The sequence below is a fragment of the Canis aureus genome, chromosome 21, assembly GCF_053574225.1.
Source record: "Canis aureus isolate CA01 chromosome 21, VMU_Caureus_v.1.0, whole genome shotgun sequence".
NCBI lineage: Eukaryota > Metazoa > Chordata > Mammalia > Carnivora > Canidae > Canis > Canis aureus.
This window is the reverse complement of record NC_135631.1, coordinates 51,399,945-51,471,677: the sequence shown is the minus strand read 5'-3', so window position 1 is coordinate 51,471,677 and position 71,733 is coordinate 51,399,945. Positions and strand designations below refer to the sequence as shown.

At 35.3% G+C, this 71,733-nt stretch overlaps 1 long non-coding RNA gene across 2 annotated transcripts; it reads right to left on the bottom strand.

Moving 5' to 3' along the window:
- Positions 1–11,014: 11,014 nt before the first annotated feature.
- On the bottom strand, positions 11,015–39,492 carry LOC144293498 (uncharacterized). 2 transcript variants are annotated; one of them, XR_013360720.1, is made up of 3 exons: positions 39,378–39,492; positions 29,659–29,748; positions 11,015–11,153 (listed from the first exon to the last, which is right to left on the bottom strand). It is a non-coding gene; the product is annotated as an uncharacterized LOC144293498 (long non-coding RNA). The 2 variants fall into 2 exon arrangements; XR_013360721.1 differs by lacking the exon at positions 39,378–39,492 and adding an exon at positions 33,777–33,954.
- Between the last annotated feature and the right edge of the window lie 32,241 nt (positions 39,493–71,733).

The following is a 71,733-nucleotide window of genomic DNA, read 5'->3' as shown; positions in this document are numbered from 1 at the left end:
GCAGATGCAGAAAGAAGCATTTTGGAAGGTTCCCTTTTCTTCGTAAAAACAGAGATTCTGGACACGAAGCTGTCATAAATCCCTCTGGGAAGCTTCCATTGGGGAAAGAGACTGACCATTAGCACAGGGATGAGAAGTTGCACAAACATTACCACAAACTGTCTTACCTTCCATTTGTTCCTCTAAAAGCCCATTTGTCTCTCCTTAAAACTCATTTACATCCCAGAGAAGTCCTACCCTGCCTTTTTCCTCTATTAAATTGGTATATAAACCTTTATTCCTGTCTGTTTAGGGAGCCTCTTCATTTGAATTGTCCCGCATGCATAATAAAGTTTTCTCTCTTCATCTGACTATTGTCAGACCTAAACTGGTAGATGGATTTTTTTTTTCTCCCAGCATATGTGTATATTTGATGTAGGATTACTGGACTTAGCAAATAAACATGAGAAGATAAATATTTTTTTCTGAGCATAAATATGACCCATACAATATTTAAAATATACTGATACCAAAAATTTTTTAAATGATTGGCTATTTAGATAAAATTCAAATTAATTTAACTAAGTATCCTACATTTTTTTAAATTTTTATTTATTTATGATAGTCACACACACACACACACACACACAGAGGCAGAGACCAGAGACATAGGCAGAGGGAGAAGCAGGCTCCATGCACCGGGAGCCCGACGTGGGACTCGATCCCGGGTCTCCAGGATCACGCCCTGGGCCAAAGGCAGGCACTAAACCGCTGCACCACCCAGGGATCCCAGTATCCTACATTTGATGCCTGATTTGAGGACATCAGAAATCCAATCTCCTAGGAACCAGTATTAATAAATGGTAAACAATGAAAGCAGTTGCTCTTAGTGCACTGACTGTATTGGGAAACATACAATTATTATGAAAAAATAAGCTTTCATTTACAACTATCTTTTTATTTTAATTTTACAATTATTAATTATTAATCATGAGTAAAGCCAATGCGTCTATGCAGCAGCTTTGCTTATTTTCCTCAAGTAGGGCAGCAGGCAGTGCTCATAGGCATCCAGGACCAGGCTGCACTTTTCTTGGATAAGAGTGAGAACATACATATGTATTTTACTTCTGTTTGACTCTTTTCCACTCTAGCTTCCCAGGAAACCTCAAGAACTCACAAAAGTGCTGATATTTTTTATAACAATTACCAGATTGTAGGGTCTCAGTAATTTAACAAAGTATTTTTAAAAGAGTAAATGGGTTTTTCTTCTAATGTTTAAGACAAAGATAAGTCAACACTGCTTTATATTTTGATTTGCATCTATTTTTTTCTTTTAGAATATGAATATTACCAAATTTTACAAGGGAATAATACTGATAAGGTAATTAAAATATTATATAGAAAAAGAACCTCTTAAACATTTCAAAATAAAATGATAACCATTTGTGAACTAGAATAACCAATATAGTAAAGGTGGTAGGCTGTGCAACAGGGATATTGAAATTAAATCCACAAAAATATGAAAAATATATTTTGTCATTCTTCTTTGATGTGTAAGATACCACAAAGTTAAGTGATTGCCAAATTAAAAAATCTTGGAACCATGAAGTCTAGTGTTTTGTCTAAAAATAAATTGAGGCATCTTACAAATTTTAAGAGTTTGAGAAAAAAAAATCCATTCAAATTAGGCAGGATCCTATCTAGCAGATAGAAAGGAGCTCCAAGGAGCTATATAAAATGAAAGACTGTTATAGGCAGAAGGGCGCAGGAACAAAGAAGTTATACTAGTATATGGTTACTGCAAGGTTAATTTCCCTTAGAGGACAGAAGTCTGTCAGCACTGTTATCTCACTAGTGCTGGTCAGACAATTCCTGATCAACTGAGAGAGCTAAAGCTGTAATTATATTAAGTCTTGACTTGATATGTATCTTAGCATGAGTGACTCCATTTTGGGCCTATTGTCTTGTTTTCTAACAGTTGTGTTGTCCAAAAATAGTGTCTAAGCTGATATAATTATCCAGTTCACCAGGAATGGATGATCCACAAATTTTGACCTATGGGGATTTCTAAGTGTTGAGAAATCTAAGACTTTATATATGGAAATTACATAGCCAGATATCCACTTTATTATGAAAAGGTATATTGCCACCTACATTTTTTTTTTCTTACCTGAGTGAGAAATTTGCTGTATTATAAAGAGGGAACAAAAGGCTGAGTCCTCTGGGGAAGGAAAGTCTTCTAATGTTACCTCCTTTGTAAAGGCCCAGATTTCCTTTAATAAATTCTGATTGAGTGATTTGCAATTCCAGACAAAATCAGAAATGGTTAAGATCAATGGATATTTTGGCAAGCAAATGTAACTTTTATAATAAAATAATTCAGCAATAAAATACAAATATAAATCTTATAAAAATGAGCATGCCTGATTAGCTTGCAAAACATTAGCACTTTTTGCAAACTATCTATTTTAGTATAGTTTATTTTTGTTAGGTAACTTTTATTTTCAAAAACTAGTGTTCTATTAAATATTTCAATAAGTTTTTTACTGCCTAAAATAATTAGCCCAAAACATATATCAAGAATTAAAACCAAAGGTAAGTATAGCTTATGTTTCTTTTTAGAGAATATTGTTAAAATATTTAAAGGTATTTCCTTGTGGAGTCCAAATAACTAATGACATCATTTTGTGAAAGCATAAGTTAAAATATAATAATAGGGAGGATTGTGTGTTTTACGATGTATTTTAAGTCCCTGAAATTCAAAGAAAATAATTCATGATCAACTGAAGCCCAAAACCCATCTGGAGACCATTGTCCTAATTGTAATTTTAATTCTAAGATAAAGCCATTCAACATTAGTGAAGAAAATGATTTCAAGTGGTTCCATGTCACAGATATCACGTAACAAATAATAGATTTAAACACTCTAAGTGCTCATGATAAACCAACCACATAATCCCCTGAGAAAATACTCTGGAAATGGCACAGTGGGAGTAGTACCTCCAACCCCCAAGGACATGAGAGAGGATGACTTTAAGAATTCTATGCTTGCCTGGTTATCTAGAAGTTAAATCAAGGGAAAAGTTGAGAGAAGACAAATATCAGGCATTAATTTTGTGGTAAAAATTTGTTCCCTTCAGATTCTACTGTATGAAAAAAATCATTTTCTAAGAGAACTTTAAGAAACATGGTGTGAAGGCCTATTTAGCGATGCCCTTAGAGAGTAGCATTGTTTTAGGTAGTTTTATCTTTTAACTATTTTTCTTTAAATTATTTAAAAGAATATCTTATGTATTATTATAAATAATCGTGCATTATATATACACACAGCTGATGCTTGAACAATGCAAGGATGAAGGGTGTGGACCTCCCACAGTCAAAAATCCACACCTTTTGACTCCTGAAAACTTAACTACGGATATTTGACCAGAATCTTACTGATGACATAGTCAATGAATGCATATGTTAGATATGTATTATAAACTATATCCTTACAATTAAGTAGAGATAAGAAAATGTTATTAAGAAAGTCATAAGGAAGAAAGAATACATTTCACATACTGCACTGTAAAAATTTTGCCTGTATGTGGACCTGCACAGTTCAAGTCCCTGTTGTTCAAGGATAAAGGGTTTAATTATCCAAAAATGCACAATAGTTTCTAGTAAAATTGCAAAAGACGGCAACGAGGCTTAGGGAGACACTTGTGTTTGTCTTTGGTATGTTTTTACTGAAAATGTTACTGTCTTAATTTAGAACTGAAAACTTCTTTCCAGTTATCAGAAGGCTGACAAGCCTTTTCTTCTCCTCTACCACTTTTGAAATTTGAAAAAGAACCCAATTCTTCCTAAATTATACTTTTAAAAAATGTTTCACAGTAAATCCAAAATGATTCTAAAAGATGATTTAACACTATTAATGTCATTTTTTCTCAATAATTGTTACTTTTCAATTAATTTAAGGCTTTTAAGTACATTAAGCAAATATTAACATCTATAGTGAGAAGAGCAGGATTATTGAAACGAAATGTCTTAATGTCTTCAAAATAATAACCACAACAAAAACTATTCTTCACAGAGTCAAAGTACACAATTAGATTTTTTTTTTTTAAAGCATGTACTGGAAATTTCAGAATAAACTTAGAAAAAAATCACAAAACAGAGCATGCTGTAATATTTTAAACTTTAAGGCTCATTTTGGACTAGTAACTTTTGAAAAATAATTATTTATATTGGCTTTCAAGGGCTATATTATAAAAACATATTCTCCAGAGGTATTAAGCTGTGGCCTAAGAATGACTCAGACTTCAGGAACTTGAGGGGAAAGTTGTAAAATGACTATCTTTGTGATAACAAATTTGTTGGTACAATGACCATATCTTTTTCTTTTATGCACATAAACTGGCCAGTAATATAATAATTAGAAAACCCTGTCAGTTGGGGAAACTGATGCAGTCAAAAGCCAACAGTTGGAAAAATTTATATTTGCTTGTGCTTATCCGAGTGTGCAATGTCAATGCTATTCTAAATAATGTAAGGATTGTGTTTTGCTCTCACATTTGTCCTTGACATGCCTGTGTGGAATTTTGAAACTCAGGACCATAGTTTAGAAAAAAAAAAAATTACATTGGGAATTACCTTGAGTTTTAAAAGCTAAAAAATATCTCAACAATGCTTGGGTTTGCTGAGAGTCTGTTGAAAATAATTTCTTAACCATTTCCTGCAGTACAGAAGGATCGATGGTGCTGTATCTCTGGCTAGTTTGGTCTGCTACCTGCGTGCCCACTCCCAGACACGGAACACAGCCAACATCCTGTAAATATCAGCCCTTAGCATCCTTGTCTAATTTACAGGCTTTGGCTTTAGGAACTATCTCACATTGAATTTCACTTTGTGATACTTCCACATCCTTCTAAGTCTTGGCCTTTTTATCTTATATCTTGTCTCTGGCTTTGTACTTATCCCAGGCATCTGATCCGTGATACCAGTATACCTCAGACATATTGTAGGTTCAGTTCCAGACCATTCCAGTAAGACAAATATTACAAAAAAGCCAACCAAATGTTTTTTTTTTTTTTTTTGGTTTTCCAATGCATATAAAAGTAATGTTTACACTATACTACAGGCTGTTAAGTGTGCAGTAGCATTATGTCTAAAAAGTTGTACATGTCTTAATTAAAAAAGGCTTTGCTGCAGAAAAATGCTAACCATCACTTGAGCTTTCAAAAAATCTTCATGCTTTTGCTGGTGGAGGATCTTGCCTGGATGTTAATGGCTGCTGACTGATCAGGGTGGCGCTTGCCGAAGGCTGGGTGACCATGCCAATTTCTCAAAATAAGACAACAATGAAGTTTGCTGTATGGATTGACTCTTCCTTTCATGACTAATTTCTCTGTACCGTGCAGTGCTCTTTGATAACATTTAGCCCACAGTAGAACTTCTTCCAAAATTAGAATCAATCCGTTCAAAACATACTGCTGCTTTATTAACAAAGTTCATGTAATATTCTAAATCCTTTGTTGTCATTTCAAAGTCTTCACAGCATCTTCACCAGGAGTAGATTCCATCTTAAGAAACACTTTCTTTGTTCATCCATAGGAAGCAACTCCACATCTATTAAAGTTTGATCACGAAATTACAGCAATTCAGTCACATCTTCAGCTTTCACTTCTAATTTTAGTTCTCATGCTACTTCTATTACATCTTCTGTTACTTCCTCCAATAAACTCTTGAACCTTTCAAAGTCATCTATGATGTTTGGAATCAACTTCCTCCAAACTCCTGTTCATATTGATATTTTGACCTCTTCTCATGAGTCATCACACACTTTTAATGGCATCTAGAATGGTGAGTTCTTTCCAGAGGTTTTCAATTGACTTTTCCCAGATACATCAGAGGAATCTCTATCTATGGCACCTATAGCCTTATGAAATGTATTTCTTAAATAAGAAGTCTTGAACCTCTAAATCATTCCTTGATCCATGGGACGTAGATGGATATTATGTTAGCAGACATGAAAACATTAATCTTGTTATACGTCTTCATTGGAGCTCTTGGGTGACCAGATGCATTGTCAATGAGCAGTGATATTTTGAAAGAATTTTTTCTTTTCTGAGCAGTAGATCTCAATGGCTTAAGATATCCAGTAAGCCATGTTGTGCTGTTATACAGGCTTTGCTGTTCTATTGATAAAGCACAGGCGTAGTAGATTTAGCACAATTCTTAAAGGCTTTAGGATTTTCAAAATGGTAAATGACCATTTCACTTGAACTTGAAGCTTCAACTTCAAATGATCAACTGCATTAGCCTCTAGCAACAGTCAGACTGTCCTTTGAAACTTTAAAGCCAAGTGAAGTAGGAGAGCTAGGTTCTTGTCTCACAGAGCCGAAGAATGAATCTGGGGAATGAGGGAGAGTGAGTAAAGAAATAGAAGTTTAGGGAGCAAGAATATAGGGAAAGCTTTCAGGAGTGAGAGGGGCCCCAACAGGGTTCCCAATGTGGGGCTCCACTGACAGTCTTTTATTTAGAAATGACCAGGGAGCTTGTGGCCTTATCATTCTTGCGATGTGTTAGTTTGAATAAGGACTGCTGATAACATCTTTAATGATTTCTCTTTGGGGGGTCTGGTTATTCTTTGTTGGTCATAGATGACTGTCATAATCCCTTATCTCTGTTTTTTTTTTTTTTTTGTACACCTCAGCATTTTGGGGATTTCTATGAGCTGATCCTGTAGCCCCCTACCTATCTCTCCCTATCTAACCCCACCTGTCCCTTACTCACAAATACTGACTTATCCTCTTTAGCTGTGGAAGTCCTAGATGCCATCTGCTTCCAATAGCTGTTTTGTCTGCATTGAGAATTTATTTTTTGGTGTAATAAAATTATTTATTTAATTATTATTAATTGATTATCTTAGCTAGATCTTCTGGATAACTCACTGCAGTTTTACATTAGCACTTGTTGCTTCACCTTACACTTTTATGTCAGAGAGATAGCTTCTTCACTTAAATCTCATGAACCAGCTTCTGCTAGTGCAAACATTTGCAGCTTCCCCACCTATATTAGCCTTCATAGAATTGAAAAGAATTAGGGTTTTGCTCTGGATTAAGTTTTGGTTTATGGGAATGCTATGGCTGCCTTGATCTTCTATGCAGACCACTAAACCTTTTATTATATCAGTAATAATGCTGTTTCACTTCCTTATCATTCATGTGTTCACTAGAATAGCACTTTTAATTTCCTTCAAGGACTTTTCCTTTGCAGTCACACCATGGCTGTTTGGCTCTAGAGACCTTGCTTTCAGTCTACATGGTTTTCAGCCTGCCTTCCGCACTAAGCGTAATCATTTCTAGCATTTGATTTAAAGTGAGAAATATGCTGCTCTTCCTTTCACTTGAACACTTAGAAACCACTGTAGGATTATTAATTGACATAATTTCAATTTTGTTTTGTCTCAGGGAATATGGAGGCCCAAGGGGACCGGAGAGAGAGATTGATATGGGCCAACAGCTGGTCAGTGGAACAGTCAGACATACACATTTATCAGTTAAGATCACCGTCTTATATGAACATGTTTGTGGTACCCCAGAACAATTAGTAACGTCATTGATCACTGATCACAAATCACCATAGCAAATACAATAATCACGATAGGTTTGAAGTTTTGTGAGAATTATCTAATTGTGACTGAGAGAGACACAAGGTGAGCAACTGCTGTTGGAAAAAAATGACACTGACAGGCTTACTCAACACAAGGTTGCCATAAACTTTTGATTTGTTAAAAAAAATGCAATGTCTAGGTACAATAAAGTGAAGTACAATAAAATGAAGTATGCCTGAGCTGTTATTCTAGTACTGACTTGAGGTCTCTTCTTCAGTGAATCTATATGCTGCTTTTCAAAGTGAAAGCTCCCTGGAAACATTACATCTATGGACGGTCAAGGTGATATCTAGTCCTCCTGCTGTAACCCACACCAGCTTGGTCTGAACTCCCATAATATCTTTTCTTATTTATTTTATTTCTTTTCTGTGCCACTTGCTGGGTAAATCATCTGCATGTATTATCTTATTTAATCTTCATAATTGCCATCATTATGTTATTGTTTTTATTTAAAGTCAAGAAAATTCAGGCTGGATGGCTTAAGTAGCTTCTCTGAAGTCACAAACTAATAGGTAGCATTGCAAAGAGTCAAGCTTCAGTTAATCTCACTCTATACCTCTGGCGATCAGACCCTGGTTTGTCATGGAAGTGCTTTGGCTATCTTTTCCCTGGAATTCACATTCTCATATAGCAGGCAAATTCAGTGTATGGGGAGTAGAAGATGGGAAGAAAACTGGTGTAGGGAAAATAGCAAAGTATGAGAAATTATAGGAATGGGTCGGTGTTTACAAATTTTTTTTTCTGGAATAAACTTTAAGATATAGGAGAAAGACAAAGACCCCCAAGGATCAAGGAGTTTAACTTAAAGTTGAATACAGCTAGAAGGCTATTTCTTTGAGGTTGCATGTTCATCTTAACAATAGATGGATGGGCATGGAGATAAAGATAGAAAGATATGGAAATACAGATATATGCATATTCTTAAGTAACCAAGTGGATAGTTCATATTTATAGTGTGTTTTCTTTTTATACCATATCAGAATATATCTGAAAAATTCTTAGATGATTAAGTCAGCATTAAGTTGGGATTTGTAGGTGTAGACACATTCCAAACTCTGAGGCTCATTTCTTTCTGGCATGCAATGAGGGATAGGATCAGATTATTACAAAGGAAACTAGCTCTCAATTCTGTTCAAGTGATTATACAATCAATCAATCAATCAATCAATCATTGCCATATTAATCTATCAATTGAGAGTTATCAATGATTAGTTCCAGGTGTCCCTGGAATACCCTAATGATAAATCACACATGGGAGTCGAGGTGGAGTTGCCGAAATTGAAGCCCAGCTTCAGGACAAACTCACTCAGGTTTCTCAGCAGTTCTCTTGGGCCCATTCAAGCAACATTAGCTTTTCAATATAAGAATGGTTAAGGGCTAGACCTGGAACCGGCCTGCTGTGGGGAGTTCTGAAGCCAAGACAGAAGAAAGAGATGATGAAGATAGAATGGAGATACACAAGGGGAGAAAGAGACACAAAGGAATCTAACTCCAAGGAATATAGTCTAATTTACATTACAAAGCTTTCCAGAGTTTAGCAGCTGAAACTCAGTTGACAGCTTATTCAATTATTCTCTTATTCACCTTTTCAACAATTATTTATCAAGTGAGAGGTACTGGGCAATATGCCAGACACACAGCGTTAAACAAAACAAAACTAGTTTCTGCTGTCAAAGGCCCTTATATTTTAGCAAGGGAGATGAATGTCGAGAACCATGATGTTTCTGAGATTCCACTCTATTTATAAGCTAAAACAGCTTGCTTACCAGTTTCATAGATGTTGACAGAACTTGAGACCTGTGGTCAGAAATGAAAGACTATTTTTCAAACAAAAACAGCCTTTGTACTGCTTTCCTAAGGCACAGCTGCCCAAGGCAGTGGTAAGAGGCCCAGATGATGGCTCTGAAACAGTGGCCCATATTGCTGGAGAGAAAGTTGAAATTACAGAGAACAAATTGCTTACAATGGGCAGAAGAGAAAGTTGCCAGATAAAGCACAGGTGTCCAGTTCAATCAGAATTATTGTTAAACAATAGATCATTATTTAGTATGAACATGTTCCAAATATTGCATGGGACATATTTATGCCAAAAAAAATTATCTGAAATTCAAATTTAACTGGTCACCTGCAGTTTAATTTAGTGAAGTTGGGAGCTCTAGGCCCACTTGACTTCTGCCTCTATCGGAGGCACTGTCGCTGTCTTCCTTCTTCTTTTACAACATCCTTGTGAAGATAGGTGAGAACAAAGTAAATGCCTCTGCTGAAAAATTGTACAGAAACGTAAAGGCCCATGAAAAATTATTTCCCGATGCTATGCATCAATCAAAATAAAAGACAAATATACACAATAAAACACAAATATAGCTATTGATTAAGTCATATGAAGAAATTTGAAGGGTACTGTGGACTTGATATACCCTATCAGGATATGCTAATACTATCAGGATATATCTAATACTCTTTGATAACTAAATACAACATTATTTTTTTTCTAAATATAACCTTAAATTGTACATTCTATCCCTCTGATGAGATCATAGGTAATTATTAAATCAACTCTCACAACAATAGCTCCACCTGTCAGGATCATTTCTAAAGTATTATTCCTCTTCTATAATTCAGGGATTATATTCATGTAACTCTAGCTTTCTTAGCAGAATAGGGTTAATCACTTGTTTAGAACATTCTTCCTCTTAAAAAAGTTTGATCGATTTATGTATGTGATCATGTTATTTTACTGGTCTTTCCTCCAAATGACTGATTTCACTGAGGACGATCACATCTTTATTATTGTCAGAGAGAACAGAGAACTTGATTATAATTTCAGCTTTCTCAACTTAATTTGGGTGCTGGAGATCAACCAGCAACTTTGTGCTAAGGTGGCCTATTTTGGTTTTGAAACATGAGCTTTAAAACTTATAAAATGTGATAAAAAATTTTTTTAAAAAATGTTATAAAATGTGGGACACCTGGGTAGCACAGTGGTTGGGCGCCTGCCTTAGGCTCAGGTCATGATCCTGAGATCCAGGATCAAGTTCTGCATCGGGCTCCCTGCGAGGAGCCTGCTTCTCCCTCTGCCTGTCTCTCTGCCTCTCTCTGTCTGTGTCTCATGAATAAATAAATAAATCTTAAAAAAGAGAGAGAGAGAGAGAGAAGTTATAAAACGTGGTATTCTGAGTTGGCTTGCAAATAAATTTCTGTTCGTGAAAAATGTGATTGTACTATATGGTTGCATTTTGAATATATGCCAAAACATTTTGAATTATGTAATTAGCACATCAACTACATAATAATAAATTTTGGAGTCCTGCTTGATTCTTTCATTGCATTAATTTTTATTAAGTTTTTAAGTAATTCAAATACCAGTTACAAGTTTAATGGATGTGATTAAACCACATTTTCTGATGTCCATGGAGATTTTGTGCTAATTGTCTTCATTTACCATAAACTCACTTCTTTTGGAAGCTCCATTAGCAAGTTGTCTGCAGTTTTGATTCCTCCTCAAATCTCCTGCTTCCTGCGGAAGGGAGAGTTGGATACTTGTCAATCCCAGTGACATCATATGAGAAACTGCTCTTCTATGCATATGGTTACATTTTCCTCTTTTATTAGAGAACAAATAAGCTTTACTGATATTTGAAGATGGATTTTTAAGCATATTTTTGGAATGTAAACTTCTCATTGTTTATAAGGAGACAACCAGATTTAATGAGGATATTTTCAGTGGAGTGATAATTGAACACTTCTCTCGTATATTCATTGTGTCCTTGTGTGCATTGTTGATTTAGACTAATCAGGCTTGCTTTTCACAAGAAGCCTCTCCCTTGCACTGTCTTACCATTTTCTTCTCTACATTTTGCCTTGTGCTTAAAACAATGCGTTGACACCATGACTGTGAAGGTAGTTCATAAACGCGGTCTGACACAGCCTTTGGTGTCATCAGCTATTGCTGACCTCACTGGTTCATTTGTTAACACACTCCTTCCACAAATATTTACTGGGCACCAGACCAGACAGATGAAATTGTTATTATTTATTCCTTTTAAATTCTGTGACAACTTCCTCTTATTTTTCTTTATTATAGCCACTCTTTCTCAGATTCCCTAGCTGGCATCCTCCTCTTCCTGTGCCACCCATTAAATCTTGGTGTTCCTTTAGACACTTCCTTTAATCTGTATATTCTGTGGAAGATTTCATTCATTCAATAATATTTAGTCATTCATTTCAATTGTCATTTATTCACAAATGATCTCCCCATTCATAACACTGGGACAAATTGTTCTCCAGATCCAGATGATACAAATTTCAAACTTTCTACCTACTAACTTCAGAGTTCTGCAATCTTTCTAAGAATGTTTTAAGTATTTACCAAATCAATTTCTTAACTGCTCCTTGTTTTTTGTCTTTATTAATCATTCTGCCAAATTCCAGTTGCTCAAATTGAAAACTTAGCAACATTTGCTGCCACATTTTCCATCATCATCCCAACTGAATCTATGCCCCTCCCCTCCATCCCTCCCCCAGGGTTCTCTGCATGCCCATGGCTTCCCCAGAAGTGTCAGCCACAAGCCACAGCTCAGGCCCCCAATTCCTCAGTTCCTCAGGTGCTGTCCTCTGCATAGCTTCCCCTAGGCCAGCTCAGAATTCCTTGAAAGATATGTAGAAACTTTTATCCATATAATATAATCCCTTCATGACTTTTCCTATTTGGAACATTCTCCCAAAATTCAGTTGCCTCCATCCCCCTGAACTTGGATTTCTGTGTCCTCTATTCCTTGTCTGGGCTCTATGCGCTGGCCCTCTGGGAAAACGATGGGGAAGCTAGAGGGCTCACCGAGGGTGATCATGGTCTTACTCTGGTTGCTTCTTAATGCCTAAAATAAGTGTTTTATTATTTTTCCAGTTTCTAAAATTATAACAGAAGGAAAAGTCTAATTTCAGCTACTCCATTAGGACTGAAGTGGCAACTACTTCCAACTTTTCCTAAATAATATGACTTTATCAAAATAAAATGAATCTACTACTATTACTTAGATTAATGAATTGTAAATATTATCAATTCATTTTTTATAGAAAATGATTCTATTTATTTATGTTTTAATTCAATTCTCCTATTGTCAGTTTTAGCTTTCCAGTGGTTACTTTATTATTTATTATTTCGTGTACTATTATTATATTTCTTATTTTGTACATTGATTTCTCGTGGACGTAATAGTCTTATGTTTTAAAGTTTACCTTGTAATCTTCATACATATAGGTCATTATTTCCAAATACACACTAAACACCAAAACCTCCTCTTAAACTGATCATGCACATCCCGATGCCCTTTTCACTTTCTTGAGAACATTCCTTCTGGAGAGACTGTTGGCACAGCTGCCATCAAGGACTTCACCATGATTTCCCTCCCTCCCTCCTCTGCTCTGCCCTGTGCTATATCTCTTGTCTCTCAAGTCTGTCTTCGTGTTTATCTACACCATTGTTTAAAAACTTATTGAAGAGGGTTCATGGGAGCCCTAACCTGCCTCACTCTTGATTGATAATTTGGAAATAATTTTCCATTAGAATTTTAAAAGAACTGATTCATTGGCTTCCAGCTCCCAGTACTGCTATCATACAATTTGGTGTCACTCTGATTTCTATTTCATCGTAAGTGATCTACTTTATCACTTTGATAGAATTTTCTCTGAAAATTCCTGGTGTGTGTACGCGCATGTGTAAGCGAATATGTCTTTGATATGCATCCTTTTGCATTCCACTAGACATCTTCTATCAGGTAACTCATTTCCTTCAGTTTTAGGAAACTGCCTTTTTTTTCTTTTTCTTTATATTCAAGGGTATGAACTTCCAAGTTTATCTTCTAACACTGATCTTTTTACCTCTTTACTCTTTAGCTCTATTCCTACAAGGATATTTCATAGGTATATCCCAATCTTACTAATTATTTTAAGAGATAAATTTTTAAAAAGTCTCCCTAAATTATATTGTATTGTTTAAAGATTTTATTTATTCATTTATTTATTTATTTATTTGAGGGAAAGAGAGAGGGGGAGAGAGAGAGCACAGACAGACAGAGACAGAGGAACAAGGAGGCTCTGTAATCAATGAATCTCATGACCCTGAGATCATGACCTGAACTGAAATCAAGTCAGACACTTAACTGACTGAGCCACCCAAGCATCCCCAAAATTTTTATTAATTTTTAATTATTTTGAATTCTATTTCTCTACCTTCTTCTCTTTCTTTTAAAGAAGTGTATCTCTCTCTCTGGTATTAGCATATTTCTTTAAATGCCTATGGATCGTTATCTTTTCATTAGCAATTAAAGGGTAAGGTATTTGCCAAGCTCTATTTGGAATTCTGTTTTCATAGGGTTCACAAACAATAGTATGATGGGCTAGATCTAGTCATATGTGGATCCTGTGGGTACTTATTTTGACCTATTCAATTTACTCAGAAAAGAACTCTATCTAGTCTTCTACCTGGGATCATAATGATATGGGAGAGCTTGATTTGTGTCATGGAGTCGAAGAATGAATCTCATGCACAATGGAGAATGAGTAAAGTGAGGTTTATTAAGTAAAGATACAGAGAAAGCTCTCAGGAGTGAGAAGGGTCCTGATATGGTTGTCACTGGGGGCTTGTAAGGTTGGTCTTTTATTGGAAGAAAACCAGGGATCCTAAGTCCTTTTAACATTATCTACCAATATCACCACTGTGTAAGGACCAGTGATAATATCTTTAATGCCTTACTTCTTCTTTGGGATTTGGTTATTCTTTGTTGGTCACAGATGATTGTCATAAAAAGGACACACTACCTATCCACACCTAGGGTAGAGTGGTCTGGCTTATCTCTGGTTTCCTTACACTTCAGCATTTTTGGGATTCCATGGTCCCCTTCCTAGCCCTGCATAGCCCCATTTGTCCTTAACTCAGTAATACTGGCTGTTGGCACTCTGGAAGCTGAAAGGGATGCCGAGAGGGAAGGGATTCTACTTTCAGCCTCCAGATGTTGCAGCATTACAATCTCATTTCTATACTCAGGACTTTCTGATGTCCCTCTTTTTGGACTCTCTTCTTTAGTCTTTCCAGAAAATGCTCGTATAATTTTGATGTTAATCTGCAACAAGTGAAAATCTCAGTTTAATTGGCAGTAAGCCATAAAGTGAGCCAAAATACCTGGATATTTGGAATCAGAAATTGTGGAAAGAGGAGTTTCTACACATCTAGAGGGATGCATTCTCTCACCGGCTCACATATGTTCCTCCTCTAAAGCAAGCATAGTATCATAACCACCAGGAATTATATACTTGTACTCATATTCGATCAGGTTAGAAATCCTCACAAAAGAGGGATCTTTTCTACAGAGCTCTTAAAGCTCCCAGAAAAAAAAGAAAAAAAAAAGAAAGAAAGAAGAAGAAGAAGAAGAAGAAGAAGAAGAAGAAGAAGAAGAAGAAGAAGAAGAAAGAAAGAAGAAAGAAAGAAAAGAAAGAAAGAAAGAAAAGAAAGAAAGAAAGAAAGAAAGAAAGAAAAAGAAAGAAAGAAAGAAAGAAAGAAAGAAAGAAAGAAAGAAAGAAAAGAAAGAAAGAAAAGAAAGAAAGAAAGAAGAAAGAAAGAAAGAAAGAAAAGGACTTTTTAGGGTGTCAATACTTGTCACTTTGTTTAGAAAGATGGACTTTTCTGATGGATTAAGACTCATTTCCTGACTCACCTCTGTGATAGGGAATAGGGAGACATAAGAGTCAACAAATCTACAATTGCCTCCATTTTTATGTACATACAATTTCAAACATATCCTGCTCATAAAAAGAAATTTTACTCTGTGTGTGTGTGTGTGTGTGTGTGTGTGTGTGTGTGTGTGTTCTCCCTCTGGGTGCTAGTTATTCTTAGTTCCACATATCAGTGCTTAAGTTCTAACGATTAAGCTAGCAATAAATTTGACTACATCCCCAAGCACATCCAGCATGCAGTATGAAAAGAAAACAGGAGGGCTGCCATTAAAGAGAAAACAAAACAAAATTAAACAAAATAAAAATAAAACAAAATGATAAAAAAGGAAGCTATTTGTAAATTGCAGACAGTGGAATCAACACACAGCACTCATCCACAAACATCCATAATTTACACAACCAAAGGTTTGGAAGGGTTGCCTTGTTCAGTCAACTGGGCTTCCCTAGAACTGGTCTCTAAATAAGTATCACTTGGGAAAGTTTGTGTGCAATATCAGAAAATTCTACTCAGATTGAGTGAAAAAAAAAGCCCCTCACCCTTTGCTAATTTATTCATAAAATTACAATGTAATATGGTCACAGGAATGATTTGATCTCAGCTCTGCTCAGCCTTCTTGGAAGCCAGCATTACACTCAGGCTGACCTCTCCTGATCTGAGGAGCTCTCACTCTGAGACCACACAGCCAGAGAGTAACAGGTTTTCTTCTTCTTCAGTCACCAGAGAAAATGGCATATAGTCAGTGTCCCTCTCCTCCCTCAGTGGGTTCTAAGGTGGAGGAAATGTTCAATGGTGTCACTGGGGGATGCCCCAGGACAGTAACCCATTGGAATCCTAGCTGTGCTTTCTAGTCCCTACTGGCTTTGCTGGCAATTACTTTAACTTTTGAGAAATAATTTGTAATGTGTGACACTGCAAAGGCCAAAGTTAAAAAAAATCAAATTTTATAATTATGTATTGTGTTTTATCACGAAAAATATTTAGACATACACAAAAACAGCATTAAACTCACCCACATTTTCATCTCTGGACCCTAGAACTCAATTTATCACAACATGTATTTAATTTGCCTTCTTTCTCATTTTTTATTTTCTTTTCTCTCTTTACTTTATCTCCCCTCCCCCCTTTTTGGATGAAGCATCATAAGGTAAATAAAAGACATACATTATTTCATGTCCATACACATCAGTATGCATTTTGAGAAACAAAAACAAAATGTATACATTCTCACATTTATACTGTAAATGGGTTTCTGAGGGTTTTTTTTAAACTACACTGAGTCCTTTTTACTAAAAATTAAGATTTCAATACCGATTTCAATAAGATACTACAGTATGGTTGAATTTTAATCTACTATCATGTTTATCATTTTCTATTTGTCTCATCTGCCCTTTCACCCATTTGTCCCTCTTCCTACCTTTTGCAGATTAAATTGGAGTTTTTGTATAACTCCATTATGTCCACTATTGTGTTACTCATTATAGATATTTTAAGAAGATTTTCTTGGATTTACATTATATAGCTTATCACAGTATTCCTTCAAAAAAATATACACTTCACTTATAGTGAGAGAAACAATGTTATATTTTTATTTTGTCTATTTCATGTTTTGTTTTATTTCCAAATTTTATACATCTATACATCTCATATATTTATGTTACTACATATGTTACAATTTTTTTCTTTATACTCAATTATCTTTTCAAATGATAAAAAATATTAAACATCTCTCTTATATTTACCTTCATATTTGCAAATCATATCTGTCTGATATATTGCAAATAATATGTGGATAAGGGACTTAGCCTCTGAATATATATATATATATATATATATATATATATATATATATATAACATATATATATTTAAAAAGCTCTTACAGCTAAACAATTAAAATATTAAAAGAAAATAGAAGTTAGTCAAAGGATCTGAATAGATACTTCTCCAAAGAAGATATACAAATGGTCAATAAGCACTTTAAGATGCTCAACATCATGGGCAGCCCCAGTGGCTCAGTGGTTTAGTGCCACCTTCAGCCCAGAGCCTGATCCTGGAGACCTGGGATTGAGTCCTACGTTGGGCTCCCTGCATGGAGCCTGCTTCTCCCTCTGCCTGTGTCTCTGCCTCTCTCTCACTCTGTCTCTCATGAGTAAATAAATAAAATTTATTAAAAAAAAAGATGTTCAACATCATTAGCTATTAGTGCAATGCAAGTCAAAATCAGAGGACACTATTGCATACATAGTAGGATGAATATAATATATATAATATAATAAAAAAGATAAGAAAAGTTAGAGTACATGTGAAGAAGTTGGAACTCTTCTGTGTTGCTGATATATTATATTACAATATGATTTAGAAATTCCACCCCTAATTATATATCCAAGAGAAATGTAAAAATGTCCACATATAATTTGTACATGAATGTTCATAGTAGCATTATTTGTAATATGCAAAGAAGCAAAACAACTCAAATGCCCATCAGTTGGTGGACGGATAAATAGTATGTAGTATAATCCATACAGGATGCCAGACATTGCCTTTTTTCTGAAACTTTACAACCCGTCAAGGCAGCTCCAAAGATCAAATTCCCACACAAATCACAAAACCCAACTCTTCCCATGCATGTAGTCGATTTCTGGGATCCCTGGGTGCCTGCTCAGTCTCTCATTGCTGGATGACCCAACCATCAGAAAACACAGGCCTGATGGGTCACAAGGTGAAGGGGAGATGCTGAGAATGAGACCCCTCCCTGGGCTGGCCCCGATTCCCTGAAACAAAAAGAAAAGAAAAGAAAAGAAAAGAAAAGAAAAGAAAAGAAAAGAAAAGAAAAGAAAAGAAAAGAAAAGAAAAGAAACAAACAAAAAAATATTAACAAAAAGAACATTAGGCAACAAAAAGAAACACACTACAGCATAAATGACTTGAAATATTATTCTATTTGTATGAGATGGCCAAAGTAAGCAAATCTATAGAAATGGAAAGCAACCTAATGATTGCAAGGTCTGGGCTGTGGCATGTATTTGGGAGAGATGGAGCTTGATTGCTAATAATTGCGACTATTTTGGAGAAGAATGGTGAAATTTCTAAAATTAGATTATGGTTATGATCACATAACTGTAAATATACTGAAATATAATTGCTATATAGTGAGTTGTACTTTAAATGAACAAGTTGTATATTATATGATTTATTTCTCAGTGGAGTTCTTTTTTTTTAAAAAAAAAAGAGTATTCCATAATGACACTCAGTGCTCAATAGTCTTGTGGAACTGAACACAGTAGGTAACTAGATGTTTTCCTACTGCATAACATGAATTTGCAATTATTTAGCTGGAAATAGAGACATCCTCATCGTCCGGGATTCCCTTCAACACAGCCAATTTCATGTTCTGGTATTTGCATCCTAATTCACAGTTACCTCTTTTAAATATACTCTCTTTGTTGCAAAATATAGAAATCCAATTCAAGCTTGTCTAAAGAAGCTTGGAAATTTATCTGCTTATGTAAGTGAAAACAACAACAGAAGTCGACATGGCTTCCACCTGTGTTCATTGGGTTTCTGCGTGTTTAGTTTCTCCCAGGTAAGCCCTGCTCCACTGGAAACCCACTACTACTAAACTTCACAAAAACAGCAATGAAAGACTTTTCTACTCAAATTCTCTGGTAAATAAATTCCTAGTAGGGCTGCATATAGTTACTTACCCATCTCTCAATCAGAAATTTTAAAAGTGTGGAGGGTGAGGGAACATATATTTGTCAACAGGTGAGATTTAGAAATGCCATTTAATTACATTCTTCCTTCTTTCTACTAATAGTTTGGAATCAATTGAAATATAAGATATAGGGATCATAAAAATAGAGCAAAATATCAGCTTAATTAACAGTACAGTTAATTGGAGAATGGGGCTTAGATATGTGGCTTCATAAACTGTGTAGAACAAATAACTGAATTGGGAAATCACTTCCACGTGGGAGGGGATTTCTGCACTGCTCTGGAAAAGGACCTCTCAGCACTATTTTACCTCCACTAATCATCCCCGAATTTTGTCCATCTTTGGGGAGGAGAGAGGGAACAAAGAAAATTGAAAATAACTATCTTTGTACCTTTATCTTCTGAGAAGGGAAGTAAGATGAAGAGCTTTGGTAAGCTCCCCCCATAGTGTGGAGGGGAAAAAAATAAGTACATTTATGTACGATTAGGCCTAAGCCAAGGGACACATAAGCGTGTTGAACATGCATGCATCCACATAACTGTAATTATGTCTTTTGTTTTTTTCTGCACTTACACAAAAAAATGTTGGGCATCACTGTTGCCTATCCCTTTGAGTGGCTGTTCTGAAGGAAATGTTTGAATCTGGCAAAAATAACTAACATTGAGTAGAGTTTTATTGGCTACATGGATGATGCTTTGATGTATATTACTGTGTCTTAAACCCATGACAAGACTTTAATTTGACTAAATCAATTAATTATGATGAAGTGACAAAGTATCATCATAGCACAGTACAATAATGCTGATTTAAATGGAATTATAGGAACCTCAGAATTAAAACTCATCTATGCTGTAATATTTTAGAAAGGTGATTAACTTTGTAATGGGGCCCATTTAAATAGTTTAAATGCCTTTGAAATTAAAGTACATTTTCCACTTTAGAAATAACTAGTTCTTTAAATATTATTAATTATAAACTAGCCATTAATTTAAAATGAACACTAGGTTAAAGATATTATTGTATTCATTATTATTTTCTCTTCTGATGTCACAATTGTGTTGAAATACTAATGATAGTTATTTTCCCCATTCTTAAAGCACATAAACTACTAAAGGATTATAAAAAAATACATAAACAGCTAAAACAAATTTTGTAGGTATGTTTCTTTCTGAAAAATAAATACACATAATTTAGGTCCCAAATGAATATCTTAATTAAAATAAAACTTAATGGATAAAATGTCTGTGACTTCATACTTTAAAACAGTTACAAGTGGTCATACCTGTAAGTAATTAAGTTTTGACACAAAGGAATTCAATAAATCTATGCCCTCAGCCAGTTCAATAACTTATAATTTTCACTGTAAAGTTAATTCAATGTCAATTATTTAAAAAAATAGTGATTGAAAGAAAAATGTTCCCAATTTCACATCACAAATATTTTTAATATGGAATTCAATTAAACTTTCTAAATTTAGAAAACTACAAAAATATTTAAAATGTGATCTATGAAATTAAAAAAAGAAAAACCTGCTAAAATTTTCTCAAATGCCAAGTGGTGACAGCACAACAAAAAATTCTAAGTTTCCCACTTAATTTATGATATTATTGATTCAATTTTTATAATTAATATATTTTAGTTACTAAAGAAGGACATATAGACTATTTCTCAGGTATTAATCACATACATGGGCTAACTCCATGACATACAATCTCAGCATATATATAATCCATTTCTGCTCTCAGTTTTCAACATGCTGCTTTCATTTCTCCTTTTCTATCCCTCCTTCTTATGTCAGCTTTATATTACTAAGTAATAACAATAACAGGACCCTTTATATTCCCCATTTTCACAGGACTTCAAGATAGTTTACATAGTTTAATCATTGGTGCAGCATTCCACACTAGAAAAAAGTTCATAGTCTTACAGAACGAAACTGTAAGCTAAAGAATTGTATGGCTCCCCCAAACAGAGAACTAGAAAGTTTTGGGTTGAGTCCTATGACCTTTATATCTGAACCCACATTCAGGGTTCTTTCCATGGCAAGTCCTGTTTTTTCCTTCTTAAATGTAATGGAAACATTGTAACATCTAAACCTTAAAGCACCCACTTTCCTAGTTTAACCTAATTTCAGCAAATTAACTATACGAGAGATGAGGTAAAAATTATGGATGTTTTAAATAAACATAAATAAATAAACATTAATAAATAATAAACATTGCTGAGATTTCAGCAATGACTAGAAAACACTTGGTCTGGGGTTTGTTATAATAGATGAACCACAATGAGGAAGTGAGGGTACAGTTTCTAGAATTAGTCTTAGACATGGACAAATAGGAAGAAGACTAGTAAAAAAAAAAAAAAGATATGAGAACTGGGATAGGTGAAGAGAATTTTAGTAACACACATAGCTATTTGGTATGTCTACTAAAGCAGATGGATTAATACCCAAGATTCTCAGCTAATTTGAAAATGAGTTCACGGACATATTCTTGAAGACATTTGAAGAAACTTGGTAAAACCTAGAAGTTCTAGAAGTTTGAAGTTTGACAAATAATTATTACACTTTGAAAAGTTGGATGAAGATTCTGCTTACTGCTGCTGTGTAGCATAATATTGCCTTCCTTTCTAAGGAACACATCATTAAAGTTGAAAGATGATTCCTTAGAGGAGGAGGTGAATATAGACCCACAAAGAACAAATCATGTCAGACTAGGCATTTGTGGACAAGATTTAGAAAAGTGCAAGATCAAAGTGATGGATTAGTAGCTGATTGAAAAACTCAACCCAAAGAAATGATTAATGGATGGATGTCAATGTGTAAAGGTGGTTTCCAGTAGGGTGCCACTGGCTTTATCCTTGGCTATGTCCTTTTCAAAATTTTATCAATCATTTGGAAAAAAAATATATAAAAGGCATAAGTAGTAGCAAGGATATATAGCAACTGTGTTAAATGACTAATTAAATAATAGAGGATTTAGATGATTCCTTTACAAAAATCAATTCAGAATACACCTGGAAAATGAGCAAATACATAATCTTCAAAATATAAAAGAGCAATTATTTAAAATGAAGGGAATAACAGCCCTATTCAATTCTACAGTGACCCTCAGGATGCCTAGACATCTGCAATTAGTTTGTGAGGCACACTTTAAAAGACAAAACACAAATTAAATAGAGCACACTGAAAGAGGAACAAAGAGGGGAATATGCTGTGTGAAAATATAGTTTTAATAACCAGAGATTTTTTTTAGGCAATATTATTGGCTCACAGCAGGAGATATGTTGACTGGTCAGCGATGGCTTATAAGATGGCTTGTATTTATTGTGTGGTAATGTGTGTTGACTGAAGGAAGAATGGTACCTGGAAACTACTGGGAGATAGATTTATATTCCAGCAGCTGATGAGTAGAAAAATCAGTGAACAGCTTCATTAGGCCGTAAGATCCCATATATTGCTTTTGTTCATATGGAGGCTTAATGACCATTTGGTCAGGAATGGTGAATATAGGGACCATCAGCTGCAAGACTGAATTTCTAAGTGTGTTTCAAATATCATTTCTAATAAGCAAACCCCAGTCACATATAAAAATGAAATATAAAAAGCAGATAGAAATAGCTATTGAGTTTATCAAAGGTTATATATATATTATATATATATTCAAAATTATTTACAAATATTTTACTATATTCAAAAATATTTTCTTCCTCTTCCAGAGAAGATTGAGAAGATAACTAAGTTTATGAGAGTTGTATTTCCAACCTCCCATCAGCATGACCCAAAGAGAGTTTGGCTATTCAGAACATAAAGTAGCATTGATTCTCCAAATTTGAAAGGACAAGAAACACACTGAGAAGTCTATCCAGTCCCCACAGAGGGCAGATTCTCAAAGACCTTCTCAGACACAGCAAAATAAGATGGTGAAAAGGAAGGAAATCTCCAAAAGTAGAAGCAATGGCTGTAGAGGAGGAGGCCTAAACAACATCCATCCTAAACGCAAGAGCTTCTCAAAATATCCCCCAGCAGGTTTAGGGGATTACTACAGACCAGGGATAGCTGGCTGCTTCCAATTGTTCTCTTTTCTGATAAGAGTTTTTATCACAGTTCCATTGTTTCTTGTGACTCCACTGAATACGGAGTGTGGGGAGGCATTTAACTTGGTTTTAGTTCATAGGTCTCCTCATCAAGAAGACACAGCTCCAGCCCAGACGCACAGACTGCTACATGGCTGTGATGGACGATGTTATTAGGATTTGGGCTTGATGCTTTTGATGAGGGAGTGCATATGCCTGTGAGGGGAGGAAGAAAGCAAAAGTGATGTCTAGAAGATAGACCCTGCTGTGTTGTGACGCCAAATTATTCTTTGCCCCTCACCAGGGTAGAAAGACACTTCTCCATCTTACTGACATCAGTGCTAGCCTTCTGACTTCCCCAGTCAATAAAAAGAAATAGAAGGGACACATTTGTCCCTGGCAGAAGTTGACAAGCACCGTTGTCCCTCTGCTCTAGGCTGAAGCCGCTTCATCAGCTTGTGCCCATGTCAAAAGGATGTGGAACAAAGCTGCAGCTCATCTGTTAATAGATAAGCATTCCAATCTCTAAGAAAAGAGAATCTTCTTTTAAGAGGCCAGTTAGCTTCAACCAAACAGAAGCTATGAAACAGAGCAGCTAGCCCCATAAGATGTATCCTGGGATGCTAGGCTATACAAGGCCCTACTCTGAGCAAACAAGACAGCTGGTTATTTACATACTTTTAAAAATAAAAGAAAAAGAAAAATGAATACAATAACCCATTTGCTGATTTATAAGAAGTAGAAACAATGTTCTTAAGATTATGCTCTGTTGTCTAAGAAATGGATTATCTCTGCTGAATTCTGTTAACATGCAAAGTAAAATAAGAATTGCTAGTTGTAAAATTCTTTCAATTAAAGACTATCTTCATCTGACATGTAAATATCTAGGTTTGACGTATGTGGCCATAATTGGGTTAAACTTGATCAATTAAATCCTAACGGTATTTTCTAACAATCTGAAGAGTGTAATTTAACCTCAAAACCAATGTCAAGAAGCAAATTCTAGTTATTAAAAATATATTCATCTCTAGAATAAGAGAATAGCTTTCCAGAGAAAAGAAACTAAAATGAGATATATTTATTTTGTGAATGCTATAACACAGAACTATCTGTTAAACAATGATTTTGGAGAACATCTTTCTCTTTTGACTTTTCAAATCCAAACATCACTGCTCAAGCCAAATATTCTCATTTTTATATGTTTTTATTTGAATGTAGTTGACTCCAATGTTACATTAGTTTCAGGTGTTCAACATAGTGATTCCACAAGTTTATATGTTAAGCTATGCTCACCGCATGTGTAGCTACCAGTTGTCACCATACACTACTGTTACAATACCACTGGCTCTATTCCTTATAGTGTGCCTTTCATTGTCATGCCTTATTCACTCCGTATCTCCCACTCCCTGACACCCCTTATGCCCTTCCTGGCAACCACTAGTTTGTTCTTTCTATTTACAGATCTGATTTTGCTTTTTTTTTTTTTTTTTTTTAATTTTTTTAGATTCTACATGTGAGTGAAATTTTGTGGTATTTGTCTCTCTGTCTAACTTATTTCACTTAGCATAATACTCTTTAAATCCATTCATGTTGTTACCCATGGCACAATAGCATCTGTTTTTATGGAAGTCAAATATCCTATTGTATAGATAGATGATAGATGATAGATCGATAAAGAGATAATTACATATTCCTTATCCATTCATCTGTCAATGGACACTGAGGTTGCTTCCATATCTAGACTATTGCAAATAACACTGCCACGGTGCACATGTTTTCAAATTAGTGTTTTTGTTTTTCTTTGGGCAAATGCCCAATAGAGAAATTATTGGATCACATGGTAGTTCTGTTTTTTAATTTTCTGAGGAACCTCCAAACTGTTTTCCACGGTGGCTGTACCAATCTATATTCCCACAAAATGGGCACGAGGGTTCTTTTATCTCCACATCCTCGCTAAGACTTGTTATTTCTTGTTTTTGATTCTAGCCCTTTCTACAGGTATAAAGTCATATCTTACTGTGGTTTTTGATTTTCAATTTTCCTGATGTTTAGTGATGTTGAGCATCTTGTCATGTGTCTATTGACCATCTGCATGTCTTCTTATCTACAGAAAAGAAGAGGAACAGATTAAAATTTCCAAATATATATTTCATTGACCTCTAAGTTCTCTGGGTATTTCTTTGCCTATTAAACCAAATGTTGAGGTGGCATATGGCACTCCACAGCAATTTTTTTTTTTAAGTTTTTCTTATGGCTATGCGTGGCCTGTGACTAAGTCATGACTAGTGGAAAGTGAAGTTCTGTGTGTAATTCCAAGAGTGTTCTTAATGCTGGAAATGTGGATATGAAACTTTAAGCTTGAACTGATAAAAAGCAGCCCAAACTCAAGGTAAGGTGGAGAAGAAAGTGGGAAGAAATGTAGGAAGCTGTTTTTTTTAGTATTCCATGGAGCAAAATCAAACTTGCCCTCAGTTGCTTCCTGCTCATATTGTAAATGACAGAAAAATTAACTACCATAGTTGTTTTGATTGTTGGCCACACCAGGCTTTAGCTAATGCTAACTTATATGGCTACTGTCTTAGCCCCTCTGGGCTTTTATAACAAAATACCATAGATCAGGTGGCTTATGAAAAAAACAGAAATTTATTTCTCACAGTTCTGGGGATTAAAAGTCCAAGATCAGCTCTGGCAGAGTTAGTGTGTGGTGGGAGCCAGCTTCCTTGTCCTGAGAAGACTGTCCTCTTGCTGTGTCCTCACAGGCAGAAGGGACCAAGGGAGCTCTAGGGGTTTCTTACAAGGGCAAGAATCCTATTAATGAGGGCTCCACCCTCATTATCATTATCATCTCCCAAAGACCCCCTATCTCCAAATCCCATCACAGTAGGGGTTAGGATTTCACATATGAATGGGGGGAGGGAGACCAAATCTTCATTCTATTGCAGCAACTTAACATAGTTTCCAATAATTTTCTTTGGAAAAATTCTAAGATTATTTTAAGCAAATCTGAAGGTTGGAAAATTATGATCTAAGTTGTAATATTTGACTGATCAAAAAGCTTGTGAAATTATTTTTATTTGTTTTTGCTGAGTTTTAATTTACAAGGATATCATTTTCAAAATAGGTATATTGTGTTTCAATGGTTTTATTTTTTCAATATATTCTTCACTAAAGAAATCATTTCTAGTTTCTTCAGGATAACTTTATTTAACTAATCTTTATGTAAATTTACAGTTTGTTGTTCTAATAATATTTAAGATATTTCCTCAAACACTTCAAGTCACCCAAATGTGTGTTTGTATTTTCAATTTATTGATATTTTTTCTTTCTTGTACTAAGTTAGCATCCACACTAATAAATAGCAAAGTGATCACCTTCCTCATTGTCATTCTGCTTTCTCCAGCAAGATTCATAATTTTTCTCATATTTCTAATTTCCCTTCTCTCTTTGTATTATCAACTTCTTTGATGCTATTTGTACCAACTTTTAATTTATAACTCATGAATTTAATTAGAGCAACAGATTATCTTTGAGATCAACAAGATATTGAATTGGGCTCATTCCAGGAGTAATTTAGCCCTATTTCATTATAGGCTTCCCTACCTGAAAACAAACTACACCTGACTGGTGTGGTTTTCAAAGTTAATTGTCAAGTCATTATTAAGTATTATATTTGGCTTAGTCATTTAATAAGTATTTATTTAATTTATTATTTTTTCAGTGTATATACATCAATGGAATTTGTGAAAGTTTTCATAATTGTACTCTTCTAGAAAAATGTTAATGTTACAGTTAGAAATAAAGTGCTTTTTTAGGTGACAGCAAGTACACTTTAAAGTATTTCATGAATGGTATTCAGACTAATCTGAGCATCAGAAGAAATCAGAATTTTCTTACAGGACTTCTAAAGTCACTCAAAATAGGATCTTTACTTTGAATAATAGCATAGGTTGTTTAAATATACATTAGAATCTACATATCTAAAGGATAGGCACTCTTCTGAATTTGGATGCTGAAAAAAGTACTAAGAATAATTCATCCCAGGTAGATTTTTAGGATAGAGTTGGAAAGGACTGGATAGATGTTAATAATAGCTAGAAAGACAAATTGTGAATAAGGAGATTGATATTTAGTTGCAAAGACAATAGAAATGTGGCAAAATAATAAGAGTCCAGTAGAGAGCACACCTTCTGGTCATAATGCCCTGCTGTTTTCCTGTCCTAACCTTCTCCAGCTGTCTTTCCCTCTCACCCAGTGGATGATATCACAGCCTGCTCAGGTCAGATTCTGGAAATAACCATGACTGTTCTAAGGCTGAAGGTAGCTGGTCAGCACCACTCCCCACAGAGGAAAGCCACTTTTCTTGACATTTTTCTTCTTCTCCTTCTGATGCTCAACATCTTTCTGATCTAAGTGACTTTCCTCTGGCCCCATGCCTAGCTCTCAGCTTTGCTGGAGGGCACCTGGTTGAGGGAAGTATGTGGAGTTTATGGGCTGATATACAGCTTGAGCTCCATTCCACCCCCACCCTCTGTATCCTCCCTGGGCCTATATCTGCACTGGGCAAAATGACCTTTCCTGATTCTAACTTAGACTTGTTTGTGGAGGCCCTGACCAGCCCTCGGCAACCCTGTCAGTCACCCACTATTTAGCCCTGGTCAGTGTGTTTCTCTAGGAACAGAATCTACTGTTTACCAGGGTGCCTGGGTGGCTCAGTTGGTAAGCATCAGACTCCTGATCCGGCTCCGATCATGATCTCTTGGGTCTTGAGATCTATACCCCTCGGGCTCTGGGGTCAGCATGGAGTCTGCCTAGGAGTCTCTGCCTCTCCCTCTCCCTGTGCCCCTCCTCCTGCTGGTGCACATTCTCTCTTTCTCTGCACCCCCCCTCAAATAGACAAATAAAACCCTTAAAAAAAAAAAGAATCCACTGTTTCCCTTTGCCTTCATTTTGGCTATTCTGTAATTTCACACCCTCTTTGTCTCTCCCATAATCTCTGCTTTGAGTTTATGAAACAGTACACCCATCCAGTTCCTAAAATTATAACTCTTTAGATCCTTTATTCCTAAAATTAGGTTGGGTAGGCAATCCAGCTGTCTAACCATGGACAAGTTACCTAATCAGTTTTAACCACCTCTATTTCGCCTCTGGAAAATGGGAAAGGTACTCCGGCTCCTGAGTTATTGTCAGGATTAAATTATTTAGTCTCTGTAGAGAACAATGCCTTATTCTTAAGAAGTATTCAAAAGTGTTGGATTATACCACTACCAACATCGTTATCATTTGCTTTTTACCCTGCCTGAAATTTATTTCTATGAATCCCTACACTCACCCATTTGCCCAGTTATTTAAACTACTATTGATTAAGAGTATTTATTTGGTGGGATTCAAACATGTAAATGTGAAGGCACTAGACCAACTATTTTGGTGTATATATGCTTAATTTTGCCCAACCAGTTGATTTGTATATTTGTCATCAACTTTCTTAAACCAAATAAGAGCTGGTTATGTGAAAACATACATAGCAAAAGAATAGAAATGTTGGGATCCCTGGGTGGTGCAGCGGTTTAGCGCCTGCCTTTGGCCCAGGGCGTGATCCTGGAGATCCGGGATCGAATCCCACATCGGGCTCCTGGTGCATGGAGCCTGCTTCTCCCTCTGCCTATGTCTCTGCCTCTCAATCTCTCTCTCTCTCTCAATCTGTGACTATCATAAATTAAAAAAAAAAAAAAAGAATAGAAATGTTTTGTTTTCTTTTTACTTGGCACCAAAAATTTCAGAAAACTTATTTAAAAAGGGGGATATATTTCTTATACTTTAAAAGTTACTAATTGGCACCATAGTTTTGAAATAAATTTTGATGTCAATTTGAAAATTGAATCCTTTCTTGATAATTAAGCCAAAGAAACATCATCCAGAGCTATATGATGTGAATAGTTAAGCTTCACTAGTTTCAGTCTGGGAGTCCAGTTATTTACTTAGATTTTGGTTATCATTACCAAATTACTGATTCATTCAGAATACCATGCATTATTACTTCATTATTTCAGAGAAATTTATGAGTCTTGATACTCTCAGCATTCAATCTTCTATTTCATTTCTTTCTATAGTTTTGCATGTATCAGGCTTTGGCTCAGTATAGTGGTATTTTAAAGTTTCATAATATATTTATGATTAAATCAAATTGGTGACTTAAAATATAATTTAATTCATTATGCTGCATAAAGCTAAAAATAAAGGGCAAATTGCTGATTCTTATCTGGTAAGAGAAAATGCAGAAAAACTCAACAGAGTAAAGAAAACAAGAATTTACTTTTATTGAGAACAAATAGAATTTACCTTTAACAATGCTATTTTCAAAAGTATTCTTCCTTCTTGATCCATCACATTCGTTTGTGCTCTTCTTTGCTACTTGATTTCATCATACATCATTATCCAACAGATACATTAGCCAAATACAAGAGAAGTCAGAGTTTCTTTTCAGTGCTTTTTAAGAGAGGCCACTTACCATGATTTATGTCACAGAATGGGAAAGGGCTGATGATGATCCAGGTAGAGTAGAATAGCAGAGCAGGTGGGGAGGGTGGGTTCTTTAGCTCTGTAATAGGAAAATGCAGAGGAATAAAGTTCATTCAGTTCATAATGCCACAAAAAAAAAAAAAAAAAAGAAAAAAAAACAACTCTGAGAGGTAGGCCACCTGATTATCCTCAGAGATTCAGAATAGCATTTCAATATCTGTGGCTCTAAATCCACGAATCAGTAGCATTCAAAAATCTAACCAGAAGGTCAGGCAGTGGTTACCAGGATTAGCACTGTCCAGGTGACAAGACCTCAGACACTAAACAGAAGTGAAAGAAAAATGTGCTGCCAATAGCAATAGGAGATGAGGAGAGGAATGTGTGGCAAGAAGTCAAGACAATGCAAGACTCAGAGAATAAAAAAGGGAACCAATGTCTAGAAATGGATAAAATTTATGGGTTGCATCTTCTAAATAAGGCAAGAATTTTTGCTGAAGTTCAAAAGAGATAGGCATGAAGATAAATGCATCACCAAGCCCATAGGGCTGGCTGCACTTCCTGGTGGATCATTTCTACAGGTTCTGGTCGCTAGACCCTAATGTGCGATGCCACGTTAATCTCATTATGAACTCTTGGGCACACTTGACCTTTTGTCAATGCTCAGCTTTCCCTCAGTGATGTTTTTGCTGTTCTGTGTCTTTTCATTTTCTATAAATTCTCCGTCAAATGTACCAACTTTTTTTTTTTTTAATTCTGAAAAGAATGGTCCTGCTATACCACAACAAGTACTTTCCTAAATTCTATGTGATTTTTCCATTTAATGAAACGATCTTATTTCAAACATCCACTGGCTCTCAATTTGATTTTTTATTATTATCTAATTCAGATTTTTAAAGTTGAATTACAAATATTTTCAAAGGCTTTGGGATTTAGGTAAGTATTTCTGAAATAGTAATAATTAGGCCTTTATTCATAAAAAGAATAGCAAGTATACCTTAAGATAGAATTTTATCTCTACTAGGATACATAACATTTTATACATATATATCTCTTATAAAGATATAATATAGGGATCTCTGGGTGGCGCAGCGGTTTGGCGCCTGCCTTTGGCCCAGGGCGTGATCCTGGAGACCCGGGATCAAATCCCACGTCGGGCTCCTGGAGCATGGAGCCTGCTTCTCCCTCTGCCTGTGTCTCTGCCTCTTTCTCTCTCTCTGTGTGAATATCATAAAAAAGTAAATAAATTAAAATAAAATAAAATAAAATAAAATAAAATAAAATAAAATAAAATAAAATAAAATAAAAAAGTTTACAGGGTGCCTGGGTGATTAAGTTGGTAAGTGGCTGCCTTCTGCTCAGGTCATGATCTCAGGGTTCTGGGATCGAGTCCCACATGAGGCTTCCTGCTCACCAGAGTCTGCTCCTCCCTCTCCCTCTGCCCGCCTCACTGTTATTCTTTTTCCTCTCTCTCTCTCTCAAATAAATAAATGGAATATTTACCAAAAAAGGATATAATAGAGTTTATATTAAAATTTATAACAGTGAACCTTAAATTTTGTTGTATTTTTAGATGTTATCATTTCTGGTCATTTTATTTACTCACGTGCATTGACTGCCCTCTATATCATGGAATGTAGTCCATGAACAGTGTTCAAGATGTGCTGTCTCTTCTGGGAATATGAAAATAAATCTCCTCATGCCCACATATTCCCAGTTGGCTCCTATTTCTGATGGTGGCTAAGCCTATAGCAGGATGTGGAGGGAGAATGCTTATTCCTAGATCTGTGGTATGTTTGTCTGAACGCTAACTTCAAACAAAATCTAATGTTTGGATACAAAATGTGTAACAGTTTTTACATATCAGAAATTCTTTTAATCATATTTATTTCATTTGAAAATCAAAGTGCTGAGTAGCTCATCAGATCTGTTTTAAAACAGCACTTAGTGTATAGCAGCAATGCATTATCAAGAAAGACCATTTAGGGATAAAAAGGCAATTACACACAAAGAGGACAACAGGCTATAAACCCACCTCCTCATCTTGTTTATCAAATTGGATAACAAATACCTAGTCTTTTCTATGCATCAATTCACACATATGTCAAAAAAATAGTTGATCTTTTATGACTTATACTGTGTAATATATATGAACAGCCAATTTATTATTAAAATGATTTATTTCCACATTCAATATTTATAAAACACAGGATATTTTAGAGTAATATTGTTATTAATTACTATTATTATATTTTTAGAATTTTAAATTCTAAAGGAGGAAAGAATGGATTATGACATGAAGCCTAGAGTTTACTAAAAATCACAAATGATGGGTCATTTATTTAGCTTGTGTTTAATTCATATCTAATAAAATTTCAATAAGAATATTTAAAACCATTTTTTGTAAAAGATACTGTAAATATTTTGGGAAATTTTTGTTGAACAGATATTTCACTGAGTTATAGAATTTAAAATGAGCAAGAATTATAAAAGAGAAGATTTCTTTAGAAAGTCACAAAGCTGAACTTATTTGGGATAAAACTTTTATTCTTTTCTTCATTTAAGCTTCAAAACCTAACAGGTACAAAGTTATTTCCTATCTACTGGGAGTTGGAATAAGATGAACTTATGTGATTCAAAGGAACTGTAAAATAATCCTGTTAACACAGGGATGTAAATGAAATCAGATGTCAAATGTTTGTCGAAAGCACATTGAATTTTATCAGAGAGAAACAAAGAAATGAGGGAAGGAAAGAGGAAAGGAAGGGAGGAGAAAAGGAGAGACAACTAGGAAGGCAGGAAGATGGAAGATTTGAAGAAATGTGACCTTTGATTAGGATTTTTCTCTTTTATTTCATGTAACTAATATGTACCAGTCCAAATCTTTGGATTCTGTGAAAATGGTTAACATCACAATGTTTTAATAGAACCAATTGGTTCTACTTAACCTTCATCATGTGACACCAGAATTGTAGAGTGATGGCTTGAGAAAGGCCACACCATAGTGTCATTTGTAGCATCCTGAGGAGCTTAAAAATCAAGCTTCCAATTATGGAAGGAATAAGTCATAGGAATAAAAGGCACAGCATAGAGAATGTAGTCAGTGGTGTTGTAATCACGTTGTATGGTGATCAGTGGTAGCTACACTCACGGTGAGCACAGCATAGCATATGAGATTCTTGAATCATTTTATACACCTGAAAATAATGTAACATTGTGTATCAACTATATTCAAATTAAAAAAAAAAAGAAAAAGAAAAGAAGAATTTCAAAAGGAAAAAAAATCTATGTATTCCAGAGAAGATTCCAACAGAGCTTACATCTGTGCCATAGCTCTTAAAATCAGACCCAGGCACAAATTTGACATAATTTAGTGAACACAGTCCACTTATTTATATATTAGTAATCTTGTCTTCACATGTTTAATACTTATCACTTAGTCCCAAATATTTCCTCTCAAAATTAATCAAAGTGTTATTTAGGAGAGCGTATCTTTTTACCTTATTATTTTTTAAAATTTTCTTATCTTTGTGGTGATAAAATCCATTTTTATTCATTGTGATTAGATATACTGAACTGCATAGTTTCTGTGTTGGATTTTTTGTCATTCTTGAGAAGTGATTAATTTTGTAACCATTTTGAGCATTCAAAAAATTAGTATTTCAGTTTAGAATGTATATATATATTTTTATAAATAGCTAGTAAACCAATGGAATTAATTAGCTGGTATTTTTTTTTCCACCCATTGGTAACATATAGTAATGTCAACAATTAACATTATTATTGGAACTTGAATCAATGTTGCTGAGCAATGGAAAGAGATGTTGTATTGTATGTTTTAATATTCTACTTGAAGATAATCAAATTTTCATTGTGGACTTTATCCCATCATTAGAAAAATGATATTTTCATCCAATTTGATTTTCTTTTGCCATGAATCTTTCTCCTTTGGATGTTGATTACTTTTTCTTCTTCACTTTATTTCACTTTTCATGTACAAGCAAAATTTAGTCCATCCCACTTTTTAAATTTAAAGATTTAAAAATGAATTTTTACAACATAGGATGTGTGTTTATAGGCCTAACTTTAAAAAGGAGGGTGGGGAGGCACCTGGGTGGCTCCATGGGTTAAGCAACTGACTCTTGTTCAGGTCATGATCTTGGAGTCCTGGGACCCGGCCCCATGTCCAGCCCTGGATGGAGCCCTGTGACTGGCTCTGTGCTCAGCAGGGAATTTGCTTTGGGTTCTCATTCTCCTTCTCCTCTGCTCCTCCACCCATTTGTGCTCTCTTTCTGTCTCTTAAATAAATAAATAAAACATTAAAAAAAAGAATTATCACATAGTTTCTCAGTAACAAATATATACTCATATTTTTACATGCGGTTTTCTAAGCTATGGGCAAAACAGCATAAATATGAAAAGAAGTATCAATATTATTGGTTTTTTTACTTTCAGATGGTTGTTTATATAGAACAAGTGCAATAAGATTTTAAGATGAAGAGCTTTGGCTCCTACCAGCAGGCACCCAGCACAGCCATGCTGCTTTACGCTCTGGCTTCTTCCACAACCATGAGCAGCTGACTGCACACATGTGAGAATGTCCCCTTTCCTGCCTTCGTCTGTGCATTCACCATCCCTCAGGCCCAGGGCATGCTCATTAGCCCTGAAATCTGCCTTTGGAGGGTCAGGAGCATGCTGGCACTAGAAGTGTGTTGGGGCCAATTTGCAGGGAGTTTTAAGTCCTAGGTAGCTGGAGGACATTTGGAATGGGATTAGAAGGCTTGCTGGGGTCTGTCACTGGAAGGATGGACTTACAGCCATGGAAGTGGCTGGAATGGAGACCCTCCTGCCACTCTTCTAAAGCCAGCATGGACGCTAAGACCAAAACACGAAGAAAAGCAAATGCAACTTAAAATTATAACAGAATAATTGGCAGCCTGAACTTCCTGATGATACATTGAATAAGCAATGGGCAGCTTTACAGGCATCTTAAATAGTAGATCCACTTTTTTTTTTTTTTTCAGAAATGATCGGTATTTAAACGATGGGCAAATAATTTCCAAACAGGTACTGAGTTAAATAATAAAATGGTAAAAGAACTTGAATTCTAAGGACTTATATCTATTATAAATTAATCTGGAAATGCTTAGTATTTTTATCACAACTTTCCACTAACACTAGCACTAACAAGACTGCTGTATATAATGCAAGGTATTGGAAAATACAAACTGACACACATAATCTAAAGGGACATTTGGAAATGTGCAGCAAGCCTTAAATATTTTAAAATGACTTACCCCATAATTCCACTGACAGGAATTTATTTTAAAATGAAGGGCATATATTTAAGGAAAAACATTATAGTTTCTTTGTTACAGAAAAAGTGACAAGCCACTTAAATGACTATGTAAATGTATCGAACTGCATTCTAAAAAAGTTAAAATTGTGTTGTTATATAAATGTTTTTATACATGTGGGTGGTCATGACCTATTGTTAATTTTAAAAGTTATAATATTGCATAGAAAATAAATATTTCAACTCAGTTTTTTCTTGCCTTTCATTTTTACTCTTTCCTTTAATGAGTTTCACAAGTACTTAATCTTACATCCCATATTCAAGAGAAAGCCAGTTCCTTCGCTGGTATTTCTGAGTGTTTTCTTTTTTCTTTTTCTTTTTCTTTTTCTTTTTTTTTTTTCTTTTTTCTGAGTGTTTACAGATGCAGGTATCTCTGGCAACCTGGGAACACTCTTACTGCTGTTGGGGGTGGGAGCGGTCTTATGTGACTCCAAGTGCAAATCAGTTCTTTTCTCTTTCATTCACATAGATATTCCTAATAGGCTGCTGCATGAACTGACTTGCCTGGATGACTGGACACAATGAAAAGGGATTATAGCATAGGTAAAATAGGGAAGAGTCTCCATTTGAATGTTGGCCATCTTGGAGTTCCTTGGCACATCCTACAGACATTTATCATTTGCCATGTTTCCTTTTAGGTTTTGTATGCTATGTATTCCATGGGTTAACTGCTATGGCTAATTACTCTCAGTTAAAAACTTCTTATTTCTGTAACCTGTATAATGTGAGTAAATCTGTTCATTAACCTATAGCAAGACTAGCCTTAATACATAACCTTGATTATCCAAGATGCTCATTGATGGTTAATCTAAGCATACTCTTAATAGATATCTAACATAATTACATAGACTAATCTGATACATTCCATACTATAGTAAAATGTGATCTGTTTATTCCTGCTTTGTATACAGAGAAAAATGACTAGATGTCATTCATCCACATGTTATATAGACTGAAATTTTCCTTTATGCTCCTTGTTTTCTGATCATTTAAATTTAGGTTATATTATTTTTGGAATCGTGCTGTGTCACAATACTAACTTATACTTTTGTTTTATCAGAAAATTAGTATGACCATATTTGTGAGAATAAGCAACATACCATCGTGTCTTATCTCCTGGGATTGTAGTAGCCTCAGAAGAAACATACACACAGAGAGGTATAAAGAAGAGAGTGTAGGTTCACATTATTTTTGGTAATTCATTAAACACATAATGATCTGATGCTTCTAGTATCAGATTGGAATTTTAATGCTGAGTAAGTCAGACATGTCCCTACCTGCATTGCAAACGTTCTAGGATCTATATAGCACAGGAATAAATAAGTAAATAAAATAAATACTGACTGCTGGAAGTAATGGTTGATAGCTTGTAAGAAGTTTTTTAAATTCTGTGCTGGAATCTGTACTGCTTTGCCCTGGACAATATCTCCTGCCCTGAGTGCTGGTGCAGAAGAAAGGGTATAGAAATGTAACCAAGAGAACAGTTGGCCAGTCCAGCAGGACAAGCCCCTCATCATTTATGCCTCTACTCTCCCCTTCAAAAACCCCAGTGGGTGAAATACCAAGGAGGATATTTTCATCACAAATACTTATTTTCATGGAAAATTGAAAGTCAAACAGTAAACGTCCGTCAGCATGGGATTGCAGCAAATGCCAGTGGTCTTTGGTGACTTGTGCCACTCTAAACTCTTGCCCTAGCGCTCTGCTTCTCTCTTCCCTTAAAACATGCCCAGGGGGATCCCTGGGTGGCGCAGCGGTTTAGCACCTGCCTTTGGCCCAGGGCGTGATCCTGGAGACCCGGAATCGAATCCCACGTCGGGCTCCCGGTGCATGGAGCCTGCTTCTCCCTCTGCCTGTGTCTCTGCCTCTCTCTCTCTCTCTCTCTCTCTCTGTGACTATCATAAAAAAAAAAAAAAAAAAAAAAAAACATGCCCAGGATGCTGGAAAGGCCTCACACGATAACATGCATTCACAGGTCAAAATCATACGACATTTGAACAATACAATGACCATGAAAGAAATGCAACAAACCATCTGAGATAAAGTTTTAAAGCAGAAAAACTCAGATCTGCTTTTTAAGAGCATAGATTCATTGGTATTTTCTAGGAGTCTACATAAGTGGAATTATTAAAAACTATACTTTTTTTTTTTTTTTTGTATCTGGCTTCTACTACTCAGTGTAGATTTTGAGATTCATCCTTGCTGCTGCTCTACTAAGTTTATTTTTGGCGCTAGCAAGATTGATCATGGGAACACAGAAAAAGAAAAAGGAAAGGGAAAGAGGAAAAGGAGGGAAGGAGGGAGGAAGAAGATGCACTTGAAATGTTGGATGAAAAAAAGGAAATCATTATAGACACAGAGGAGCATCAACAAAACAGGACAATGTTATCACGAATTGAATGCTAATAAATTTGAAATCCGGGTTAAATGAGTAGGCTTTAGAAACAAATGTAATGTCAACAACTGGCACAAAGCTACCTATAGATTTTTTTTTTAAAGATCTTGTTTATTTATTCATGAAAGACAGAAAGAGAGAGGCAGAGACACAGGCAGAGGGAGAAGCAGAAGGTCCTGGAACTCGATCCCGGACCCGGGATCACACCCTGGGCCACCTGGGCTGCCCGCTACCTATAGACTTTTAATAAACCAATTAAAGAAAATGAAACGGTATTGGAAAACCTGTTCATGCCCCTAAAATATCCAGACCGTGATGACTTAATGTGTAAATATTACTAATTTTAAAGTTAATTCCTATATTATGCAAGATAGAAAGTAGAAAAGAACTACAGCTGCCAATTTTTTTTTTACAGCTGCCAATTTTATGTTTTGAATCTAGTGTGCCCTAATAAAGGGGAACGACAATAGAATATAATACAATTCCAATAATGAATAGATACAAAAATCATTAAGTAAAATACAAGTTAACTAAATAACAATAGGAAATGAAATACAATGCATTATAATCAATTAAGGTTTATTCTAGGAGTTTCATGATGATTTAAATTAGGAATGTAGGGGCACCTGGGTGGCTCAGTCCATTGAGAATCCGACTCTTGATTTCCGCTCAGGTCATGATTTCAGAGTCGTGAGATCAAGCCCCTGGTCAGCCCCATGCTGGGCGTGGAGCCTGCTTGTGATTCTCTTTCTCCCTCTCCTTCTGCATCTCTACCCCTGCTCACATCACTCTCTCATAAATAAATAAATATTAGAAATGTAACTTATTACATTAATTTATTAATAGTGATTAATTTAAAAAGGACATCTTCTAATATTTCCATCAATGCAAAAGAACACATACACACAAAAACCAAAAAGTCTGATTATCTGATAATGTTTCATACCTTATTAAAAACTACACAACAAAACTAAGTGGGAAAAATGAACTCCTTTAGCTTGCAAAGATTTTATGATACATGATAGAGAGATAGAGAGATAAAGAGATGAGAGGTTAGACAAAACTGAATCACAATTATATACTCACCAGGGACCCATTAGAGACAATATCTTCAAGATCATAAATAGTAGAATGTCCCCTATCTCCCATGCTATTTAGTGGGGTGCAAAAATTATTCCTGGCCAGTGTTAAAAGGAAAACAAATAAGGCCTCTACATCCTGGAGTAAAAAAGATTGAACTACCAGCACTTTAAGACAATATGATCACCTATTGAATTGGAAAAACCAACTGAAACAACCAACAGCAAAATTTTTAACTAATTAGATTAGAAACGTTTCCATTACTTTAATTATCAAATTTTGTGTACTGATCATTTTAATTTAGAAAACATAAGATACTACATAGTGAAGCAATAGAATTAGAAAGTATCTAGGAAGTTGTTAACCAAGCAGATGCATGAATCCCACAGAGAAGACTTTGCAACTATATGGAAATGGCAGTTGAAAAGATGAATAGCTGATTATTTGAAATGTAAAATCTAATAAAATTAATCTATAAGTACAAGGTCATTTAAATACATGATTGGAAGTTTTAAATCTCTCAATAATTTTTCTGTACGTGTGTTGGTGGGGCATGTATCGTATTCACAGCATAGACATACAGCAGGTCCACAGGTAGATAAGTAACCTGGAAAAATTGGTGAGGGAGAGGCATGACTTATCAAATTTAAAATACATTTAAAGCTATAGTATTAAAAAATGCTTATTATCATTGAACAGAGATATATATGGAACAGAGAAGATATCTCAGAAAAAAACAGAATAAGAGATAGTTCAGACATATAAGTCCAGACATACATGAAAATAATATATTTTGAAAACGATAACATAATTAAGTAGGAGACAGGTATATCCATAAATATTGTTGAAGTTATCTGGAAAAATAAAACTGGATTCCTACCTCTTGCTTTGTTATTAATCTTTACTTCAACACGAAGAAGGCATTGAGAGTTAAAAGCGATCTCTCTCCAGAACGTAAATCTCCAGTTCTATGTTAGAAAGTGGGATCTGGTGTGGTGTGGAGGTGGAGTGTGGAATTTCCATACTCCTAGTGGATCATTTGAAACCCAGCATCTGTTTTACTCCCCTGCCTCCGAAGTTCCTGGTACCTTCCAGCTCTCAGCCTTCCTGCGGTTCTAAATTATGCTTGTTTTGATTCCCCACAAAAACTCGATTTCAAATGTCTCTGTACTAAAAAGTTACCCTCGTCATCCCTTCTCTAATATCCCACCTGGCATGAGTTATTTACCTAAATATGTTTTCAATGAATTATGAAATCAGATAACTCATTACATAAAATATTAAAGGTTGTCAACTTTAGACAGGTTATTTTAAAATGTTATGAATGAAGAGATTTCAATACTGGCCACACCATGTTGAGATACTTCCATTTGAATTTGATTACAATTCAGAAAAAAAATTAAATGGAAGATTCATATACATTTTGAAATCCAGGGTTCATCTCTTCATATTTATTGGACTCACCAGAATATTAAAGTGCTTTAAAACAGCTGGGTAATCAGCATAGATAATATGTCCTTGTCAAACAACTATCCAGCACTGATTTTTACTTAGGAGTGTAAAAATTCTACTAAAAATATCTGCCCCACTTTTTCATTATAACCTTATATGACATAGATATTCATGCCAAGTAAAATGCCTCTCTATGGGGGTAATCATTATCATGAATATAATATAAACTAATTCTTAAGCTGGGTTCGTGACTGACACTGAAGTAACTTCGAAAATTGTTCATGATTTAAAAAGCATAATTAGTGTCAGCTGACTTTCACCATTATTAAATTTAGCTTTAAAATGCTACAAATAGAAGAGAAAAAAAATCATATAACTGAAGTTACAGAACACTTACACTTTCACATTTGAATGCTTTTAATTATCTTTTGATAAAGAACTAACCAAGATCAGAGACTCACTGCCTAGCCATCCTACGTGCTGCTCCAAATCAGGACGGAGCATCCTCTCAGAGACTTTTCATATTCTACTTTGTGGCAGTTTCTTTCTTAACGCATAGCCAGGTTGGCAAGAAGTGACATTAAACACCATGGCTTCATGAATTTGGGGTTATTTTTTCTACTCATAAACTTGGGAAAGAGAGGAAGTACACATTATGATGTCTAAATTATCGCTGATGAGTTACTTTTCATGCTGATTTTTAGAAGTTTTAGGCTTCCAGGCTATTCCTTCTAGAATTTTATTTCATCAACCCCATTCCTATATTCTGAGTGTGTTGAGGAAACAAAAAAAGGCACACAATATAATTAAAAAAAAATCCTACCCTGTCAAGTCTTGTTATACAAGACAATGTGTGCAGCCCTTGATACTTAGTCCACTCAGTACTCACATATGGCATCTGCGTGGGAATAGTCATTGTTCCCATCCGACAGACACGGCTGTGGAGCCTGCATAAATTAAATTTGCACAGGAATTCACAAAGTAAGTATACGTCATACCAGGTTCCAGCATTGATTTATGACTCAGGAGCCCTTGATCCCATATGCTCCCATCTTCCATCATAATCATGTTCATGAGACTATTTCCTGCTGATAGTGCTGGCAATGGTTCTGTCGATTACCATTTTGTGGTATGAATATTCATGCAAACACGCATACATACACATGTGTACCTATGAGTGTATGCTGTGCTACAGAATATATTATAGACGTATATGGTGTAAACTGTCAGTAAAGCACCGATCTGAAACATTGCAGTCTTGACTAGATGTGCATACATGCCCCACAAAGGACTTCCCTTCAAGAGATTTTTGTTTGTTTCATTCTGTTTTAGAGTTTAAAATTTACTTAGAAGACAAGTAATTTTTAAAACAAAATATAATTTAACTTATCCAGATAGAGAGATGAATCTACACATTCCTTCTGAGTGATTCCTACTGACAGACCTATCAAAATATAAAATAGGAGATGGATCTATCTATCTATATAATTATATTTATATCTATATCTATCTTTGTTCCTTTCAAATTCATGGTAAATATGATTACTCTTTTTTTATTTTATTTTCACACGTTAAAAATATGTATTGGATGTCTGATATGGGCAAAACACAGTGCTGGGTTCTTCCCCAAAGAATTACAATGAACACTTGCCTTTGGGAAGTTTACAGTCTATTGAATAGTAAACTTGTAGGCAGGAAACAGCAGGAAAGATCACATGTCATCCTTGAAAGCAGTTCTGTGGTCTGACAGCCCTGTCTCTACCTCACTGCTCATTTCCTCTTGACTTTCACACCAACATTTTAACTCAAATGTACTGGCAAATATTACCAGTGATCATCTGATGGCACAATTCAGAATACCTCCTAGTTACTTATAATTTTCACACTCTAAACTTTGTGGGGTATTTGATGACTATCAATTAAAAAATAGACTTTAAAAAAATAGTGTTGAATTTACAGGAAAAAAAAATGTAGCAGATAGTAGAAAGTGTTCCAATATGCCTCCCTACACACATACACACACAGTTATATTAGTGTGGTGCATTTGTCCCGATTAGCAAGCTGATATTAACTTATTAAATAAAGTCTTCAATTTATTTAGATTATTTTATTTTAACTAATATTCTTTTTCTGTTACAGAATGTCATGCAGAATACCACATCGTGTTCAGTTGTCAAGGCTGTTTAGGCTCCTTTGGGCTGTGACATTTTCTTAGGCCTTCTTTGTTGTTGACGACCTTGACAGTTTTAAAGACTCAGGTATTTTATAGGATATGTCCCTGCTGGATTTGTCTATTGCTTTTCTCATGACTAGAGTGGGTTATGGGTTTCTGGGAGGAAGAACACGAAGATATATTGTCATTTTCATTACAGCGTTTCCTACACTATGAACCAGATTTCTGACCACTGATATTGATATAGATCACTTGGCAGAGGTAAACTTTGTCAGGTTTCTCCACCATTGTTACTCCTATTTGCCCCCTTTCCATAGTGTACTCTGTGAGAGAAAGCAATCTATGTGTAGTCTGCACATAAGAAATGGGAGGTTATGTTCACCTTTTAGGATCAAGTTTACTAATTTATTCCATTATTTGTTTATATCAGCATGGACTCATAAATATTTATTTTATACGCTATGTCATAATCCAGTACTACTTCAATTATTTTGTTGCTCAAATTGGTTCAGATCTGGCCATTAGGAGTTCTTTCAGTTGGCTTCTATACCTATTTCGATATGCCTCCATCAAGATGTATGTGTGTATGTGTGGGTGTGTGTAGGTATGTATATGTATGTATGTATATGTAGGTATGTATGTATTTGAGCACTGCCTTACATTCTGACACTACAAAATACCTCAGATTTACTTTGTCTATTTCCTTTTCCTGTCTTACATGAAGTCACTTCTCCAAGGAGTTTCACTTCCTATTTTATTTTATTTTATTTTATTTTATTTTATTTTATTATTTTATTTTATTTTATTTATTTTATTCATTTTTTTATTATTTTATTATATTATTTTATATTTCATTGTATTTTATATTTCATTTTATTTTTTATTTTATTTTATTTTATTTTATTTTATTTTATTTCATTTCATTTCATTTTATTTATTTTTTGAGAATAGTATTCAAAAGCAAAATCTAAACACTAACAGTTCTCCTGGCTCCTACAGAGTCATTTCTTTAGGTATCCCAAGCTGACAGAGCAAAAAAGTACATGTGTGTATCCTGTGTATATGCATAGATCTACGAATATATCTACATGTAGTCATCTGTATCTATATTAAGATAAATACGAGTCTTATTCATGTATCCAACTTGAATTTCATTGGTCTAAAAAACTCTCTATGCATTCTTCATATCTTCCTTCTGAGTCCCTACAAATCATTTTAGTTGTCTTGTTCCTGTTATGTCTTTTTTTTTAAACCATATTATCTTCTCTTTTTACCTACCGATTTTCTTCCTTCTCAAGTTTTAATTGAGCATTTTATATGGTTTCATGTTCTTAGTATATGAATTACATTAAAAAAATTAGTGGATACCCTAGAGTTTGTCATACACATTTACAACTAAGTCCACTTTTAAATAACATTAAACCACTTCTTGGATGTGGCAGGTATCTTACAAAAGATCCTTCCCAAGTTCATGTTCCCATCTCTTATAACATTGTGGTCATTTGGGACACCTGGGTGGCTCAGTGGTTGAACGCCTGCCTTTGGCTCAGGGTGTAATCCTGTGGTCTCGGGATAGAATCCCACGTCAGACTCCCTGCATGGGGCCTGCTTCTCCCTCTGCCTGTCTCTCCTTCTCTCTCTCTCTCTCTCTCTCTGTGTCTCATGAATAAATAAATAAAATCTTAAAAAAAAAAAACATTGTGGTCACTCATTTATCCATACCCTATAATCACCTAGTGTAGTATTGCTATTAGTATTTTAAAACAAATAAACAAAAAACCCAGCTATACATTAAATCAACTAAAACTGAGAAAAATAAAAGATTATTTCAACGTTGTGTATTTTTTACCCAACCCTCTGCCATCCTTTATGTGGATTCAAGTTTCTGAACTGTAACATTGCCTTTCTCTCTAAAAAACTTCTTTTAACATGTCTAGCAAAGCAGTTTTACTGTTTATTGTCTCAGTTTTGTTTATATAAAAAAGTATTTTTTCTTCATATTTGAAGGACAGTTTCAATGATTATAGACTTCTAGGTTGGTAGGGTTCTTTTTTTTTCTTTCAACACTGAAATACTTCACTCTTTTTTTTTTTTTTTTTTTTTTTTTTTTGGTGAAAAGTCCTCTGTACTTCTTATCCTTGTTTTTCCATAAATGTTATTCTCTTTGGTTTCTTTCAAGAATTTCTCTTTGTGGGGTTTGGGTTTTTTGTTTTTTTTGTTTGTTTGTTTGTTTGTTTTTGCAGTTTTGATATGTATGTCTAAGGAATATACTTCCAGTATCTCTTCTACTTGAGGTTTTATGAATTTACTGGATCTCTGGTTTGGTGTGTCATTAATTTTGGAAAATCCTTGTCCAATCTTCTATTCAGAAAATCTACCTTTTTTAATAATCATTTTACTTTATTCTTCTGTTGCCTGGACCTTTATTTCTTTCCCCTGCTCCATGTTCTTGATCATAATGTCTTACTACAGATATATGAATGAAATGATCCTCTGTATGTCTTAGGCCTGCTTCACAATTCTGAAAGTTTTATTCCTGGTTGTTATATTAAAATGGTTATAAGGGATAAGATTCTGTATTTACTGAATTGTTGCATATCCTTCATGGTGTAGATAATCTTAAATGTGAGTATATCTGTAGTTTAAATTCTCCTCAAGTTCTTCATTCATTCTAACCCTGTATCCCACCATATCTTGAAAGGGAAAGTAAAAATGGATCCTGGACTTTTACTCCTCACTTTGATAATTGTGGTTTGGGGATAGACTAAGCCTGATTTTGATTCAAGTGCATAGAAAGCTAGTCTTCTGTATTCATCTACTTCTTTTCCCTTCCAAGTATTGTTAGCTGCCTGTGAACTGTTCTGCATCTCAAGTGCAAACTTGGCTGCAAGACTGAGGAAAATTCATCTTTTTTTTCTGATTTATAGAGTTAGGACTAATTCAAGATGGCCACACATTCCTTGACATTGTTCCCATTGTGAGGTGGGGTCTAATTGGACTCTTCTTGGGTCAAGGGTGAACTGTTTGGGCTAGGGATGTATAATGGATAGGTATTGGTTTGAAACCTGGGTGTTACAAGGACTGGCCACTTTTGCCTTAGTTTCTTGGAAGCCTCAGATGCCACGGAAGAAATGCAAGCACTCTTCTAGGGAGGCTATGTAGGGAAAGAGGAGCCCACCTGAGCCCAGCCCTCTAGCTGTCCCAGCTATTTTGTATCTACAGTCCAGCCCAAGTAAATACATCAAGTGACTCTAGTCAATGTCATGTGAATTGGGGTTGCCCAGCCAAGCTTTGATTGACATGTTAATCCACAAAATACAATAACAATGTTGTTTTAGTTCTGGGTAGTTTGCTGTGTAGGCATAGAAAACAGAAACAGGGATAAGTGGAGAGTTACCCAAGTTTTGAATGCCCTCCCTTTTCCTACTGTAGAACCTCAGCTAACCTTTCTTTTAATTGTTCTGGTCCAGGATTCCAGCACATCCGACTGTGAAATGGTGCTAGTGTTACACTTAGTTTTGAGGTGTTTTTACTTTCCTCAAGTATCTCTAACTGTATTTGGATGATATTTTACTTAAAAAAAAATAATGGCCCTCTAAGAAGAAGAGAATGTGTCATTTGGTTTGCCACATTGATACTGCTATTTGGGGGGATGCTTTGGCAAATATCATAAAGATTCTTCCTTCCTTATGGAGTGTTAATTATTTAATTTCTATAACTTTGAGCAAAGAAGTTAGAATCATGAAAGACAATATTATCAATATTCATTTTATTCAAAGAATACCCTGTATGTTTTACTCAAGATAAAAACAATAAGAAAATATTACATCCAATGCCCTCTCATCTTTGAGGGATGAACTTTCTTTCCATATTGTCAACACAAAATGAACCTTTTAGAATTTCTTCAGAAAAGGAAAGAGTTTTGTTCAAGCCCAATTTATGACAGCTGCTCAGGATACATATTCTTCACAATAAAGAGTGCTCTGGCAAAGGAATATTTTGTACAGGGTTAAATATATTTTTTTCCATAAAAAGTTACAAATTATCACACAAAGGACATTTCAGAAAGTTGTAGACTTTAGTTTCTAGTATATGCAGAGCCATATGACTTTAATCTTATGGGAACCAGGGAAGTTTCTTCCTTTTTCTAATATTTTGTGTTCAAAATGCTCTTTTTTGGTTATTTTCTTTAATGAAGCAGATGTACCATGTGTGCTTGGGGCAAAAATAAAGACCGTGCTTTGAGATTTTGCCAAGTCATTTTGACCTTCATAAATGATAAGGTATGGCTTCCCTAGGAGACCAGGAGAAGGCTCACAAACCTCGAAAGTTGAAAATTTCTTTTATCAATATGAACTCAAAGTTCTCAGCAATGAAAAGTTGTATTCAGAAGGGTAATAAGAGGTTTTCAGTCATGTCTAAATTCCAAATGTATGACCTGGTTATTTCTCCTTTATAGCCATGGTGAATGACTAGGATAACACCACGTACAACAAATTCCTTTGGAGCATGGTGTCATGTCAGGTTTCTCTATTCTCATAGATAAAAGTATCAAGAAGACATAATGTCTCAGGTCAGAGACCAACATATCTCACTTAGCAGAAGAATTCTTGCTTTCCTTTCTGTCACTGTTCCTTTTGGGACTGGAGAGAACTGTCACATGTGGATATACTCTATCAAGATTAATGAGAATCGAACAAATATATACTTTTCCCGTTGAAGTAAACTTTGTTAAAATGTTATTGCCAAGTATCTTGATCGAAGTGGCAGGGATTTCCAAGAGTCTCCTGATGGGAGAGAATTATCTTTCTAAAGTTCACTTCTCTGAACATCACACTGCTTTAATTGGCCCACAGAGTAAAAAATATGTCTTCAAGCTTCACTGTTAGCTGACTTGACCTGGCAGGATTTTGCCCTGTTGAACTTGCCTCTACTATGTCACAAAATCTTCCAAACATACAAAATATTTTCCATCAGTTACAAACTCTATACTTTTTACAACTTGTTGTCTTTACCTTGATTTTTTTTCTATATGCCTAGTACATAAGTGCTCAATCATCCAAAATTCAGAGAAGTATAATACTCTTGGAAGCATATTTTCACTCGTGTGTTTTAGGATATCACCCTCCATATTTCACATACACATAAACAATATAAGTTAAATGTATTCCTACTATGAGACCTATCATTATATTTTATGATATTGTATTACTTTGCTGAGTGTCCTAATAGATTGTGAAATTCTTAAGAGCAGAAATACATTTTTCAGCATCTATTCTAGATGCCTAGAATAATGCACCAAAAGTTGAAGTAGACACTCTTGAGAATTTATTACTGTTTCTAATGTATCATTTTATCTCAAATATTTTTATTAAAGTTAAAAGCATTTTTAGGCAAGTTGTAACCTTCTTTGTTAACCTAGTCAGTTAAATACCCTTCCATCTTTCCTTATAGCTTAATGGATCCTCATATGAAAAAAATTCCAGATACTTATTGCTTTTACATAGACACACACGTAGACACACACACACAGTTCTGGGTGTAAACTCTAAGCAAACTTTGGTCTACAGATGCAGTCATATAGAAGAATCTTTGTCATGGTGGGGAAAAGCCTTTTTAGAAAACTTGGTGGCTTTATGTAAGTGAATAACAATGAAATATGAAATATACATACACTATAATACAGTTCAATTGAATTAACTAGGACCACACAAAGATAAATGGACAATCTTAAAAACATAATATTCAGTGTAAATAGGTCCAATAATATAGGAAAATTAATGTAAATTTAAAATACATAAAACACTGATAGATGTTCTAAATGGATAAACATACATGAAAACAAATGTGTGGAAGATGAATTGGAATTGCACACATCGAACACACAAAAAATGGGTAGCAATGAAAATAAAGGTGAGTGCAATTGTGTTAGGTAACAAAGAACAATTGATAATATAATAAAAGGAGGACCATTATATAAAATGATAATAAATGATACCATACCTTGTGGAGTAAAATCACTTCTGTGCTATGTTCTTGACTTCCTTCTCCAACCACCCCTAAAAAGAAAAGAGGATTTCATCTGTCTAGATGTCTTTATTCTGACAAATCTAAAATCATTAAAAAATAATTTGCCGGACATTACATTCTATGCATGTTAAATGCAATTCCAAAAATATTTTCAAGTTCATACTATGTAGTGTTGTTTACAGCAAAGATGCTCTATAAAATATAATAATGCATCAATATAACTAAGAAAATTAAAATATGAGAGAAATTAAAGAGAGTGTTCATAGTGTGATGGGTAAGAAAACAAGGACATTAGCATTTAGGGCCTTCAGTATTTCAGCTGTGTTTTAACAATATGCAAATATATAGCAGTAATTTTACCATTTTTCTCAAAGGAAAACAGTTCTACTTTGTATTCTTAATAAACACAAACTCATTTTCTCTTACCCTTGAAACAAGAGTGTACTAATCTCGATCATCATCATTATCATCATCATAATCTGTTTACGTTTGTATGGAGTCTACAGGGTGCACTCTTTTTAAAGAAGGTATGATTGTATAGAAGTGTGAAATTAGACAGTATTAAAAGCACATGATCAATACCCTTAGGCATGTCTTATCTGGATTAGATAAAACAGAAGAAACAACATCAATATTTTGCACAACTATAATGCAGTCTTCATACTACTTTACTCTTCTACTTATTTCAGGGTTCCCCTCTAATCAGTGAAACCAAACATGGATCAAAGTTCTACATCCTGAGACCTGTCCTTAGTTAAGGGAGAAATGCCAAAAATCTCAAAAATGAGATAACCTCAGAAAATATCTCCCCAGTATTGCTCATCCTAGAGTCCAGAAAATTATTATTGCTTATGTGTAATGAACACTTCCTGTGAGCCTCTGGTATGCTGAGCCTGTCACACAGGTTATCTCATGCAACCCTCCAACTCCCACAGAAGCCATTAGAGACTATTACTATTGTCATTTCCATTTGTTATAAAACTGAAGTTTAGAGAGATTAAGTACATTGATCTGGTCATATAAGTGGTAACTAATAGCTGTTGAAGTCAAAAGGACATTTGTCTATCTGCCCTCCAAATAAACCACTCTGAATTTTTATACCAAATTATAATTTGAAAAAGAAAATGATAATTGAAGAAATTAATTATTAGTGTAAGCCATATCAGGAGGAGTCAGTGCTATAATAGTTTTTATTACAAATGATGTGATTTATTGACTAATGTAATAAATACAATGTATAAACACTCTAAACACATAATCTACTATAATCCTTCCTATTGGTATGTATATATATACTCAATGAAAAAAAATGAGAAACTCAAGAAAACCAATTCTTTTGAATATGTTCCTGAAAATGGAAGCAGAAATAATTCTTAACTCATTTTACAAAGAAAACAGTACATTAATACCAAAATAATGCAAAACTATTATAAGAAAACTATAGATCAATATTTCTCATGAACATAGTTTCAAAATTCCTCAACAAAATATTAGCAAACTGAATCGACAGTACATAAAAAGAATTATACAACACAAGCCAGTTGGATTTTTCCAGATATTCATGTCTGGTTCAATATTTAAAAATCAGTTAATGTAATTCATCATACTAATAGAAAGAAAAATCATATGATCATATCAGTAGATGGAGAAAAACATTTGACATAATTCAACAGCTATTCATAATAAAAACCCTCTGTAAACTGGGAATAGAAGGAAACTTCTTCAATTTTGATTTTTTTGCATAGTGTTCAACTTTTTATTTTAATAAAAGCAGATTATGCATAGTGCATGCAGTGCTAGCATCTGAATTAATACAGTAACAAATTATTGAAGCTACAGTGATTTGAGGTTGAATCTTTACATTCAGCAAGTTTAAATTCATTTTTATATGATTTTTGAACCCTTATTTACTAACATAAAATGTGGCTTGATGATAAATTATTGAGATCCACTCAATTTAATTAATATTTGGAAGCAATAAAACATCCCTCTGTCTCTTTCTATATACATACACACACACACACACACACATAAAAAGATAGATAAATAATAGGTATTGGACTAGAGGTTGATAGAAACACAATGTTGCTATGTTGCTATGCTTGATATGGTTTTCTTATTTTTTTAGACTTAGTATATTGTGTCAGGTAGCTCCAAGTAGTAGAAAAAAATAATTTTGGATACAGAACATAGAGCAATAGAACATCCCCTCCACTCCTTGGAACAGCTTTAAGGGTCATGTAATGTAGGAATAACACAGCATGGACATCCACGGGGAAAGTTAAAAGGACATGGAAAGGTGTGTGTTGAACAATGATATTGGGGAAACTTACAGAATATACAGTTAGGTAAAGGAGATCTTAGGACTGTTAAGAACCTTTGACACCAATACTTGACCTAAAGACCAGAGAAGCCCCTAAATTATTTACCCAGAGTGAACAAGGCACTCTTTGAAAGTAAAGTTTCACTGATAAAGAGAACTTGGAATGATCCTTAAATAAAATAAAATGAAGAAGTAAATTTTAACAATGTAGACTACCAAAATATAAGAACTTTGATGTAAATTCAACATAAAATTAAAGTTTTAATTTAGAAAGACAGATGTTTATAAAATGTAAACCTTTATAAGTTTTGCACTATAATAATTGAATATTATCAATTATCCTGGATGCCAAGCCCATAAATTAGAAAGACATTGGAAAATTGTCTAACAAAATTTGTTATGGAAAACAGTGTTTGAATTTAGGGAGAAGAAAATTTTATAAGATGATCAGGACTTGGACTTTCCCTTGCGCTTTTGTTTTCACATTTAACTTTTATTGATATTTTCAGAGAATAAAACTATAAATGTTGATACCCAAATACATAAAAAGAATGCAAAAATTTTTAAAGGGAGACATTTAAGATGCATTGATTTATTATTAGTTTTCAATATTTATCTCATACAAATTCCAAGGTACAAGTACATGAAAATTGACTGAATAAAATCAATTCATACTATAAGCCTATGAAACTCAGATAGGATGTGCTAATAAGTGATGATAATTTTACTGAACAAACCTGAATGTTGTAAATATTGGCATCTGTAGTTACACTGATGGATGTATCCTGGAGATGACTTTATATATTCTGCCCTTGGTTCCCATAGGTTCATAAACACATGTACCTCTAAAACTTGGAAATAAGAAAAAAATAAGATTTTATTCTGATAATTGAATGCAAATAACTTAATTATAAATATATGTGTGTATATATATGTATACATATAGTAGAGGTGGGAGGGGCAGAAGAAGAGGGAGAGAGAGAGAATCTTAACCAGACTCCATGCTCACTCAACGCCAAGCCCAACATGGGGGCTCGATCTCATGATCCTTAGATCATGACCTGAGCCAAAATCAAGAGCTGGATGCTAAACTGACTGAGTCACCTAGAGATCCCTGAATTATAAATGTTTACACAGGGTTTATGAAGACAAAGTAGTTTAGAGGCCAGAGCAAAATTAGCATATAACCCAATTTGCAACATAAAGGAATACTATGCCAGTTAGGAGGAAGGATATTGTCAGGTTGGAGAACACAAAACAATTGAAATAGGCACAACTTAAAAAAACACTTTCTTGGGAAGATGTTACTTTTGAAAATCAGACATCAATATTTCTCCTTCAATATCTATGTTGAGATTTTGTTATATGATGTTTTAAGTCTTCAAACCATGTAAAAATTGCCTTTTTAACAAACTCAGGACTGATTGTCTCTTTGTGTATTGTATTCCTAAGGAAAGAATATATTGGACAGGTCTCTATAAAGATGGTGGCCTGCCAAACTTTTCCATTTTTCACTGAAAAACTAATCAATTGACAGACGTTAATATCATTTTATTTAATGAAATTTTGACATAAGGAATCATAAATTCACTGGAATGCAGTGAATTCACTTACTACATTTTGTAAGGCCACAAGACATGGAACCAGAGAGTATTACCCCTGGAAACTCACCTAACTCATTCTGTCTCTAAATGCCTACAACTTCTATTGGGTATATCTAATGGATTGCTTGGGGTTAGCAGGCCATTTTAGACAATAGAATGGAGGATTGTTCCAAAAAAACTGAATTCAAATGTGTGTAACTTCACAAAGAAAATGTATTAATCAACTGAATTAACTATAGAATATATTTCATCAAGTTCTAATAAAATCACTACAATATCAGATACAACATGAAAAACACATTCCATCATCCATTCAAGTTGTAATATAAAATCCCACATAGAGCTATAGATATGATCAATAATGCCTGCAGAGACTGGGATGGGGAATATTAAATCTAATGTTATTCTCTAGATTACATGTCTTGATGACACACTTGGGAAATGTGTTTTATTTAATATTAATAATTCCCTCAAATATTTGCTCTTTCAGGAACATATTACTTTTGCAGTTCTTATCAAACTATTCAGGGAGAAAAATATATTAAGATTAAAGATATGTTGGAAGTAATAACATTTTCATAAATCTGATTTATAAATCTCATAAAAACCTGGAAGTACACTCTTAGTTTTTGCCATATTATTTATAGATAGCTATGTTTTTTTTGAATGAAAATTATATAGTCTCATTCATCCCAAATGTTTGTTGTTGTTTTTTTAATCAACAGTTTTGAGTAGTAAAATTTTATGTTTCTAGATGACTCCATTAGTATCTAATGTACCTCTAAAAATCCATTTTGAATATTAGGATTTGGTATTTTTTGAAATTCACTTGTATCTTTTATACATTGAAACTTAAAACTATAGTTGTGTCTGTAGAATAGCACCAAATCCTAGAGAGGACGATTATGAATAGTAAGGCTGATGATTTCATTGTTCAGAAATCAGTCTTGATGTTTCTCATTGCTCAAGGCCTTTGCTTGCCACGTGAGACATCCTACTTATATATTCTAAACCTGAGCCTTTGCCTTATGTGGATCACTTGGTATGAACACTTAGTCCATGCCCACTGGTGTGTTGTAAATCGCAGAGGCAATGATCTCATGGAGGCACTGTTCCTGTGCTTTTCAACATTTATTAAGAATGATATGCTTGTTATGTATTGTTATAGAGCCCAGGGATACAAAGTGATTAAAAGAGATGGATCCTCTTCCCTCAGAGAGCAGAGAGGATGATGGCATAGATTGCCATGCCTTAAAACAATAACAAAAACAAGAACAAAAGCAGAGCTTGTCAAGGATAAAGGTAAATGTACTAAGAATAAAATCAGAGCAAAATTCTATATTCTGCTTTTCAGAAATAAAGCAAAACGATAAGTAAACAAAAAGGTTCCTGTGAACTTATGAAAAGGGCATATTCTGAGACTAAAATACCCTCCATGGGATCAAAAATACAGCGTCCATGCAACTTAAAACATAGAAAGAAGGCAAAAACAACCCCCAAAAGAAACAAACTTCTGTAAGAAGCAAATCGATAAAATTAAAGGTACCCTCTCTATAATAAATAAAATTCAGAAAGCGAGACAGAACATGAGAGACTCCTAACTCTGGGAAACAAACTAGGGGTGGTGGAAGGGGAGGTGGGCGGGGGTGGGGGTGACTGGGTGACGGGCACTGAGGGGGGCACTTGATGGGATGAGCACTGGGTGTTATTCTATATGTTGGCAAATTGAACACCAATAAAAAATAAATTTGTTTTAAAAGATAAATAAATAAATTAAATAAATAAATAAAATTCAAACTATGAAAGGGAAATATGAATTTTTGAAGGTAAATAATGAAACTCTTCCTCATGTATGAAAGAAATTACCTGATTAAAATATAGATCAGTAGAAAGGTAGAAGTAGCAAGATGAATAAAAGAAATATGTATTCTTCTCTGAAGTCTCTAGATTTTAAAATTAATTTCCCTAATTGCTCCACAAGTAGTGAATAAAACCCAAACCTGCTGAATTTCAGACTTACTAAAAAAAAGAGAGTTTCCAGTACTCAGACATAAATCTACAAATATATTTTAAAATCAGAAGAGTTTCAAGTTTTTATTTTAAATGATTAAATATAATGAAATATACATAGAGCTTTGTGTAGAGTATGTTATTACTAAATATTTCTATATACTCTGTGAGTCAGAAAAGTAAGGGGGAAAAACTATATATCTAATGCTCTCAGAAAAAAGTTCTCACATAGCCACAAGTTACACATCTAAACTTGTTGACTTATAGAGCCAGCTGATCTCACAAATGGAGATGTGATCAGTCATGAAACACATCAGATAACAGGAAAATCGTTAAATCTGAGCAAATATTTAACATACTTTTGTAACAGTGTAAAGGAAAAAAAAACCTTAATATTAATAAAATAATATTTAGTAGCAACATTTAAATACAGATTTAAAAACTAGATTATATTTTTTCAGTGAATGTTGTGTAAGAAAGGACAAAGAAAGCAAAAGTAAATGAAAATTTTGTTTTTTATATGTGAATTTCATAGATGCTGCTGTCTTGACACACTAAAACCTAGAGAGAAATAGTTGGACATATGATATAAAGAGCAAGTAGAATAAAGTCACAACAAAATAGATTCAAATCATCAGAAAAGAGGAAGAAAGACAAGTAGGAGTAAAGTCTAGGAGATGTCCGACTAGCCTATAACTAAATGCAGAAGGCCTTCAAATGAAAACAATACCTGAACCATGTTTTTCCTCAGGCTGTCATCTACAGGCTACACCTGTATTCAAAACATGCTGTGTATAGAGTAGTCTGCTATTTAAGAAGCCATTATATACACGTGGACCATGCAAGAACATGCCAAAAACTACCAATAACAGGTAAAATCTGGGACCTGCAATATTTGTATTTAGGGTGACATAATAAATAACTCAGAAAGTCAGTACAAGCTTTCTTACATGTGGTGTGCAACACTGGAACTTAGTGTCTGTTCTGAAACATGTGTTCCCTAGCTGTCCTCTAAATTAATACCTCTGTGCCTATGATCTCATTAACCCTAAAGTTAGCCAGTGGCTAAACATTCGCTCATGAGATATGTATGTGAGTCGGACCTTCAGGATATAATACAGGCATATTCTGCATCCAACTATCTGAAAAAAGAGAAGGGAAGAGAAAAAAAATGAAGTGAAAATGAAGAAAGATTTAAAAGCCACTGTGGATATCAGAATACATAAATTTTGCTGTTATCAGAAAGTAGAACTTCTCCTACTAAAAAGCATGGTCTCAATTGTTGTCCACAAGTAATGTAAGAATATATAAGGGTGTTTAATATAAAATTAAGGAAGAAAACACTCATGCATCATTGAGTGAAAAAAAATAATATTATAAGATTTACATACATTCTGGTGCTAGAATTATGAAAAAGTATACACTATTTTTTAACGGGAAAGATTTTATGTATATATGTGTTATATATATAAAGAACATAGATATGTGTATGATTATATATAGAATATATATATTGTGTGTATATATATATATATATATATATTTGCTTAAAATATTATTGTTAAAAATAGTTGGCTCTAATATGCAGTAATTCCCAGTGAGATTCATGGACTTGTTCAAACTAGAATCTCCCTATGAACTTTGCTAATGAGTTTAAGTCCATTCAATCTTAAATGTGCTCAATTGTCCACATACCTAGATGTATTAGGGTTGTCTGTACATACAAATCTAAGAGGGAGAGAGAGAGGGATAGAGGAGAGAGAGAAAGGGGGAGAAAGTCTATAGGGGAGGGAGTTATTATGAGTAATTGGTTCACATTCATGTGCTTATGGAGGCTAAGATGTCCCACCAAGTTGGAGGTCAAGGAAAGCCAGTGGTATAATTTAGTCTGAGTCTGAAGACCTGAGAAGCTGGAATGCTGACTGTAAATCCCAACTGAGGACAGAAAAGATGAGAGGAGATGCTTCAGCTCAAACAGTGAGACAGGGGGAAAAGGGGGTAAATTCTACCTTCCTCTGTTTTTTGTGCTATTCAGGACCTTAAATTGGATGACATCCACCCACATTGTATGAGTATTGGGTGCGGGGGGGTGGGGGGACAATATACTAACTCAAGTATAATCTTACGCAGAAACATTCTCCCAGACACATCCAGAAATAACGTTTAATCTGGGTTCTCCATGGCCAGTCAGCTGACACATAAAGTTAACCATCACAAGGGAGAAAAAAAGATTAAAAAATGTAACTCTAATGAATCTCAAAACACAAAATCTCAAACTTCTCAAAACATAAAATCCAAACATTGGTATGCTCCAGGTTTATTTTGTGATGCTCATGAGCAGTGTACTGCCTACAGAACCTCCAAGCCTGAATGTGCACGGCTATTTCCCATCCCGTTATGTTCAGACATATGTATGACATCAACAAATCATGAATGAGATTGCACGGTAATATAGAGGTTAACGTAGAGGTACCTCAATGGCAACACTAACAACATGGAGCTAGCTCAAATTTAAATATAAACTTTCTTCCTATCAATTTTAAAGAAAATATAAATATTAGAAAATAAACGTCTTCTACGTTACGTTGAAGTCCAAACATGTAAAATGACACTTAAATGTAATACCAAATGACCCATCTGTATGGGTAATAAAGTTACTATAAAGTCCTCATCAATTTCTTAATCTCATTCTCAGCTAAAGAAATCTTTATTGTTTGCATGGAGGAAGGTTCCCAGCCTCCTGGACTGTTTCTCACAAGGTTAGGTGTATAGTTTCTCCAAAATATGTCAGTTAGAAATTTTTATGTTGAAGGAGTTGTTCTATGTGGTACCAGGTTGGTCTAAATGGCTCCATGCATTTGTCAAAACTCTTTAGAACTCTACACCACAAAGGATGAACTTTACTGTAGGCAAATTTAAAACATCAACCAGAAGGTGGGAATCCCAGAATGGAAGGCAGACGGTGTCAAATGAGTCTAACTGCATTGAAAGCATATAGCATAATTTCATTGGCTATAGTGGATGGAAAAAGGAGCTGACCCTTGTAACTTTGGAAAACATCTTTTGAGCTGACCACGTTAAGCCTGAAGATGGAAAGAAGTGTGCACTCTGTGTAAACCCCTTACCCTAGTTGGTAGATTTGGTTCTCCCCGAGGTACAGTCAGCAATTCTGAAACCACTTTATGTGTATACTTCACTGGACAAATAAGTAAATAAATCGTAGTTAATAGGAGCTACGTCTTTTGCTGTCAAAGAGGTTATAAAACAGCAGGAGGAAAGTTAGAATAAACCTGGTGGGTGCTAGAGTAAAGCAGGAGGGATTAATAAAAACTAATGTATATTTGAACAGAGATGAAGAGATTGTACATGGATAGATTTTGGAGGTATTAGAGATAAATATTTGATGGATAGACATTGATACCTCGATAGATGGGTGGGTAGATAGACAAATGGGTATGATAATCAGTCACATGACTTCGATATACTTAACTAAATATATGAATCCAAATACTGCTAATTCTGTCTAACAATAGGGCCTGGAACCAGTGACACTCTGATAGCAACAAGCACAACCAGTGTCCATATTTATTCTCAAAATACTGCTACCCAACAAAAGAAACCAGAGCTCTCATCATACATGATTGATTCTGGGGCATCCAATGATTCCCTGCCAGGTCAGGAAAAACACAAGATGAAGCAGACCATATTGGAGTGCCAGAAAATAATGAAATGCTTTAAAAATAATAAATAGAAGATAGGGTCTTGTCAAAAGAAGCCAATCTGAAAGAGCTCTCAATGATGAACGCTGGAACAATTTGTGCAATAAAGGAAATAATGATAGTGCTGTGTTGAATAAAATAAGCATCCTTGAGTCATGTTAATGTAAGTAAATGATTAAATACATGAATAAATGGAAGACAGGGGAAAATACTGTTACAAAAAATTCTGAGTAATATAAAGGAATGCAGGAATAGCAAAATCACCATTATAATACTATAGCAATAACTGCTGCAGGCAAGATCCATGGATGCATTTCAAAATTAGTGGGTAAAATTTTAAAGAAAAACAGCATATTTGCACAGTCTAAAAGTATCTTTCTAATATATATTAGAATATATATGATATATGATAATATATATAATATCATATATATATTATATATATGATTATTTGTACAGGTTATATATTATATATATTAGGATTATATATATGTAGATAGATACAGTTATAGATGTCACAAAATTCCTTGATTGCAGGACTTAGAAATTTGCTTCTAACAGAGGGTAGAATGGGAAGAAATAGTAACTTTATAGCAGAGAAATCCTGCATACTCCTCCTTAATCAAGGACTAAAAGTTAACATTCATATACTGACAATATAATGGGGTGAGAAAGGCATTTGCCTCTGCATTACTTTCCCCCCTCAAAATGTGGCTTTAGTTTAATCTTAAGAAAATCACATGGAAATACAAGATTTTATTCCTTTGTTTTTAGGGAGAGGGAGAGCACATGAGAGCAGAGGGAGGGAAAAGGAGACAGAGAATCCATAAGCAGACTGTCCACTGAGCATAGAGCCCAACGCAAGGCTCAATCTTACAGCTCTGAGATCATGTCCTGAGCCAAAATCAGGAGTTGGCCACTTGACACCCAGGCACCCTACAACATGCAAATTCAAACTGAGGGACATTCTACAGCATACTTAGACCTCGCAGCTGTGTCAGAGTCATGGACAGCAAGAGAAAACCTGAAGACTGCCACAGATTTGCAGAGACTAAAAAGGCACAATTACTAAACACACCATGGCATCTTGGATGGTATTCTGAAGCAGGAACAACAACAACAAAAAAATGGTGAAATCCAAATCAAATATATAGTTTAGTTATATTCGAAGTAGGGACTTTTTGCAGAAAAGTGAAATCTTTGACATTCGTGTTTCCAAAACTGTGTAGAATTAGTTTGCACTTTATTCTTTGTGTTAGAAAATCTCGAGTTCAAATTTGGAAATAAAAATAAACCCTACTAAAAAAGAAAAAGTCACATTATAAAGTATATTTAACACCACATCTCTCAATGAGATTCACATCTTAGATTCTCCATGTTAAAAATTATTACAATGTTAGCTTCATACTAAAGGCAGGGTGAGGGGCAGCCCAGGTGGCTCCGTGGTTTAGCACCGCCTTCAGCCCAGGGCCTGATCCTGTAGATCCAGGATAGAGTCCCATGTCAGGCTCCCTGCATGGAGCCTGCTTCTCCCCCTGCCCCTGTCTCTGCCTCTCTCTCTCTCTCTCTCTCTCATGAATAAATAAATAAAATATTAAAAAAAATAAAGGCAGAGAATATGTCAATGCCCATTTCCTAAAGCAGAAATCCTAGGACAGGTTCTGTTCCCCTGAACACTATCAGTGTTGCCATAGACCATCTACATCTAAACAGGATGTAGATGAATTCAGGGTGAGCTGCCTCTTCATTTGTTCTTTAACTCTGAATGCAGCTAGTTTAAATACTTACCCAGGTCTAGGTTATAACAAGTTAAGGGTACAACCTAACTGTGATCTGTAGTGAACACAAAGCCCAATGGCACTGCAATTTTTAAAGCTATACAATGTTGTACTCATCGATGTCTAAAAAGCTCTAGGCAAAATTCTGCCTGAATTTTTGTCTGCAATATGAAACCAGGCTGCACTTGTGTGGTTCAAGTTCAAACTACAGCAATCTGTGCTTTAGGGTCACTGCTATTTGGCTAAGGGATCCTCAGCCCCACACCCCCGCCTATATAAAAATAGCCACTCACATTTGGACAAGCTGCTATAAACTGCAGTGACCTGCCAAGGCCAAAATCACATGTGCCCTAAAATGTCAAAAGTCCTGCTGAGCTGCAATGGCTAAAACCCAATAGCAAAAGGGTAAAAATGAGTCAGGGGACTGGTATAGTTTCCTGCAAATTACCAGGAGCAAAAGTCCTTGTGGCCTTGCCCTGCCAAAAGCTGTAGTCAACAACTGTTGTTTTCCTTAACGAATTCTACTCAGAATCTTTGCACCAATCTTAGTCCAGTAAAACAGTAAAACGCAAGTTTAATATAAAGAATTATTAAATGCCAATGATAAAAAGCAGTTACAGGATATAAGGAAACTCCATGGTGCTCTAAGGCTGAGGGGCTACACGCATTGGACAAGCTTGGAAGAGATGTCACTGCCCAAGCCTCATTAAGAAAGGTGTGTTGAGCCCTATGGACCGAGGAGGTTTGCAGATTTGCCCAGGCTGAAGCTAGTCTACAGGTCACTGAGCAATTCAGAAGCAGCCCTTCAGAGTTCAGGACCGACCATCAAGTGGCCAGCAACCAATGATGTGGGCATGGGACAGTGTGGGGTTGAGAAGGAAGCTGCTGCTTAGTGCAAACAGTTGTCACGGTGTCACAGAAACCCTCGGGGCACTGGTTTCCACGTGGAGAAGGCAGCAGGAAGGGTATTGCCAGGCTAGAGTAAGTGCTCAAGGGGAAACAAAAACAGCTCTTTCCCCCTATAATGTCCTTTCTGAAACTTTTATTGAGAAAGCTTAATTAACATTGTGCTCCTGTATGGGGGAAATGCTTAACAGAATCCTGTCCATTATGGCAGAACATGTATTGAAATAAATTGGTAGCTGGCAGACGTTTCTTCTAAAAGTTGCCATTGCAACGGCCCAGACCTTAATATCACAACTGAGTTGACAAAAAAAAAAAGAAATAGAAATTGACAACCTTTAAAAACAAAACTGCATTTCTTTCTCCAAAAACAGAAGAGATTGAGAGGAAGAAACAAAGTTCTCTTTCAAAATGAATGTGGGAGTGGAAAAACAAGCAAACAACAACAACAACAAAAAACAAACAAACAAACAAACAAAACAAAGGGCTGTCCCTCTAGGAATGTTCCTCCACCGGTAAACAGAAAGCCATAGGAAATGAAATCCTTTTTCCAAACAATGGGAGGGGTGGTTGAGAGATACTGAAGTCTTTCCTTTTGTAAAAGGAGTCACAATGGTTCTCCTGCAGATCTGTTTTTTTTTTTTTTTTTTTTAGAATTTATAAGGATCCTGGTGCTAGAGGTTATCAACTGCCTCAAAAGGGAAATAGAGGCTGTAGTTGGCATTTCCTCAATATTCTCTCAAAACAATGAATTCTCCATCCCATCTTGTAAAAATATCCCTTATTTCAGGGGTAGCCCTTCCACCATACCTCCTGACTCCATCTTTTTTTCATTCTTTTAAGATTTGTTCCATCTATGGTTCCTATATCTTTATGTTCAGCTTCAGGTTTCAAGGCACTACTTTCAGACAGGCTCAGATTGTTGCAGAAGATTAGGAATTACACGGAGAGAAAACATTAAGACTTGCTTCGTGAATTTAGATAGAAATTTGATTTCATTTATTTTATTTTTTAAATTAATTGCTTTAGCCTTCATATATGATACACCGGTAGGAAACCCGAATCTTCAGTGTTAAGTCACATAAATTATCCAAAGATCTCAAGAATTTATGCATTCTGAAGAAATGATCAGTAAAATCCAAGAAGTCAAATTGTGCTTCAATAATTCCAAAACTATTACTGCTTGTAAACACTTTTCAAAAAATCAAGCTTTTGTGATTCAGTTCTGGGCCTGCATTTACACTGGAAGCACTGGTACCCAATCTTGGATACCACATCTTCCACATACCCCCAGAGCTCCACGTGGATACTCTCCTTGATTGTGTTCATATATTCTTCCCCAAATACAATCATCTTGCCATTGCTTCTGGATCTGGAATGAGCTTCAGGATCATTAACATGCTATATAAACCCAGATCTCCAATATGTTGAATCAAGTCTCTTAGCCTTGCTATCCTTGCCTTGTTGGTTAACACCCATCTGACACTCTAAATCCACAAGTCTCTGGACACTCAAACTGTAGGCTCTCCAAACTCTGAACATATGAGCATATGAATATCAATATACAGAATATCCAAATTATTCTAGCTCATTCTCTACTTCCAATTTCCTTCTTAATTTATAATGTTACATGCAATATCAGTTTACTGTGTCATTTAAGTATATTCACTTTGGCTATAAATAATAAGTATAAATCAAGCAGAAAGGATAAAATCCATTTTAGCTAGTCTCACAACTAGCTGGTGAGACATGTTACACAGATAATAAGAAGTGTATATGTGTGATAAAATAGACAGGAAGGTGAATTAAGGGACTAATTAAGTAACAAATACTCCTGAGACACCAACTCTTCACGATAGTCATTGCATCCACAAATTGGCCACCCATGCGTGATGCTCAAATGGTCTCTAGTGCTCTCTATCTAAGACTTGCCTATAAAAATGATAGCTGCTCTGTAGATTTTTAGTGAGTTATAGCTCTGGCGATATGTTCTTGCCCCTTTATCTCTTCAATAAAACAGGGATGTGGGATCCCTGGGTGGCGCAGTGGTTTGGCGCCTGCCTTTGGCCCGGGGCGCAATCCTGGAGACCCGGGATCGAATCCCACGTCGGGCTCCCGGTGAATGGAGCCTGCTTCTCCTTCTGCCTGTGTCTCTGCCTCTCTCTCTCTCTCTCTCTCTATCTATCTATCTCTGACCATCATAAAAAAAAAAAAAAAAATCCTCTCTCTTTAAAAAAAAAAAAAAAAAACAGGGATGTATTGAGTCGGCATGCTAGTTCTTGAACCACCACAACTTTCCATAGGGAAAACTGACTCGAGAGAAAAGAGGGATATATGCCATTCACGATTATATATTTATACACACATGCCTTAGTTTAATGCAGGAATTATTAAAAATTATAGTCATTTGCCTTTTCTAAACAATTGGATGATAGTTTATCCATGATTTAACTGGCTGTTCAGAGAGTCACCTGCTTCCTCCAGAGAAACACTGGATCAGGCAATGCGGTCCTTCCACCTTGCTGGCCGCCTATCCTAATTTGTAATCTTCCTCTTCTCTGTCTCTCTGCCTCCTGTGTTATGCTTTATTCTGATTCAGAAAATCATGTGTTCAGAGCCCTTTAATTTTGCTCTGAGCCTTTCTGTGGTGCTTTGTCGGGTGGTCTACCTACAGACCATAACAGCACTCTGTCTACTTCCCATTTGTGCATGTTCAGATCACTCAGAAATTTTTCTCCTTCACTCTGTCTTCCTTATTAGCTAAGATCTATTTTCCTCCTTAAACCCTAAAATCCATGTAGCATCCCCTGAATGAAAGCCCCACCCTCTTCCACTCATGACATTTAGAAATGCCTTTTGGATCCTACAGAACTGGTACAATTATGTAAACTGTACATCAGCCATTTTACACACACACACACACACACACACAGTATAGCATTATATCAGTACAAATGAAGAATCAGTATGAGTAAGGAATATTTAAGCTGCTGAAAGATAATTTGAGCCAGGGCTTAACCACCTTTTTACTTTTCCTTAGTGGTAAATGAGATTCCAGTAATTTAAACTTATTCAAGGGTAGATGTTTTAAAATGACTGCAATGATGACCTTCTTGCAAATATAAATGCTTTAAAATTAGCTTTAGAGCTTTAGTAATTGTAAACTCTGCATTCTGACATCTTTTTTTCTTTTGTTCAATCATTACTATGAGACTGCAAGCTTCCCAGGGGTATATCTACAAGACACAGCACTCCTCTCTTTCAATTTCCAATGTTTATCTGTTGCAAATAGCCAATTTAAGGAGAACTACATCAAGCCACTGAGATTCTGCATGAACACTTACAGGGATTGATCTACAAATCAATAGTGTGCCAATAATTTTAAATTGCCCTAAGCCATAATTCCTAATATTTACTTTACTATATCCTTCTGAGATGTATCTTTGTAAGGCATATTCAGAAATTCTTAAAATGCATTTTAGTTAGTCTCTGTAAGAATCAGAAAAAAAATAGTATCATATACACATGAAAAGAGCAACAGTGAATCAAGGGATTAAATAAAGAAATATTAAACCAAAGGATGAACCGTGTTTATATGATGATCTTTTAATTTTAATTTTACCATAAGGACTGCTGTAATAATAGATATTGGCAGTGAGGCCACTATACTTTTTGCTGTATTTGATGATGGAACATGAGTAGAAAACTCCTGATTGTCTAGCTGAAATACCATATTTCAGGATATACAGGGAAGACATAACGTGTCATGTTCATTCACTCCAACTACACATCTCTGACAGACACTATTCTTAAGAGAGTCAGAAATAGTCCTTACATTCATGGAGCTTACAGACTGGAAGGCTTTCTTCCAAAAAAAGCCTTGTGATATTTTTATTTTTCTAATGGTAAGAGTAAATTTATGTTCTCTGTAAAAAACAGTCAAATGTGCATTAGCATAAGAGGAAAAAGTAGGATCCTCCACAAACTGATGTCCCAAAGACAAACACTCTTATGTATCTGGTAAACATATCATCAGAGAGATACAACTCTTAATCATCAACCACGTGTCAACTTTGTCCTTACTACACAGGTGGCAGATCCTGTGTTAGAGAATGAAGAAAAGTGATGAACAATAATAGGAGATATTTCCACCTCAGGGTGTATATAAGTCAGTGCAGCTGATGACGGGTATCAAACAATCACAGGCTATATATAAAGAGCAGCTTTAATAAGAGTATGATGGGGAGATCGGTGATCTATGAAAATACCTAATGTGGGGATTTGATGTAATGTGAAGAACATGACTTACTTAATTTTTGAAGAAAGTTGCCTGAGATATGAAGGGTAAATAGGTGGATTCTGGATCCCTAGTCTGGCAGTGGACATGTGGTGTAGGAGAAGAATGGATTGTTGCAGTGCACACGAAAGAGGAGTTATGTTGTGCGATGAGTCTGAAGAGCTGGATAGGAGCCAGATCACATAGGGAAGCACAGATTGTGACAAGTATTATCTTCATTATCCTAAAAAGAAGTCATTGCAGTATTGTAAGTAGGTGGGTGACAAGATCAGATATTTTTATACTTTGAGCAGGGACCAGTAAAAGTAGGGATAAAAGTAGGGATGAAAGACATGGTGACAAGTTTTATTATTATATATAATTTATTTAATTTATTTGCAAATCAGCACCATAGCAAAATACAATGTACTCAAAATTGTTTTTGTATTTAATAAAATATTGTAGATCAGTGTAGCGTGCTTTTAACAAATCCATATTTAACCCCTCTTTTCAAAATTTCAAATAATGTTAATAATAACCATGAAGTCATAACTTTGAAACAAATGAAAATATTTACTTCTAAAGAGTGAATTTCTAGAAATTCCAGATTAAGGCTAGGCCCATTTTATTTTTCACAGATAATGTCAATCTATTAAAATATTGTGACAATTTACTCCCGCCCTCCCCATAAATAGGGAAAACATCCTGGATTCTCACCACCTTTATCAATGATGTGTGTTATTTTCTTAGATCAGTTCAGCTTCAATGCCCTTCAATTACACTGAATTTTATCCACTTATTCTCATGACCATGCTCTACACCTTGTTTTTACTGGGACTACATGTCATGTATTGTTCCCTTATTTTAATTATTAAGATTGTGCCCATTTTACAGATAAGGAAATCTATTCACAAAGCAATTAAGGAACTTGCCCAAAGTAAATATGTAGACGGCTTTCACCATTACACTTTTTTACTTTAGAAAAGCTATTTGATAAAATTCAAAATTGATTCATGATTTTTAAAACCTCTTAGTACACTAAAGTAAACAGTGGCTCACTAGCTTAATAAGTATTATATGACTCCTAACAGTAATTAAAATCACGTTTTATTGAGGGATTCCACAATTGTGCCATTAAAATAAAGCACCAGACAAGTTTTAATGAATCTCTAAATACTTTATAATATTCTTAATGGATTGTTTCGCCAGTGAAATGACCAAGTTAAAAAAAAAAAAAGTGGATGACTATCAGACAGTAGGAAATAAAAGTAGTCATTTATTAATTTAACTATCAATTCTTAAGTCACTACTAATACCAGTTCTATGCTCGGCAGTGAAGATTCATAGGATGAAAAGTAGATATGTGATTTGCTCCCCACCTTCATTCTTTGAATCGATTGGTAAGGACCAGTAGTTAAATAGAATTAAGTTAAAATTTGCTTTGTGCTATGTAAGGGCAAGTTCAAGAGTCAATTCAGGAATTTTAAAAAAATATTTTATTTATTTATTCATGAAAGAAACAGAGAGAGAGGCAGAGACATAGGCAAAGGGAGAAGCAGGTTTCCTGCTGGGAGCCTGATGTGGGATTCGATCCCAGGACCCTGAGATCACGCCCTGAGCCAAAGGCAGATGCTCAACCACTAAGCCACTCAGGCAGCCCTCAGTGAGGGAATTAATACAGAGATAGTCTTATTTCTAGAGAGCCATGCAAAAAAACCATCCTCTGCAACCTGTTTCAGTGGAAAGACTAGTAGCCATAGCCAGGCAAAAACATGAGGGATGAGCCTTCCCAGGAGAGGTGATAATAATGGGAACTGACACAAGGGAAAGTATTTCAGGATAGGATACAATATTAGGTAGGGATTGTACAATATGGGGTTGTAGTAAATAAGTAGAGTACTCCTCATTAAAACAAACAAAACTTGTAAATCAATTCAGTGATTATGACTTTTTTTTAATATGAAGATAAGCAAAAAATAGATGAAATATTTAGGAAAGGTGTTGCAATGTTAAAATTTACAGGTTGGAAGAATCACTTTGACTACTGTATGTATTATCAAGAGGTAGGAGAAAGGCCAGAGTTAAACCTGTAACGATAAAGGTTTTCCAGTAAATAAGAGGGAGATTATGTAGTGGGATTAACTTGAGTTGTAGATACAGATACAAAAAGAAAAAGAACAGATTTGAGAAATACTGAATTGGTATGATGGCAGAACTTAGTGATTGTTGAGCTATAGAAGAAGGGAGAGAAATAAAGTGAAGGAATCTTCCACTGTGATGGGAAAAACTGCACAAGAAGCAAATATAGAAGATAAACAGGGATGACGAGCCTAATTTGGGACCTGTTGAATCTGAAACATGACTGAGAAATCCCAATAGAGATGTAAAGGATGCAGTTGGAGTATGGGTTTAAATTCAGGAAACTGTGTCTTAGATATAGACTTATTATTTGTGTATAAATATAATAATATAATATAATATAATATAATATAATATAATATAATATAATAATATACAGGAATAAATGAAATAAACAGTGAGTTTTTACAAACTTTTCAAACTTTTCTGTTTGTAAAATGGAAACAGGACCTAGGAGAGAACAGGACCTAGGAGAGAAACTTGAGAAATAGTTACCTTTAAGTAGAGTGAAGAAAAGCCTGAAACGGAAGCTGGAAAAAAAAAAAAAAAAAAAAAAGCAGGAAAGTGGAGACATGGGATGACTAGTAGAGTGTAGAATCAGAAAAGACTAAGAGAGGCTACTTCTCAAGAAGGAAGGTGCAGTCAAGAGTCTTACCTCCTGGTAAAACACCAGGTTAGAAGGGGGTGAAAAATTATCCCCTGAAATTAAATATTGGTAATTTGTTGTTGACTCTGGAATGAAATATTTTACTATTGTGAGGAAACAAGAAACAGAGTTCATTTTGATTACTCATGAAAGTGAGTGAGGAACAAAAAACTTTGCATATAGAAAATAATTCCCGCAACTCAAATTGCCACAAGGTAAGCAGCTGTGGAATTACTAGAAGATTTAGAGCAAACTGTATTTTAGATGGGAGGGGAAAAAAAACAGAATATTGTATTGATGATCTTAAGGAGCCAATACAGATGGGCTATTGAAGACGCAGAAGAGAGTAGGGCTCATTGAAATAAACAGAGAAACAGGGCAAGAGGAGTGTAGGAAAGCACCTTACTGCGTGCATCCAGGTAGCTCACATAAGCAACTGGCTTGGGTTATTTACTGAACTAGAAAAAAATATATATTATGCATGAAGGTGTCAGTTGTGACTTCTATCTTGGAAATACGGTGTTCGGGGTGATGCTGAGACTTCCAGATGAAAACGTTTGGGAACATCTTAAGTCCAGAGTTCAAAACGGAAAAGCACATTAGGGAATTTTCAGAATGTTTATAGTAATTAAACCATAAGATTGGACAAGGTTGCCTCATGTCAAAGATGCACACGACTACAAATTGGTTCAGAGCTGTCCGAAGCACTTTTATGTAATTCGGTGCTGCTAAAAATGTCCTGGAACGTGGAGACAGTAAGTTAACAGCTCTGCCAGGCGCCGGATGCTCGCCAAGCTCTCATGGTGAGTGGCAGAGAGGGTTCAGTTCAAGTTCGAGAGTTAAAATAAAAGTTACCACTCAGAGAGGTCTTTCTGTGCACCAGGGTCTCCTCCTTCTGCCGATTTACATCTTTAACCCATTCCATCCTCACAGCAACCCAAGAGGACACATGCAATGCCTATTACGATTTTACATATTAGGGAATTAGGTCATAGACAATGGCTCAAGGTCACATGGCTGGATCTGGTAGAGCCAGGCTTCCAGCGTAGGCCTCTGGCCCAGGACTCTAAATTCCCCACCACCGTGCAATATGGGACAGGAGGAAGAAATATAATACTGACTTTCCTGCGAGTCCATTTAGAGCAAAGGGAGGCCAATGTGATCACCGTACCCACAGAAGACTTGCTACAGTGATCGAAACCCTACTTTACGACTTTGACATTCTTACAAACAAGGATTCTGGGGTTCATTCTAGGAGACAGACGGGCTCTGCTTACCACAGTTTGACAAGCCAATGCTCCTTATCTCTTTGTACACGCTATCAAGGAACACAGCAGAGAAAACTGTTGCTGATGACAAAAAACATAGCTTTCATCATATTTAATCTTATTTTATCTTGTCCTGTTCAGTTAGTAAATGAATTCATTGTTTAAGGTCCTGATTGGAAAACAGTCTATTTCTTTACACTTTCCTTATTATACAGAAGACAATTTATAACCCAGGATCATATCATCTCAGAGGTCTGTGGTGGCTCTGGATTGTGTGAGCCTAGCTAGCCCGGGACTGTGTTTCCCAGAACTCCTTTCCCACATGGCTCCATGTTAGGGCCTTGGCCATATTGGAAATGTGAAGGAGACTTCCCAGGAAGAAGAAAAGGGACAGATATTTTGTGTATGTTCTAAAAATCATAGTAGAGTACCGGACATGCCTGATGGTTCACCTTACAGGAACGGCACGTGCCCTGGATCTCTTATTTTAGCTTTTCTGTGACCCTGGGCAGCTAACCCTGCAGCCCTACACATGACTGATGCTAGAAATGATAGAGACAGACAGACTCTATCCTCCCCCCTCCCATTTTCAGCATGTCCCCATTCTCCAGTCTCTCTACCTACCTTTTCTCCCTGACTGCTGGCCCTGAGTCCTACCCCCACTTCATGCTCATCGCCACATGCAGAGGTAGCAGCTTTCTGCACACACGTTTTCACCGACTCTGCCGTTGCATAATGAATGGTATGAATTGCTATGAGAAACCTCTTATTCCATATTACTCGTGTGGTCGGCTTCCCTGAGCTTCCCTTAACTGCCACAAGGTCCAAATGATTCAGTTCATGTTTCCATTTAATTGACAACTGTGCAGAGGGAGATTTATATAAGCTCCCTCTTCTCCAAAGGAGAGCGCATGGTGTTATATGCCTTCTGTTGGGAGAATGTGAGTGAGAGAAGGGCTGAGCTCCACAGACCACCAACACTTGAAGATCAGGTAAGAGAGGGGACACTCAGAGAAAGAAAAGAGAAATAGGAGATCTGAGTTTAGAAGGGAAATCAGGAGACAGGGTGTCAAAGAAGACAAGGACAAAAGCATTGCAAGTCAGAAAAACATATGGTGCATCTCTTCAAAGATAGCATGAATACTGTTTTTCATTCTGACTTTACGGTTAAAGTTACAGCATAACACTTCTCCAAAAACTCAACATATTTTCCTTGGATGTAATTTTAAATTGAACCAACACAGTTATATCAGACTTTCTTTAAATAATTGCCTATTTTATGTGTACAGATTATTTTTAATACCTTTAATTAAGAAAATCTCAATAAATATATGAATACTTATATTTTTACATAGTTCAGTAATATTTTTACAATACAGTTTTAGAAGTGATTTTTTTTTTTGCTAAAAATGTGGGTTGTTTTAATATGCTGTTTATTTCATAAAAATACAGAGAGCCCTTCAAGGGGACCAGCAGTAGGGCTAGAAGAAATTTTTAGAAGGAGGACCATTATCTTCATGCACCATCACAAGCAGACTTTGTCTCAATCAGATGACAAAAGCTCCAGGATTTGGGAGCCTGAGTAAAGGTGAGTGGTTGTGTTGCTGCTGCCCCTGCTGATGCAATTGGTATGGATCTGCTTCCTGATGAGCTCTCCAAGGGGAATCAGCAGAACAGGATAAAAGCATGGGGGCAAGGACCTGCCCCTGGTCCCAGAAGGAGGTTGTCAGTCATGGTGATCTGCTGAATCTGAGCTAGGGTCAAGGTTAATCCCACTTGAGTTGCCCATCCTCCTCTTGGGAGAGAAGTAAACATGAAAGCTGAATTTCCCTGTCTGTTACGGTGGGAGAGGACAAATCTAGGAGGCACAGACTTGTGATTTTTTTTATCTTTCACTGACAGTGAGATTCACAGCATTCATGGTATTTCAGAAACTCAGTTGCGAACTTAGAGAAATCAAATAATGGCAATAATAACCAAATGGCAATTGATTGTCTGAAGCTCTTCAGAAGCCATAATGAAGAGCATTCATTTCAGCAAACAGAACACAAACCCACTCTGTTTCTGCTAGAGGAGACATGGACACCTGCGTGCATAATGGCCATGATGGTGCTGATGACAACAGAGTAGACAAACATGCAACAAGCAAAAGAAGATTTCCAGAAGCTCAATTAAGCTTTTCAAACTAAAAATAAAAAGTAAGCAAACAAATAAAACAAAAACAAAACAAAGTTTTGTAGATAAATTGAAGGAAAGGACAATGATTTAAGCACCCAGTCTTTTTTTGCATAGAGAGTCAGTTGTTCAATTGCATTTCCCAGGCCCCTTTACAGGAAGTACGTAGACAGGTTACACCAATCTGTTACATCAAGTGCACTTCTTATTTGAATGTGAACAACATGGAGGAAAAGGCTCTATGTAGAACTGGCCTTTGCCGGTGGTAACTGATACCCTGGCATTTTCCCTGGCTCCAAGGTAAGGCTCCCAATGGAGAACTGGTAGCATTTATGGCATGGGAACAATTGTAACAGACATAATTTTCTAGCATTTTACATCCAGCCACAGTAGATGGTGGTAACATCAACATGTTGTGTATGACTTGGGTTGGGGCATTACGTCTGAAAGCTTAAACTCAAGCCTTTCTTGAGGCTCTGTCTATAATTCTATTATCTACTCTGTCTATAACTCCATAATTTACCTTATATCTGTTACTAAATCTTGGTCTGTTTAAAGTCACCTGAATCCCTCCTGTTATATTGGTAATTAAGAACATATTCTAAATTGGAATAAATAAGTTAGTGCCATGTTACAAAGGAACTTTCAAACTGACTTAGAAAACTGAACAATGTTAAAGACGTTGGGATAAGGATGAGGTCACGCAAAGTCACTATCTATGACACATACATTTATATAAA